At 37.2% G+C, this 72,089-nt stretch overlaps 2 protein-coding genes and 2 pseudogenes across 2 annotated transcripts; all 4 read right to left on the bottom strand.

Annotated features, from left to right (window-relative positions):
* Positions 1 to 34,410: 34,410 nt before the first annotated feature.
* Positions 34,411 to 35,634, bottom strand: LOC149024829 (homeobox protein knotted-1-like 7). Its single transcript, XM_089143540.1, has 3 exons — positions 35,449 to 35,634; positions 34,853 to 34,957; positions 34,411 to 34,623 (listed from the first exon to the last, which is right to left on the bottom strand). Exons 1-3 carry the CDS (start codon positions 35,632 to 35,634, stop codon positions 34,411 to 34,413), a joined length of 504 nt encoding a protein of 167 aa, XP_088999666.1.
* A 1,384-nt stretch (positions 35,635 to 37,018) lies between these two features.
* On the bottom strand, positions 37,019 to 39,080 carry LOC149024828 (putative inorganic phosphate transporter 1-3 pseudogene; annotated as a pseudogene).
* Positions 39,081 to 60,378: 21,298 nt separating this feature from the next.
* On the bottom strand, positions 60,379 to 64,140 carry LOC149024827 (putative auxin efflux carrier component 1c). Its single transcript, XM_089145022.1, has 6 exons — positions 62,418 to 64,140; positions 62,087 to 62,333; positions 61,888 to 61,973; positions 61,306 to 61,463; positions 60,879 to 60,955; positions 60,379 to 60,787 (listed from the first exon to the last, which is right to left on the bottom strand). Exons 1-6 carry the CDS (start codon positions 63,586 to 63,588, stop codon positions 60,721 to 60,723), a joined length of 1,806 nt encoding a protein of 601 aa, XP_089001148.1. The 5' UTR covers positions 63,589 to 64,140; the 3' UTR covers positions 60,379 to 60,720.
* Positions 64,141 to 69,358: 5,218 nt separating this feature from the next.
* Positions 69,359 to 70,107, bottom strand: LOC149024826 (protein C2-DOMAIN ABA-RELATED 3 pseudogene; annotated as a pseudogene).
* Between the last annotated feature and the right edge of the window lie 1,982 nt (positions 70,108 to 72,089).

The following is a 72,089-nucleotide window of genomic DNA, read 5'->3' as shown; positions in this document are numbered from 1 at the left end:
AATGCTTCTTAACATGTCAATACTCTGTACTATACATTTTAGATAGTCGTATGACAATCCTATAGAATTATCACCTTGAACATTAAAGAATATGTAGATCACGAAGACCCTGGACACACCTCTCCACTTTATCCACACTATTTTAATTCTTTAAAAAACATCATCTTCTATATCACCTCTTTTTTTTTTTTAAACCTAAAGTAATGTCTTTGTGGAATCTCCTTTTCATCAAGTTTCACCACCTAATCATCCTTTTGATCACAAACAAAGTGACACAGATATTCTATCATGGTTTACTTAATTTAAAGTCTTTTGATTCCTAAGTTGCTCTCGATGACTCTAAATTGGTATTAATATCTAGTTGTGTTTCATCTATCAAAACCACATTAGCAAAAAGCATACACCAGGGAACCTTATTGTGAATGTTTTTGATTAATTCATTCATATAAGTTCATATAAATATAGACTCAAAGTTGATCCTTGTAGTCCAACAATAGTCTGGAATTCACCTCCATGTCCCGTAACCATTTTCACACTTACCCCGGACTATAATGCTTCAACAAACATAATGATTTCTTGTTTGAAAGCTTTTGCTTCTTCCATTCTTACAGGAGGTGTAAACCACTTGGCCCGCCGCATAAAGGTTTATGTGTTAACAAGACAACAGGAAATTTTAGGAGTAAACTGAATGGAAAACTGCTAGTAATCACTAACCTGCTATCTCATTTCGCTTCTCCTTTTTCGGCTCCAGCAGCACCCAGCTCACCCCCATAACCAGGTCTACAGCAGAAAACTGAAAAACTCAGGTGACTTTGAACTTCATAAACACATAAACCTCAATATCGTTTTCTAAAAAGATACAGAAGATCACATAAGGGATATGTTAGTTCATGAGAACATTATCTTATGTCTGGTTTTATTATATTTTCTATAGACTATAAGGGTAGCTCGGTTATAGTTTCTCTTCTTCGCTTTCCCCTTTTCACCTCTAAAATGATCTAGGCACCGTTATCACCCCAATTTTAAGAACAACGATGAAGAAGTTTATAGAATAAACTGAAATTAAACCCAGCAAGATGCTAAACCAAAACCTAGAGCAGCTCTACGCTAGTCTTTTTATAAATCCCATGTCATTCAGTATGACAAATCAATTCGGAGAGAAAATTATTTTTCAACACCACACTGCCTGCTACCAGATAACATTACAAGATTCTCAAAAAAAAAAACCCTAGATAGTCACTTCAGCAAGGAAAGAGTACTTCAAAAAATCAATTATTATGGTTTCTTTTAAAATGCAGAAAAAAAAGATCGATCAACTTAACAAAACTAAGAAGAAAATAGAGCAGATTAAAAAGATTAAGCGACTGATCGCTTTTGTACGTGTCTCTCTAGTAGACTTGGTGGTGGCGGTGGTGAGTCGGTGTTGAGATAAAGAAGGAGAAGGCAAGGACGAGTTAGAATCAAGATAGGAGAGGGAATATGTTAGGGATGAAGTAAAGAGTTCTGAAGATCTTAACCATCAGTTACAACAAGACAAGTGTCTAATGTCTAACTATCAACTGGATGGAACAGAAAGGACTCAGAACAAAAGCTGATAAAATTCCGTCGGAATCCCCTATGAGTAAGTGGAGTGAGAAAATGGGTTTTGCTATACACTTATAAAAAATGGAAGGTTAAGTGCGCGTTTGGTAATGTTTTTGTTCCGGCAATTCTTGTATAAGAAGTTACAGATGTATCTTCCAAAATCAATACGTGCGCCCTGCAAAGCCTGGGTTGTGATGCATGACCTTTCAAAACATGGAGAGTTTATAGTGAATTCTTCACTAAGAAAGCACAGCAAATATTGAAGCTTCAATTGGCAATGAAAGATCGGCCTCTGAAGTCTTCAACTCCTCAACTCCGTAAAAGGTTTTCATGATTCACTTCTCTGGATCCGTCTCGGTGGATAACGGTTTTGGGAAGCTCAACGTTTGCTTCTCCGGTGCCGGAGGAGTTCACTGTCGGAACAACATGGCTTTCGTGATTTTAGAGCCTCTGGACGAAGGGCTAGGTCACACCTTCTGCCACATTCGTCTTAGATCTCTCACTCTTCTCTTCGTCTAAAGTTCATTCCGAGGAGACCACAACTTCAGAATTGCTCTCCGCATGCGCTGCACTTCATCAGTTTTGACTTGGAAGGCATTTACGCCAATCCGAATTCTCTTCTACCTTTTTCTGTTTTTATTAATTCAATTAGGTATCATGCTGACGTGACTGAGTTTTCCGGAGTTTAATGGAGGTCTGCTAATCGGGAACTTAACTAGCTAGATGGCTTTTAAATAACTTTATTTGGATTTTTTTTTAACCTAATATTTTTAGAAGCTTGATTCCATTCATTTGATTTTTGTATTCCTTAAATCAGATCAGTATTTCTAACGATGGATGGGGGAGAGATTTTACTTTTGGAACGAGATTTTAAATTAAAAATTAGAACACCAGTCAAAAGCAAATCCATCCTACATTTTAAGGTAATGTGGTGCTAGTGAAACAACTTTCACTATTTTAATATAAGACTGCATGCTTGAAAGGCTATATCCAGTGTGCAAGGCTGCTGTCTTTAGCAAGGTCTGGCGAAAGTCAAGTCTATATATGCAGCCTTTCCCTGTTTTTATGATTTGAACTTGTGACCAAGGGTTCAGCAACTGAGCACTTGACCAGTACCCATTGTTGATATGAATTGCAGGATGAAACGACATGTGATCTGGGACCTTCCATGAGAGATTGACTTGATGATATCCTTATTAAACCATGTTTATACAGATGCAGATTTTTGCTTGTCAATGCCTTAACCACACAATTAATCTCTCATGGAAAGTCGCCAGTGGAGTGCCTTTTTCTGTCCAAACTATTTCACGAGCTGGTATTGTTAATGTTCCATCCCAATACTTACAACCACCTGAAAGCCGACCTGGATCCTGTCATGTAAGTTCAGTTAACTTTACCATTTTCTCTTTTGCAGTTGGAAATGCCAGCCTTGGAAAGGAAGAGAAAGGTCGCAACGTATTATGGTTACTTTATATTTGGTTTTGATATGCATGTTATTTGTTGATGTCTATTTTTCATGTATATTTGTGTCTTTCACTTAGCAGTTCACTTACAGCTGATTGGTATTTTTTTTGTTTCAATTTGAGGTGGTGATTTCAATTTCAAAATTTAAAATTTTTTTTTTTTTTATTACATCGTATCCTATTTCAGTAAATAGAAATTCATTATAATAAACTTTTGCATTTTAATGAGCACAAGGTTAAGTACTAAAAGAAGAGAGGGAATAAGGAAAAAAGAAAATCAACCTTGCAGTTTGACCTTCAAATTTTATTTCGGTCGAATCATCTACTGTTGATCCACTCATGCCTTAGCTTTTTGAGGATCGCTCGTCTTCCCAACCCTAGCACCTGAAGACGCCGTCCGCCGCCACCACCCTTTGAGGTGGAGAGACCTCCTCCGTCTCATATCTCATCCACTCCCCTCCCTCTGTCCGCCTCTCTCTGTTTTTTTGGTTTCTCATTTTTTAACACTGCTGCTCCCCTCCCTACCTCCGATTCTTGTCTCTCGTTTTCCTTTTTCTCCCTCTCTCCGCCTCTCTCTCTGTTTCCATGTATCTCCCCTGCTCTGATTTCTCCATCTCTTTCCCGTGAACATCTATCGTTTTCTCCATTTCTCTCCTCACCTTCTCATTTTTTTTTATTTCTCAATTTTGTCGTACACCAGTCTATTAGCTCTGATCTATCTCCTCACCCTATACTTCTCTTTTTTTCTTCTCTCCCTCTCTTCGTTTCCCCACTTCTCTTTTGCCTTTTTCTTTCTCTGTTTTCAATTTTTTGTTTAAAAAAAAAAAAGGCTGCAAGTTCTTGGATGAGTTTTCTACCATTTTGGAGTTTGTTTTCTACTATTCTTTTAATATGCTAGACTGCATGCTGGTTCGAAAGGCTTTTTGCCTAACACTTAGTTGGCTTGTGCTGTTGTCTTTTGAGGCTGTTTATTGTCCTTGTGGTGTGTGTTTATAAGCCTTGGGGTATGTTCAAGTGTTTTTCGCCCTTGTGCATTTTTGGGCATTTGAACTTTGTGCATTTTACGTATGTAGCAGCCCTTGTGGCAGGTTAAGTACTAAAAGAAGAGACGGAATAAGGAAAAAAGAAAATCAACCGGGGTTGCATTGGGCTTGACCATCCCTCAATTGTTATTTTCCTTTGTTCGGTGTTTGTGTTTGTGTTTTATTTCAATTATGAATGAAATGTTGACCTTTTGACCCAAAAAAAGATCCATTCATGCCATGAACCCATGACTACTCAGCTTGCATAGAAGTTGAAAGCAACATCAGTTAAAAATGAAACATTGTTAAAAGAATATCGTAAGGGGTTATGTGCATTGTGACCCTCCATAGACCCAGCAATAGCAGAAGCCTCTTACATTCAATAGTGCATATTTTATTATAACAGACTATATAGGTTGGTAGCCACAATGCTCACATAAAGGTAGAGGGAGTGGGTGTGACAAAAAAAAAAAACAAACAATAAACAACAACATTTTTAGCAAAAAAATTTGATGTATCCCCAACTAGCTTCACCCATGTATCTAAAATATTTTTCGATCATACCTATATAGCCTGTGGTTTTATACCATACAAGCAACAAACCAAAGAATCATTCATGAGTTGAGGTACCAATACATTAAAATGTTGCATAAAAAGGATATAAAGAAAAAGAACTGCCCTCAGGGATTATTTTTAAGTTGCAACTCAGTATAAGATTTTATTCAACTTTGCAACCATCATATAGTTTATTAAAGCCTCAAATATTTGTTGATTTCTTTTTCCCATGAACCATTTCAAAGCAACTGAAGTTTCCAAGTTGCACTCACCTCGGCTCACAAATGCAATTCTATGCCCAACAATGACTAATTTTTCTCCAAAATTACCTAAGCATACCCATATACCAAGAAACCCTACTTGCACCTCTATGGCATAATAATCACAATGAAGAATGACAAAGGTAGACTATAAGGCATGAAATGCAAGCACTAAGGTGTAAGGATAGTCATCATGGAATCAAATAAATGACCATATTGATAGTCATCCCTTTTCCTATAAGAAGAGAGAGGTTGCATATTGAGTTTCATTTTTTATTTTAATTAAAAATTATAGAAATATTCTTGATAGATTAGTTGCCTTAAAAAAAAAGTCTCATAGTTTTATTCTATTCCTTATATCTCAAAAATAAATAAATAAATAAATAATAATAATAATTTAAAATATTTTCTTAAATTTGAACCTTCTGTCCATTTCTATTTCTATTTTTTTTTATTAGAATCTATTCATCTCCCTAAAACTTTCTTAGTGTTGACCAAACAATTTCCTTTCCTTTTATTTATTATTTATGTTTTTTTTTTTATAATAATACTAAAGAATGAGTTGTTGATTTTAATATTCTTGCATATTGGAAGGGAGTTGAAAAGCAATACCCTGATTTGGAGCGAATGGCTTGTGATATATTGGTAATTCTTATATCAACAGTTGCATTTGAGTCAGCATTCAATGCAAGAGGTAGGGTAATTGAGAGATATCGAAGTCAATTGCTCCCTAGTAATGTTGAGGCCCTGGTATGTATTTGGGATTGGATGTATGATGTGAATTTCCGAGGTAATATTTTTTTCTTATAAACACCATTCATGTCTCATTAGATATCATTTTTTTTAATTCTAATTAATTATTCTTACTATTGCTTTTGTCATTGTGTATCTGAACTAGATCCAGATCAAGATACCGAAGAATTATCTGAAGCATTGCAAAATGTTTTTACAACATATTCCAGCTTCTGTTGAATTATCCACAATTCCTAGTGACATAGTGTAAGTTTTTCAGCTTAAAACTTTTCTTTATTTAATCAATCATCTATTTCTTTATTTGTTACATTTTCTTGCCTTCTTGCTTATTTGGTGCATTGTTTGTCCCAAGAATGTATAAGATGCATTGGCAAGGTCCTTGGTTTACCATTGAAATTTGCAATACGAATTGGGTCTTCTTGTTGGAACTTGTTGGAGCTTCCTTGTATGTTTGGCTCAATTTTTAAGGTTTTAAAACAATCAAAAAATGTTTGAAGAATTCTATATTTTCATGTCATCACAAAATAGTTCTTCATAACGCCAAGTATGAACTTCATCGTTTTGGTTGTTAAGTTTCTAACTCATGCAACAGAGAATATGTTTCCTCTTGAATAAATCATATTTGTGGAGTTTATTGCTAGTGATGAAGGAAATTACATTTTTTCAGTATGTTTATTTGTCTTGGAGGGGTGTTTTAAGTGATAATTGTATTGTACTTTACCAAAGATGCAAGCAGCAAGATATGCTGAAGAGTTACATTTATCTAATCTAATGGGCAAACCATTGCCCATGGATTAGTCAAAAGCTGGTCAGTGAGGTTCTTGGGCAATGCTAAGTGCTCAGTTTTGGAGTTGGCAATTTTATGAGTCTATCAGTACAGAGAATGATTGGTTTGTCACCAAGGAGAACCAAACCAATAGCCATTAATACAAGATTTTATCGATGGTTTGATCGCAATTTCATTAGGATCTTAATGACCTAATAACAAAAATGGAATGGGTTTATTTGTACCAAAATTTTACCGCACTAGAAACCATGTTTAAACCGTTTTTTTTTTTTCACCAATTTTGTACCGAAACTATGTCGGACCATTTTTGCAAATACCGAAACCATATCGTACTGAATTTACACGGTATAGTACAATTCTAGTTTTCGGTATCAAAGTTGGTATCATACCGATTAATTCCCTTAGTCATGCTAGCAACAGTGGTGGTCCCCGAAGACGAAAGGTATTGGAATGAAAAGGAAAACCGGTTCGGTTCATATGTTTGGTTAGGCTGTAAAAATGGCTGTAGATTCACTTAAGTGGATCAATTTTGCATATGGGCTATTAAACGATCAAGATTCAACGATTCAAAAGGATTTTTTAATCTAGGCATCCACTACTTGGAACTGTGCCACATAAGCACTGCTTCCAAGCAAAATCCATCCAATACTTCATGTAAACCCAAACTCTACAAGACTTGCAATAGAGAATCCACAAGATCACAACTACAAGAGTCCTAGACGATTGAAGCACAAAGACTCTGGTCTAGCCAAATTCTCTATAAAGAGCAAGCAACACATCATTTAATTATAGTGAAAAATATCTCAAACTCTCTCATGGATGTAGGTTATATTACTCAACCGAACCACGTAAAACCCTAGTGTCGTCTCTCTCTCTCCTCTCTTCTTCCTTATCTCAAATGCACCTTATTCTAGCCCTGATTCGAGTGCCTAATAGATACAAACCAAATGGAAAAGAAAAGCCAAGCATAGCTATAGATGATGTAACAGATACGTCAACAACTCATACTGTTAATTGAATTAAATCCAACTAGCTACACCTTGTCTAACAATCTGGTTTCCCCATGTTCTAATCATATTACTTCTGAAAGTTTCAGGTACTATTCTTCTCTTTCACCTGCATAAGTATTTTCCACGACAAGGTTAGCCACTTATTTTCAGTTTTCCAATTTCATGTACAAGTTCACAAGTGATCCCACACTTACTATGAGATGTAGGCAGAGAAACTTGTTCGGGTTTGGATTGAATATTCGTCCCTGTGCTCATGAGTTCCGTCAGTTGAAGATACATGCTGTCAATGAAAGTTTTACTTTCTTTCACGGGCTCCTCGATGGCAACCTTCAGCTCCCCTAGTGCCAAACAATACATTTCCTACATGTACCCCGCTCAGATGTAAGAGACGCTAGGAACAGCATTTCTAATTGAGGGGATAATAAATACATTTATTGTATGAAGAAGGTAATTTGAGACGATTCCTCTTCAATATTTCATGAAAACATCCGAACTAATTAAGCATGTTCATTCGGAAAAACTGTACATGTACATTAGATTTTGGAGAGAAGACAGAGGGCATAGAAGAGATAAAACTAAAGAAAGGGTTGCATACCATGAAGTGATCAAGGTCTGAAGAAGCGGGCGTGCTAGTGTTTATCTCATTACTTGACTGATTCAGTGAGCTTATTTGAAGTCCTTCAGGGTCAGCCATGCTAGCCTGAGTTCAAGAAAGAGATTCGTGGTTTTAAAATTCAAGACCGAAACTAATTATATCTGGCATATATAGTCTTTGGTAACGTGTTGACACTGTAGCGTTTCTTGACTACTCAAAGTTAGATTTGAGAAGGAAGAAAGAAAAGTCCCAAAACTATGGCTTGCTGGAATCAACCTTACCAAAAATAAAAAGTAAATTAAGAATCAACTTTAGATTATTAGTTACTTTCAGAAACAAGAAAGAGAAAGAGAGAGAGAGAGAGAGAGAGAGAGAGAGAGAGAGAGAGAGAGAGAGAGAGAGAGAGAGAGAGAGAGAGAGAGAGAGAGAGAGAGAGGGAGGAAAACCTTCAGACAGTCGAGATGGGTCTTAACGAAAAGACCATATAAGGGATGAGAAGAGATTCTCCTCTTGAGAACCTCGTGATCTTCTGTTGCACCACTGCTAGTAAACTCACCTCCTCTTCTTCTTCTTGGTCTTGCCACTGAGACGGCAGAGAACTCTTCAACTTTCTCTCCACTGATATCTTCCATTTTTGAGATGGTTGAGAAGCTAGAAGCTATTCTTGGTCACTCCTAGGAGTTACGTTTTATAGATAAATTTACTATTTCAAATCCAAACTGTAAGAGGCGGAGAAAATTTATTTCCCCAACCAGTTGTATGTCTGCAATCAACGCAGAGAACGAGCATGCCAGCGTACAAAGAAAACGTAGACATAAGCCACGGCCTACTTCAAAAAACAGAAGAGGTTCAGGTTTAGCTTAGAGGTTGGGGCTGCCTTTGCTTAATATTCGTGATTTGGCCATCTGCCTCAGTTCAGTTCCTTGTTTTTGGCATTACTTGCGAAAGGAACCACTCATGGGGCAGCCCAAAAAACGTATACTTTATCGTACAGATACTTCTTAATGTGGCGTTTCTACGTTCAACTTTGCTTCTCAAGGCAACCAAACAAGAGTCATCCTCTGCTCCCACCCTCACAAGGGGTGCGGCCCGCGGTTCCTCACCTAATGCAGACAGACAGGCCTAACATGGGTTCACATCCTCAACAATTCAGGTACACATCCTCTGTGGCCTGGCATTCAGCAGCCATAGGATCCACATCCTCTATAATTCATTTTCCTACAATTCCTTGTAATTCCCTCATAGGATTGTGCCATATGGCATTTAAGTAACCAAAGGTTATCCAACAAACTAAAGTTTAAATAAAATTCAAATTACAAGGAATTGTAGGGAAATGAATTACGGAGGATGTGAATCCCATTTAACAGATGAGTGCCGTGTGTATTGACTATTTTTTTTTCAACTCTTACATTGATGTAAAAGCTAAACCGATTTAATAACGATTGGTTCATTAGAAACCTAATCAAACCAATCCATCTTTCTATTTCTCTCGTCTTCTTCTCAGTTATCATTTTTGCCTTTTTGCTCTACAAGTCAATTCTCTCCTAATTTGATAACTTCATCTATAGTAGTTCCCTAGCAATCTTAGTGTGAATTCAAATGCAAAGATTGAGAACAATAGATTTCCTAGATTGAAAAATGAAACTAGTGAGTTTAATTGGTCTTGGTGGTACCTTTTTCCCTAATCTCATCTAGTTCAAGAGCTCCACCAATGGGACAACTTTCTACTTCTCCAACTCCTCTGCTCCTACGATATACTTTAGCGATGAAGATTCCACAAACTAGATCCTTACTCTCAAGAATGAGAAAATGATTGTGACCATGATTCTGTTTTCTCAAAGCATAACCCTTTCCCATGGTTCTTCAAAACCCATGCTACTGCTCATCTCTTATTTCATAGATCTCTCTCAAATCCTCCATGATTCTATGCATGCCAAATTGTCATTTTCAAAGGGTCTGCTCGAGAGCTCCCATTACTTATTGAATGGTGAATGGAGCTTCAAGGTGAACAAATAGGCTCAACTCTTAAATGGAGAAGAAAGCTAGAGGAAAGAAGAGATGGTTTGGTTTAGTCATTTTGTTTGATCTGGGTTATAATAAACAAGTAATGATTAAACCGATTTAAGACTAATTAGATTTTGCTCCAATTTAAGGGTTGAAAAAATAGAGAGCACTCATCTATTGAGTGCCGCTTGATAGCCGTTGAATGCCTGGCCGCAGAGGATGTGTACCCCCACAATCCCCCCAAGATTCCTATAATTCCCATCTAAGGGACAGAATTATAATCCAATTAAGAACTGAAACTAAATCTAAGAAATCCCTGAATTTTCTTCTAATTTTTTCTTGAAGCTTAATTTTGGGATTTACTAAATTCAGTTTCTAATTTGTTACAGGAAATTGTAGGTGTGGGAATTGTAGAGATGTGAACTCAACTTGACACACAACTGGAACAAGGGGTGCCTGGGAGCAAAGGATCCAAATTCACCAAACAAACAACAAGAATAGATTTTATGATTATTGTGAGCTATCTATCCAAACATCGTGTCACACTATTCTTTTTGGGGTCGAAAATGTCACCCTACCTTACTCCTGGTATTTCTACCTTGAAAAACAAAAACTCTTTTATTGTTGGTATAACCATTGAAAGAAAATTTGGCCAAATATCATCGAAACTCGTTAGTTTGCTACTTGCCAAACTAAAACACCCATCCAAAAACGATCGACGATTTATTGCAAAAAATTAGCGATATATCACCAATTTTGCCATTTCTTGAGAAATATCACTATTTTTTTTTTTTTTAAATTTCTATTCAACATGTGTCGCCATATGGTGCAGTTTCCAGGGTGTGAATGTGTGCTGTAACTGTTTTGGCTTTCATGAGGTTGTGAAGGATTGTTATTTGTGGGACCACTTAATTGTTATTTGTGGGACCACTTAGTCTTCATTTTCTGTCAATGGCAGTTTCAGTTTGGATATTTTTATAATATTTTTTTAAAATGGGTTTGTCTGCAAACATGTAAGAGTCTAAATGTCTAATCTCCACGTTTTGAAAACCCCAACCTAGACCTGTAATGGATAGCAAATCCGCCTCCAATTCGCATTCGTATTCGTTTTTTTCTTGGGATCTCGTTCGGATTTTGTCGGATATATCCGGATATTTTTATCCGGTGGTAGTTTTACTTTTTCTTTAAATAGATGTAATGGATTCGGATCCGTTGTTCGTCGTTTCGTTAAATAGAATCTTTAATGTAACCTTTATCATATCGGTATTTTTGGTGGTTTTGGTTGTGTTTCGTTTTCTGTTGTTTTTTTTGCGGTTCGGTTTTGGGCTTCCCCAACCTAGCCACTTTTCTTGGGAATCTGTATTTTGAATCTCCACTAATGATCTTTTCATAAATGCCTGAGATATCATTCAACTTTTTCTAAACAACTTCTATTTTGAAGGGCAAATTACATAGACTCCTTGAATTGCAATTAATTAGATCTCTACTACCCCTAAGAAAAAATCATTATAAATACTCCCATATTATTGTTAAGTGGTGATGTTACCATTAAATAAAAATTTTAAAAGTTCAATTTTAGCCTTTTTTGTTCAGGTATTTCTCATAATAATGATTTTAACTCCAATATTAAATGATTTGAACACCTTCAAAAATTACTAAAAGAATATGTGAAGGGAATTCCTCTTCAACCATTTTTCCCTTAACCCTACTAGAAATCCCACAGGCCCCATTCTATAGGAAAACCACTTCCATATAAACAAATTTTCAATTGTGCAGGGCTCGTGGATGATTTTCGGCAGGGTTAGGAAAGATATGAATGAAGAAGAAATCCCTTTACCCACTAATTTAGTAATTTTTTACAGCATTTTAGTCATTTAATAGTGAAGTTAAAATTGCTATTATGAAAAATGCCTGAAAAAGGGTAAAATTGGGTTTTAAAATTTTATTTAGTGGTGGCATTATCACTTAACCCTATTCTTAATAACTATGAGGCATTTATAATTTATTTTATCAGGGCTAGTAAATTTAATTGATTGTAGATCCAGAGGGTCTATATGTAATTTTTCTGATTTTGAATGATGTAAGAAACAATCAATAGTACAGGGTGAAAATTTACTTGATATTTTGGCGAAATTAGCCTTGTCATCTATTTCGCTAGACAGCGAGAAGGCAAAGTTCGCCGAAAAATCATATGGGTATAACACTATATTGAAAATGTTGTTATATATGTTCTTGTCAAAACGTACCATCAAGAAATCATGAATTAAAACAGAAGAAAAACAAATGAGAATAGAGACTTAATGTGGTTCAAATTTCTATGCAGTTTTTCTACGTCAATCACAGGCGAAGAAGAAGAGCTTTCCACTACTTAGAAGAAGAAAAAAAAATGGAGACCTCTCAATCAATCATCAGAATGTATAAGAAACAGGAAAAATAACCCATAAATAATGGGAGGAAAAATAGAAATATTATTGGACAGTTCAGATTTAATTTAACAAATCTGACGGTGAATATTCAAAGTCGTTCAGCTAACCTATTCACACGTCCGTTCAGTTACACTTTAACCTTATTAATTCCTAGATTCAAAATAAAAAACTATAGGTAGGACGTAGCAATAGTACATTCCAAAACAATTACCTCAACTTATGGCAAGGTTGAAGACTTGAAGGTTCATATATAGGTGTATTCTCTAATAGTTACACTTTTTTTTTTTTTTTGTCATAAGGATGCTATAGGGGCACCATGCTTTTAATGAACGTTATGTCTCTTCCGTTAAGTCTAGATTCCAGAAAATCTTAAAAAAATATTTGGTTTTGATTTATTTTTTGTTCAAAGGTTTTGATTTATGTTGTACCCATGTTGTTATTGTTTCATATGTGTAATAATTGAAAGTAGAATGTACACCTAACTAAATTCTATGTTTTTCGTCCTAGGCTTCCTTGAATAGGTTCCGGCCGGGTTCATAAGTCTCACCTTAAGTTTGCTTTATTGTTGAAATATACATATATAAGTTTACATGTTTTCTAAAGTATCCTTCAAGATTGCTTAAACCTAGAGCATCCGTCAAAGTTTTGTCCAATCTTCTTCTTTTGCATGTTTTCTCTTTTTGAAATGAAGGCCATGGTATTGTTCATTCAAAACTGATTTGCCATGGAACAACATAACAGTTAATGATTTATGTATTTGTAATATTAACTAACAGAAAATATTTTCATCACCAAAAAGATAAAAAAAAAAGGGATTTGCCAAAATGAGTTTGAAAATCAGTATTGAACAATATGCGATCAGTATCTATATTCGAGGCCAATATCTGTGTGTGATGGCCTAACTTCTTAGTAGAAAAAAACCCTGAAAAAAAAATGTTTGTGCTCCGTCGGTGAAAGAACTCTGATTGCCGCCCACACAGCTCGCGCCGTCTGAGGCGGAGAGGCTCGCCTGGTAGACTCTCTGCCTCCCCTGCTCTCCCGTTCCGCCTTCCCTGCTATCTCATCTCTGCCTCGCCTGCCCTGCTTCCATCTTTCCCATCTCTCCCTCTCTATTGTTTCTCCATCTCCTCTCCCGGCTCCGCCTTGTCTCTCCCGCTTCTATCTCTCCCATCTCTCCCTCTCTGTCTATGTCCTACCGAGGAACACCAGATCTGGTGTTTTTGGCTTGCTCTTCCCTTCCCTCATCTGCTCACTTCCCCCATTTCTTCTTCTCTGCTCAGAAAACCAAATCTGGAGTTTTAACTTTGATCTGCAGTTTTTCCTGTCGATCTCTTCCATACTTCTACTCTCCCTTCATCGGCTACTAATAATCTGGTTTGCAGCATTTCTTTTCTTTCTTTTTTCGTTATCAAATAACAAATCAATTCTTTGGTTGCAACGTTCTTTGGTGCACACCGCAAAACAACTCCAGCTCTGGGTACAAGTTCTTCTGCGGCGAGCTTGACAGGTACGCCTCTACGGCATAGCCGGATGGTAGGTCCGAACCTTCTCTGCACTTTTAATGCAACCACCGCAACAACCACATGAGTTTTGTGTCCGCCCTTGAGGCATGTTGTATGTCCCCCTATGTGGGTGTTGTATGTCCGCCCTATGTGGCGTGTTGTATGTCCACCTTCGTTGCGTGTATTTTGTCCCCCTTTGTGGGTGTTGGTGTTTCTTTGGTGCTGTAGTTGCTACAATTTTTGTTCTAAATGTTCTTTTGGCGTGACCCATTTTGGGCTTGACCCAACCCTTAGTTTGGATGACCCTATCTATTGCATGTACGACAATTTGGTCACTTTCTGCTCCTTGGTTTGGTTCGAATATTGTGCATTCATGCCGTTCTGTCTGAATTTTTCTTTTGTTTGTGTGTCTATACTTTTTATAGTTCACTGGATGAAGTATTGTTTATCAATAAATAAATAAATAAGTGTGTGTTTAAAAAAAAATGTAAAATACATATATATATATATATATATTAGGATAAAAAATTAGAACAATATTATACCATTTTGTAGCGGATTGTACCACATTCCTTGTGATGAATCAGCTGGAGCTTTGGCCAAAAAAAAAAATCAGTTGAAGCAGGTTGGGATCAGTCATGGCTAGTTATAGGTTACGATATGAATTGATCAATTTCACTCACTTGGTTCCGATTTTTTCTAATTAACATTTGAATAATTGAAACAGAATTAACCGATTCAATTCGTTCGTGTCTGATTAATGTTTGTTAGTCCTCGAGAAATGACCAGCTGCTCTGAACCGATTTATGAACAAACTGGGTCTATTAAATAAATGGATTAAGGAGATTGACTCTGAGTTACTTGAGGACCAATGCTTTTTCTTCTTTTTTTTTTTTTTTAGTAAAAGAGAGAACTTTATTTATTCAAGAAAAAATCATGAGGGATTTTACATCTTAGAGAGTCATAGAGAATGATCCATGTTAAAAGGGGGGGAGGGGTATGGTGGTACATGAACCAGTCTTGGGAAAGGGCTATTGATTTGGCCAACTCATCAGTGGAAAAATTTGTTTCACGATGTATATGTGTGAATGAACAGTCCATGAAGGTTGTCGGTTTGTCGCTAGTTTGAAAATATCAGTGAATACATGGGAGATTTTCCAGCTGCCGATTTTCCAATGCGACTTAGTCTAGGTAGGGGCGGACCCAAGATTCAAAAGTGGGGGGGGGGCGAAGAAATAAAAATCCAGATAATCTTCCTGTTGGGAAGCACTAACGCTTATTTAGTAGGGCCCGCACATTTGAAAAAAATAGATAAATTATTGATAATAATTTTTTTTTTGACAAATATAGATAAATTAAAGCCCAAAAAAAATGAATTCAACTCTAGAAAGTCATACACAAACCAAAATTTTCTTTATTAGTAGATGCAACCAATGCTAGTTTTACCTTACTAACTATAGACATTTTATTCACATTATAAAATCAAATAGCAAAAATTGTAAAAGAAATAAAGAAACAAATAGTATAAAATCAAATAAAAATATTAAAAAAATAGAAACGATAAATAAATTGAGAAAGAGAAAGAATACCTAATTGTGGAGAAGATTTTTTTCCAATTTTTCCTTAACCCATACTTATAGAAGGGGAAGGGAATAAATAGGAAGAGAATATGAGAGAGGAGAGAATAAATAGGGATTGAGGAGTTAATTTTTAATTAGGAATGATTTTTTTTTTTTTTTTTTGGTAAAAGTAGCTTTAATTGGAACGGGCAGGAAAAGCCCAAGACATTTTGATTACAAGCTTCAAGAAGCCAAGGAGTGGAATTAGCCCATACAATCCTACTTGCCATGGACTGGGGTTTCCTAGCTAGACTGTCAGCCACAGAATTGGCCCATCTAGAAATGTTGTTAACTACCCAAGTTGGTTCAGAAGAGAGAATATACCGAATATCCTCCACCACCCGAATTGTATCCATCTCACAAGGAAAAGAAAGATTTACAATTCTTTGAATTAGGCCCTCCGAATCGCTCTCAAAGATCACATTCAGCAGAGCTTTCTCCTTCGCCCAGAGCATCGCTTCTCTCGAGCAACAGCCTCCCCAGTGAGTATTGTAGATCTAGTACTTGGAATTGATAACGCCCAAAGAAAATCGCCATTAGAATCTCTCACGATGAAGCCGCAGCCTGCAGAATTTTCAGCTGTTGAGCAGGCGAAATCAGAGTTTATCTTTAGATTAGGGTTGACAGGAGCCTCCCATCTTCTGGAGATCTGATTGATCGGATGCGAGACTGACTGAGATCGATCCCAAAATTCTTGGTAAGTTCTCCAAATTCTCTCCACAATAGAGCTGGGGTTCCACTTAATACCTTTGAAGTTCAGATCGTTCCTGGCTAGCCAAATAGACCAACATGAAAACCCGAAAAGGCTTAACATCTTCCTCTTTACCTCTTTGTCAGGAAATTGCAGTTTATCCCAATTGTTGAGGATGCCCAGCAGGGATAAACTGCAAGATTTTTTAAATACCTAATAAGATTTTTTTTCAAAAATTTTCCTTAACCCACGTTTATAAAAAGATAAGAAAATAAATAAGAAGAAAACATGAGAGAGAAGAAAGGGGAGAATAAATAGGGATTGATGAACTAGTTTTTAATTTGGAATGGCATTTATATCCATTATATTACCTTTAAAAATGGTTCTCAATATTGGGGAGGGGGGCCAAATAGTGACATTTCACATGTAGAAAGAGAAAAAGCTGAAGAAAAATAAAGGAACTAGCATAAAAACCAGAAAATTAAGGAATTTATAACAAATTTTAAAAAATCCGGGGGGCATGGCCCCCCGGCCCCAATGCATGTCCGCCCCTGAGTCTAGGCTGACCGAAATTGAGAGGACAAGGCAGTTGCAGGAGCCAATGGCGGTTGCTCCTGTCATATTCAAATTCTTGTTTGTCCAAATTATTGGGAGTTTATCTAATCTTAGTTTTAGTTAGTTACATGGATAAGTTATGCTTTTTCTGTAAATAATTGGTGAAACGCATTTGTAAGGAAAACTCAACAATGACAACCACATTAAACTTATTTTCTTTTTAGAATGGATTTTTCTTCTTCTTCATTAGTCGTAACAGTAGACTTGGATTACAGACTCACCATTAAAGAACTTTATGATTTTTTGTTGTTTTCTCCTAAAAAGCATCCAAGTCCTCGATACGCTAAGGCAAAAATAGTTCATATCACCTTATGGCCAGATTTGTTAGATTAGTTTTAGACACTAGCACCCCAATGCAATCCATAGTCAAAATTTGTGCAAGCAATGTTATATATATTAGTTAAATCTATATAAAGTTTTAAAATTAGTTTTTGCATCTCTTTTATTTTAATTGTTTTGTTAGTGTGTGGGACCCATGAGGTAAGAGTGGTAATGAGGCACTGATGAGTAAAGGAGGCCCTTCATGACATTGGTTATGAAGCTCTTAATGACATTGATCATGAGTCTTAAAAGGTCTTGATCATGGTGATGAGGTAGACTTACTTGTAGGGTAGAATTTACTCAAATTCTAAGTATTGACTTTCAATTCTCATTTCAACTTCATGACCATTCATGGCCATTACCATGAGTGTGGTTAAGGTTATTGAATGGATTAAATCCAATTCATACAATATAAGTGAATATGAGAGTTAATTCTCCAAGTAGTGGGGAGGTTAGGTCAAGGTGGTTTATTCACATTACTAGAGAAGGGACAAGCCCATTGATTCTCCATTAGTAGGGAATTGATTCTCTCCCTTGTGAGGAGGTGAGTCATTGTGATTCAATGACCCAATTCATTGCCCTGAGAATCTCAAGGGGTGTAAGGTGTAGTTTGGGCCTATATAAACCCAATCCTTCCTTGGATGTGATTCAATGACCCAATTCATTTGTTCTCTCCCTTTTTTTTTTTTTTTGGGGGGGGGAGTCAAAAGGGCAATTAGATTAAGCTCGCTAGTGTAATACTATTAGAGGCCAGGAAAGAGCTATTCACTACAAAAGAGGGTGCAGACTGTCACCAGACTCCAAGATCAGACTTGTAAATAGATTAGATTGTACTTGAATTTTTTTATTCTCCATATTCGAATCCATTTAAAATATATCCTCTCACTCCAATTAAGACAAACTAAGATAGATGAGTAGAAAAATTAAGAACGATTGGATATAGAACGATCACATTAACATTGGTTTGGACTGGACTAGCTTCGATTAATAGTAAACTACGAGAAAGTCAACCAAAGTGGCACGGCCACATTAATTCAATGAAGACCTTTAAGTGCTTCTATATGAAAATGTGATTGATTCAGATTGAGTTAAAAGAACAAGTGAAAAACCTAAGATAAGCTTAAGAGAAATAGTGAGAAAGAATAAGCATGACTTAGGCCTCTTATCTAGAATGACGTCAAAGAGAGTTGAATGGAAAACAAGAATCCATAAAGCTGAATCCATTTAATTGGGACAAGACTTCATGTTGTTATTGCATTATTGCTTTCAATTTTCACTTCTTGGTTTTCAAATCTAGCTTGTTGGGAGGTGGGGTGGTTTGATATGGAAAATTAGTCACTGGTATGGGGTGTCAATTCCTGAATGGTACTGCTAAACTCGACCAGGTCAGCTCAATAATTCCTAGACAGCCTATACTAAAGGTTATTAAAAACATTCGTCTAGGGTTTTACATTTTAAGTTTTTAACTCATTACCTCAAATTCATTTATCTTTTTTTTGTCTGAGGGAGCATCTTATATATAGTTGATGAGAATATTACATATGTTATCTGCAAGGTTGAATCCATGACCTCTTCACTAAGAAATGTTGGTCTTACCAACGGAGAAACCCCACATTGACACTCAAATGGGTTTATCCCGATTGAATGATTCATGCATGCCCCCATTGGATTTTTAAAATAGGGTTAAGTTTCTTTTTCTTCTTATTTTTTTTATCAAGAGATTTAAAATATGTTGAATGGATGGATAATGGTCGAAGAGCGATTCAACGTGAATCCGATCTTTTGATCTGAATGTGAAAGCAAACCGAACCCAAAATATCATTAAAGGTCGGTTTTGGATGTTTTCAGCCCCAATCAAAAAGCTCCTGGTATACCAATTGACACCCTTTACCGATGAAGTTCCTTTTGCAATGCTAAAAGAAGGCAGAGAACAGAGGCAGGCAGGCCGTCGGGGCTGCAAAATAGTGTGTATCATTAGAGAAACTAATAGTCTAATACAACCCTCCTCTAAGAAAAAAGGCTAAATAAAATCTGCTGTTAGACACTAACTGAACTGAAACCTTGGTTGATTAATTATTAGCATCCCATTCCATCACAATACGCATCAATCGTGGCCACTCTGGGTAGAAATCTGAAATTTTGCTGCGGAGTGAGCCAAATTATAAGCTACTACATTTGTTTTCCTGTAACATTGTGAAATTTTCCCCGTTATAGAGCTCAAGAAAGGTTGTAGAGCATTAAAACGTTGCATCACAAACCATGGGATTTTCCTTCTTCTGTGTATAGCGACCACAGCCACTGTTGAGTCACATTCCACCCAAACCTTCTGGAGTTAAAGATCCGTTAATTGCTCGTTCCAACCCTAGCATAATGGCTTTAATCTTAGCTTCATATATAATTTGTAAAAATCCCCAGGAACCTACGTTAACAATCCACCACTCTTACAGAGTTGCAGTGTCATCCTGAATAGTCCCACCATTTCCCCATTTCCTGGGTTCCCAATGGAACTTCCGTTAGCATTGATCTTGTACCACCCCTGCAAAGGACGACAGTGGCTAACATATTCACTGCACTTGCATGCCATTAGTCTATAGGCGAAAGCTCACTGAACCCAGTCTATGCTTTTTCACCATAGATATTGTATGGGGTTCTCATCTGAATATGATAAAATAATTCAAAAATCAAGCCCCTTAGTTACATGGCCACCACATAAAATGTATGGTAAAAAAGCGTTATATTGCTCCCTCGACAGGGAGGTGATTTGAACTCCCCATACCCTCATAGTGACGTAGACATGCTTATTTAGTTGGAGAAATAGTAAATTTAGTTGTAAATTAAAAGAGGTCTTCCAAAATTTGCCAAGCACAGGGTAGCTTCTTCTCAATCATGTCATAAAAAAATGGAAGATCACAGTGAGGAGAATGTCAGTACAAGAAAAGGGATTTTTGGCTACGGTTTTTTCCTCGATGATTAGAGAAAGCGTGGATAAATAAAAATATTCAGCGACGGTTTAGACGCCCCCCCTTTAACCCTCCCCCTCCGCCGCCGCCAGCCTGTTTGCCCCCCCCCCCCCCCCCCCCCCCTTTTTTTTTTTTTTTTTTCCCCCCCCCCCCCCCCCCCTTATTATAACACACCCCCACCCCCCCTCCTTTTCCCCCCTCCCCCCCCCAAAACAAAAAAAAAAAAAGGGGGGGGGGGGGGGGGGGGAGGAGGAGGGGGGGGGAGGTTTTGGTTTTTTTTTTCTCTTGAGGAAAAAAACCACCACCACAAAAATTATAAACCAAAAACCGCCCCCTTTTAGGGGGAGGGGGGGTTAAATAAAAATATTCGGCGACGGTTTATGGAAAGTGTCGGGGAAAATAGATTTTGGTGACACTATTTGGATAACCGTTGGGAAAGATATGAATCTCTTTGGTGATGGTTTACATAAATCGGTTTCTTCGATGACAATTTTGTTTAAACATCAGGGAAGACAAAACCGACATTGTCCCACAGCATCACCAAAAATGGATTTCCTAAGGATTTGAGCATAGCGTCACGTGAAAAGTTTGGTTTTTAGTGTGTTTTTCCTACTTTTGTGAAATTTCTCCCGCCTTTGTGAAAATCATATATATCGACCGTTGATAGATTATGTCAAGGAAAATTGATTTTTTGCAATGCTTTGTTCATAAGCAATGGGTAAATATATATAATGGGCGACAGTCATGTGAATTCGTCGCTGAAAACCCAATAGAGAGCAACGCTTGACTGCCGAAAACCCAATAGAGGCTACTCTCCAACAATAGAGAAAAATATAATTTTCTTTTTTTAGTACAAAAATATAGAGGATGAGGATATATTACATATTCCTTGCAAGTGAAACCCACAACCTCTTCGTTAAAAAGTGTTGGTATTATAGGTTGATGCTCTAAGCTTCTCCTCATCATCTCCTGAATGCTTTCTCACTAAAAGTGTTGTTTCTTCTTCAAACCCTGTAACCAACAAGCCTTATCAACCGCCAAATCAAAGCTTCCATCCTACAATTTCCAGTCCCAGCAGCAAGCCAGCTATTCATTCACATTGGCTCCTCCACTAAATCTTCCAGTTTTGTCTTATGTAATAATAACTAATTTCACATTGCCATTGAGAAAACGAATGGGTCCTCACAAATAATTAAGTTTCAACACATTTGACATATATCTTGTACCTCTTCAAGTTTTTTTGTTTGAGAAAGTCTTGTTGGGAAAGGAGGGGGTGCTATCTTCGGACTTACTTGGTGCATAGGAGGTGTTACTTCTTTTTTTTTTTTTTTCCTCTCTTAAAACTGAATGATGAGAGATGAGTAAAGGGTCCTTCTAATTGTTTGCCACTTCTTAATGTCATTGCACTCACATTTTGCTTTGGATTGATAGTTGTTTGTGAGGGCAATTTTCATTGATTCTCAAACTTACTCATTGAAGATGCGAGTTGACTGATTTGATTCTCCATGTTTTGAATATTTTCTCTTGTATCCTATTGGAATTGATGAGAACTAAGAGCAAGGGATTCAACTAATTGTTCAAGAAACTTACCTTGCTTAGGAGCTTGTTGATATTGTTGATCGGACTACCTAGGCTAGTATTGTTGTTGGAAATTGTTAGCTCTAGGCCCATAACTCAAATTTGGATGATCCTTCCATTCAAGATTGTACTTGTTTGAGTATGGATCATATCTTCTTTGTGGTGGCCCTTGGAATCCTCCAACAACATTGGCATGTTATGAGTCTTATCTTTAAGTGTTGGGCATGCATCTGTAGAATGATTTGTTTTGCAGCAAAGACTACAAGCCTTCACTTGTTAGATATTTTCTACAACCAATTTTTCCTTAAGAGCAAGTAGATTATCCAAACGTTGGTCAATGGAAGAGACACTTACCTCATCAATTTTTCTTGGTGGATCATCCCATCTAGTTCCAAATTGTTAACTGTTGACAGCCATATTAGAGATTAAATTCCTTGCCTCTGTAGGGGTTTTATGCACCAATGCACCTCCACTAACATCATCAATCATATTCATATCCATGTTAGATAGCCCTTCATAAAAATATTGAATTAGAAATTGCTCAAAAATTTGATGTTGGAGGCAACTAGCACACAATTGCTTGAATCATCTCTCCCAGTACTCATGAAGAGTTTCTCCAGGATATTATCAAATCCCAAATATGTCTTTCCTTATAGTGGCAGCTCATGAGGCATGAAAAAACTTTTCAAGAAGGTAAGTAGTACAACCAATTCTTAGCTTTTTAAGACAAAGAAAATAGAAAGGCTCGTAACATGATTTTTTTCATCGGTCACACCTTGTGGCCTCATTGTTGAGCACACCACATGAAACTCCTAGAGATGTTTACAGGAGATCTTCACCTGCAAGACCACGAAAAGTGGAGAGTAAATGAATCAAACCATATTTTAATTCAAAAGCAACATCAATATTTGGATATTCAATGCACAATGGTTGTTGGTTCAAATCTGGCATTGTTAAATCTTTTAAAGTCCTTTCGTTAACACTATTAACATCCTCGGTTTCTTCTTTAGGCTCAAATAATTCAATTAAATTTATACTAGGAGATGAAGAAAATGATACTCCTTGTGTTGTTTGGTTTCCTTCCTCAATCTACGGGTTATCTTTTCAATCTCATAATCAAATTGAAGTTCACATGTACGAGTAGATCGAGGCATAAAACAAACAACCAAGAGATTAAGGGAAAAAATTCTATAAAAAAAAATAAATATAGCAAAATGAATAAATCTAAAAAAAACCAATCCTCGACAACGGTGCCAAATTTGATGGGTGTCGAATCCACCAAAGTTAATCCTTCTCTCACTTAACTTGTAATAGTAGTGAGTAGGGTCGAATCCACAGATATTAGTGAAGATTTATTCCTTGATTAAAATTGGGGGGGGGGGGGGGGGGGTTGAATCGAGGCACTAAAGAATGAATAAAACAAACAATAGATGCAATAATTAACTAGAAAATCAGAAAATAACAAAAACTTTCAATCAATATTTAATTTCAGTATTGATTCTCTCAATTGATCATTGACTCAAAGACAAAAATTGTAATTTCGGATAAATTGGCTATGGTCATTGATGATCAATCCTCTAGCAACCAATCTTTCCCTACTTTCTCAATAACTTTTGGATCTGTAATTTGAGTTATTTTCCTAATCAATAAACATAACCTTCAAATCTATCTTTTAAATTATGTCTATTAATCGCATCAAATATTAAAATCCAATCGTACCAACAAGAGAGCAACAATAATTATCTCACATAAAAATCATACTTGTAAATAGTACTTATATAAGACACGTCTGTATTACGTAAAATTATTCAAAAATAATTATCACAAAAAAACTTGTAGAAAAATTTACATGCTTAACTTTGAATGGAATTTCTTCACTATAACAATGAAAGACATATAACTTATACAATGCTTAGATTTAGAACCAGGTCCAATCATATAAACCAAATACCTTTATACCTCTTCTGTCGACTCACACTCTAAAGTCTAATTCAATCATAGTTCACTCAATACTGTGTAATCCAAGAAGTGGGGGAAAAAAATCATTTGTTGTGCAACATTTCACATTTACGCCAAATAAATTGGCTGAGATTTAAAGATTGATTTCAAATTTCAAATTTCAAATTTCAAAACAGCCTTGTAATTTTTTACTTTCTCAACCAATTATTTGGCATAAATATGAACTGCTGACAGCAAAGGACGTTTTTCCAAAGAAGTGTGGTCAAAGAATATTATGCCAACAATTATTTATTTGAATCAAGGTGGCAGCCCCAGCAAAAGTGGGGTGACGAGCTCCTCATACAAAATGTAATTGAAGAAGTGAAGTCAAAGTACTGATTTTGCCTGCAATTAATTCTTTTGAATAAATTTTTTCTGGTAATAATTCTAATGAATAAACTACCAACAGCGAATCTCCGTTGATGAGGACCTACATCATTAATTAATTCGCAAAATCAAGATGTATAACAGCTAACAATATATATCTTGAACCATGGTCGTCTTTCAAGGGACACTTGTTGAGCAGTCATCCGTTGATGGCAGAAAACAAGATTGTCACTTGTGTGCAAGCATAACTGAGTCATGATAACGTAGCGTCAGGACTAGATTCAGTGTTTAAATATCATTACCAGTGATCGATGGGGGAAAATTAAGCGTGTTGTTTGTAGGATGATCTCGTATCTAAAGCTTATAGGATGATCTCGTATCTAAAGCTTAGAGAAGAAGAAGAATTATATAAGAGAGAATAGAAATTAGAAGATTGGAGTAGGGAAGAAGAAGAAAGACAGAGAGAGGGAGCGAGAGTGTAATACCCCCCGTATTTCTAACCCGAGATCCGTATTCCAGGTCCGAGAACCCGAAGGTCTAGTCGGGTGAACTTGTGGAGTATCCGGATTGAAGCCCATGATCCATACCCAGGACCCATGGATCTGGATCCTATGTGGTGCTTGGGGCGTGGGAAATTGGAGTCAGTGTCGTTGAGATGTGGAATGAGTGATCTCCCCATCTCTTATTTAGGGCTAGGTTGACCTTGGGTATCAACCCCTAGTAAAAGCACCCTTGTATGGATTAATGGGGCGGTTACTAGTGGTGTTAACTGCGCCGGCCCAACACCGCCCGGTCTGTTTGGGATTTTGCCCTATTTTGCCCCAGCTTCTATAAGGCAACCTCGTTCATTAACGATTACTTTATTCGTTATTTCTTATTTGGGAGTTAAGAGGTGCGGGGAAGATCCAGTGTCACCCCGCCCGCGCCCGGGTTACCGCCCACACCGTGGGTGATCCTCGGATCCATGATTTTAGTCTATCAATAATAATAATACAAATCGGATAATCAAGAGCAAATAGTGAATAATTAATAACTTCTGAGTCCAAATACTCGATAAATATAAGAAATAATCAAAGGGAAATCAGAATCAAAGTAATATCGAGTTCAGTGGAGCAAAATAAGTAACTAAATAGTCTTCATCTTCGGGAGGCTTCATGTGCGTTCATGTATCATGTCTGCCACATCGGCTTAAACGAGGCTCTTTCATACGAATCATCTCCAACTTCCGACGTTGTGCAACCATCTCGTACGGTTTATATAATACATACAATGAAAGGAATGAGTTCCAACGAACTCGGTAGGAACAAGCAATTCTCATATATATGTCAATACAATCACGAATGCACATATGAAGGATATGGATGATATGCGAAATATGAATGCTACTAAGATCTAACTATGCAAGTCTCTAATGGTGACATGCTTTAAGATATACACCAGCCCTCCTTTGGGTAAGTCTCATCACTCGATCCGGCAGGACTGGTTACCTCTGTGGGATCCTGGGCAGGGGTAGTCCACACTGGCTCTCAAACCGTGGTGGGGTTAAGTCAACACTCTCTCACCACGACCATTGGCAATGAGTTGGCGCATTGGGGTTTCTAATCCAATGCAAGGTCATAATGGTAACATACTATATGAAGTCCAGATACTTCCCCTATGGCACCAACCAACTCGGTTCAGATCCTTCGCAACCTAGGTAAATCCTCACGGATGGATACCTCTGTTGGACTCCACTCCTTAACCCTATGGTCATCCACATATTATTGGGGCGGATGCTCTCATGACTCCTCGCGACACCGGTCCGCTCCTTGGACGTCCATGAGCCCAACCCTAACATATGCAACCCTACCATTACATGACCAATAGTGGACCACCGAGTCTCCGACGGACTGGTTACCGCTGTTGGATGAAACATAGTCACGTCACCATTGTCACGGGTCACCGGCTTCATTCCCCTGGAAGGGTAATAGCATGTGGGGTACCTAGCCATGCAATTCTAGACTCCTAGTATGTCATCAAGTAATCATGATAGTGCTGGAGACATCGGCGGCATGTGTCCCATTCCACGCCTTCGATATCCCGCCAAGATATCCCAATGGAATACCCTTCCATCACAATCACACTACATCACTCTTTATCATATCATGAACAATTGTGCAATATCATAAAAGATGAAGTACATCAAGGAATACCACAAACAGCAGTATACAATAAGATTCACATGCTTTATACAATTACAGCAAGATACATGATCAAAGAATAGTAAATGAACAACAAAATCATCATGTATATGTAATTGCATATAAATAGAATGCATGTCCTTACCTGTAATTTAGTAGAGTCCTCTAACTTGCAATCCAAAACTATTATAAGACTTTTATTTGAAGCAGAGAACACCTAGGCATAGGGTTACAAGAATGTATAAGAGTCAAGAGTCAAAACAATTCAAAAATCAAACCTCGATTTTGGAACCAGGGTTGCTTGTGGGGTTGCTTGTTGCCCTCCACGCGACCGCCTTTCGCGTTTAACTCGAATCGGCTTTTTATCATCCGATTTCAATCCGTTTTGGGATGATCTTAGTCAAATTCAAGCTTAATAAGTCTAGAACAAGGGGGTAACAAGAAACCTAGAATTAACAAAGATTTATTACCCAAATCATTCCCTTGATGGGATCCATCCATTAAACAAATGCGGGGATTCGTTTTGGCGGATCTCATCAAGAACATTGAAAGGGAGATACAACAAATCAAATGGGTAACCACCAACAAAAGGGGATGGGTTCATATCAATCGAGGTTAGAAAGAAGAGAATTGCAGATGGAGATTCATTACCTTAATCGGATCACCAAGAATAGAAGAAAATGTTTTATATCATTAACGACTTGACCTGAATCCGACGTTTCCACAGCCTCCTATCGCCCAAAATAGCAATCCCGAACATAATAATGCGTTAATAGGGCGAGGATGCTATTTATAACGAACGGGGGCAAAATAGGGCATTTTCCCAGCGGACAGGCGGTCGCTTGGCGGTCGCTTGGTTTAATCAACCGCCACTAGTAACCGCCCCCAAGTATTTGCTATACAAGGGTGCTTTGCTCATGGGGTTGAAGACCAAGTACAACCAAACCCAAATGAGACATGGGGGAGATCATAGTCCGAAAATCAATCATAATAGGTTTGTAACAAAGAGGTAGGGTTTCATCATAACATATGGCTCATGAAAAGGTTATGATCACGGAAAGAGAGGGAATGATTGTTATCAAGAAAATAACAAGAAATCATAGGAAATCTAGTTTATGTTAACGAAACATTACCCATGAGGTTTCCGACTGGAAGGTTACAAAGGTTTCAAAAGATCATTCAAGGGTTAGGGTTAAGGTTTCAAGAATCTATTAGCTAGGGTTAAGATCATGATGATGATCATAGATCTCAAAGAATAGAATGAGATCATGGAATAGATGGTTGCAAGGATGCATCATCTTTTTCCTAATCTCAAACAAGAACAAGAACGAAGAAGGAATAATTAGAAATCCTAATTAGGTTAAACATGGATCATGAAGAACATATAGTGATCAAGTTTAGATTAACACAAATATCACCAAGGAAAGAGAAACAAAGAATGCACAATCTGAAAAAGTGTTGGGAAGTTTCCAACAAATAAAAGAACAATAGGGTTTCATATATGGTTACCTCTCATAAGAGTTGGTTACCTCTCATGAGAGTTACCCATAATTAATTCTCACAAAAACAACCCAAGATAGATAAAGGAAAATCTCATTAGTATTTCAAAATAAAGAATGGAATTAGAAAGGGTCTACTAATGAGAGAAATAAGGTTCTCAATTAAAGTGAAGGGAAACAAATTCAAATCATACAATTAGGATTTACTAACAAGAATCCGTGTATCCCACGAAAAGACTAAGGAGAATAAAGATTCACCCTTAGGGCAAGGAATTTACAATCAAGAAAGGTTTTGGGGAGAGTCCAATGAATTGATAGAAAATAGAAGGGTTGCCAATTGTTCCAAAGAAAAACAATGATCAACTCCTCAATCATGAGGACACAAGGGAAGGTCATGGTAATAATATGAGACCTTCCCCACAATAATAAAGATAGGTAGGAAATTAGGGAAAGTATCATTAAGAGCTTTGGTGGAATCAAATTCAAGGATCATCGCCATATGGCTTCAAGATCATAGAGTGAATTGGGGGATTCACTCTAGGGTTAAAAGAATTAAAGAAGAGGTCATTACAGTAGTGTAATACCCTTCACATGATCAGAAAATCAGAAGTAGAGAAGAAAGAATGAATTAAAGAAGAAACGAATTGCATACCAACCTTTTAGAAGAGAAACCGCTGAAGAAACCTGAACAGTTGCTTGAGGATCTTCCTTGGCTTCGAAGGAGAGGTTCTAGGGATCTTCCCACGTTCTCCAAAGAATTAGAAACAAATTGAGAGTGAAACACATGGAGTTCCCCCTTTTTTACATATCACAAAGAGTTCAAGAGTTACTAGGGTTTCACCAAACTGACCAAACTAACCCCGATGGTTGATTGGTTGCAAAAGAGGAAGTTCAAAGATCGATCCCACACTATCTAGAGGTTTAGAAACATGGTGGGAATAGTTTACCACGAAATTAAAATAAATAAAGCTTTTGAAAACCTTCAAAACAGATATTTACCAAAATGCCACTGCCTGGACAGCTTATTCAAAAACAAAGGATTTAATGGGCCTAACTTCAATATTTTTGGATGGGCTTCTTTAAACACATCATACTACTTACCTAGTATGGAGGGAAGTCTTCAAACCAAGTCCAACTAAGCTTTAGGTCCATCAACCAAGTTCTTCTTCACAAATAAATAGTTCAACACCAAATCAAATAAGGTTTCCACAAGGAAACACTATCATCAATATCCATGGTTTTTGGGTCAAACACCATATCTTCTACTGAGATGGCCCACAAAGACATCTTCCTAAGATTTTCAAAGATAGTAAAACTGAAATCACGGTCAAACTTCAAAGTCAACATTAAACAAAAACTTAATTCTCCCAAAACAGATCGGGTTTTCGGGCTAGATTTGGGCTGGGTGTCACAGAAAGAGTCTCTGGAGTACGGACAGTGGTTTGGAAGATCAGTTCTCTTCTTCTCTGGCTTTCTGGTGTGAGGTAGTGAACTAACCCTTCGTTCTCTACTCTCTTATCTCCGTTAGTTTGGTTTACCCTTTTTCCCTCGTCACTTGTGATTACCCCTTGGTTATTCGTTACCCTTTTTTTCAATCTACATGAGATGGAATAACCATAAACGGAACCCTGGCTTCGTGAGATGGTAAATCCAATCAAGGAGAGGGTTAGGGGTAATCCACTGATGATGGTGGAATATTGTTTTCTCTTACCCTTTTGGCTTAGGGAGTGTTTAATTCGAGACTTAGGATGAGATTACTCGAAAACCGGATTGAAATCGAGTAATCAGAAGCCTGAGTTTCGGATTGAAGCTCATCGTTTTGGGCGGTCACTAGTGGCGGTCGCTATCTAGCGACCGGCACAGCGACCGGCTGGTAACAGTGACCAAATAGATTTCGGTTTTGATTCAATTTGGTTTATGTGACTTACATATTCTAATAACCCCGTGTTTAGGTGATTCCGTTTAAAAGAAAAGTCTACTAATAATTCTGGATCCCATTTTACGGACGTTTCAGGATATGCAAGTAAGGACAGTCTATCTTATCTATTTATGTATACTTCAGATGTTGATTTAGTAATTGTTATTCTTAATATGTACCAATATAAACTGTAGTTTCATATATAATGTGTTATACTACTCTGTTTACTTTGATTTCATATTTACTTTATGGTTTGTGATTGTTATGAGATGGTGATAGTTGGTATATGATTATGATAGTTGGGGTATTCCTTTTGGGATATCTTGGCTGATGTTATCGGGAGGCTGTGGAATGGGACACATGCTCGATGCCTTCAAGATCTTGTCATGATTAATTGATGACATTGTTAGGATGAGTCTAGATTGCATGGCTAGGTACCCCACATGCTACTACCCTTTCGGTAGGGGAATTGAAACCGAGTGACCCGTGATGACGTGATGTGACTTGGTGGTCCACTGGTTGGTCATGAAATGGTAGGGTTGCATATGTTAGGGTTGGGCTCATGGATGTCCAAGGACCGGACCGGGTGTCGGGAGGAATCATGAGAGCATCCGCCCCAATGATATGTGGATGACCATAGGGTTATGGGTAGAGTCCACGGGTGCCTCCGTGAGGATTCTTACTCCTAGGTTGCGGATACCGAACCGGTTGGTCGGTGCCTAGGGGATGTTCTCGGACTTCATGTAGACATGTAACCATTATGACCTTGCATTGGATTAGAAACCCGGACATGCGCCAGACTCATTACCAATGGTCGTGGTGAGAGAGTGTGGACTTAACCCCTAACCATGGTTTGTGAGCAGGTGTGGACTTTCCCTTTTTCCCCGGATCCCTACGAGGGTAACCGGTCCTTGCCGGATCGGTGATGAGACTTACCCGAGGAGGGCTGGTGTTTATCTTAAAGCATGTCGGCTATTAGAGCCGTATAGTTAGAAATCATAGCATCATTCATGTTTTGCATTCATTCATATTCTTGTTGTATCATGGCATTTTTGGATGATGGATGAGATATATGATTGTTTCTTCTGAGTTCTTTAGAACTCATTCCTTTATTCTTTGTATGTTTTAGCCTATACGGAGAAGGATTTGTATCGAGGATGGGCTGGTTCCCTATGAAGGAACCATCCCGTTTGAAGAAGATGTGCACCGCCGGGGGAGATGGAAATAGCATGTGCGGAAGTTCTGCGGTGCATGGAGTGCGCTTATCGCCCGGTTGATGGTCGAGGCGAGGTGGTCAGGCAGTTCGCTGAGACTGGAGAAGAATTGGAGAACCCCTCACCTCATTAAACTGGAATCTAAGTTCATTGACTTAGAGAAACAAACTGGAAAGAAACTGATTTAAACACTTTTATTCCGCTGCCCTCATTTTTGACTTATTCATTATTCTTTATTTTATTTCCTTTGTTATTGGAGCATTTTGGGCTTCGGTAATTCATTTAATTCAGTTATTGAATATTCTTGCTCATGATTATCTGTATATGTCTTCAATATTGTTGATAGACTAAAACCTTGGATCTTGTGACGGATCGCACCCACGGGTTGTCGGGCGGGTAACCGAGACCGACGGGTGGGGTGTGACAGAGAGACTTTAAGGAACTGGAAAATCATTCTTCATTGCCTCCAATTATCTTGCCTTCTTACATTTGTAGTCTAGGATTAGTAACCATACTAACCCAAACATGCCCTCACAATTACCCTTGTCACTGACCATACTAACCCCACATATTCTTACAATTACCCCCTATTACAGGCATACCCTATTGACCAGCATCTTATTAATCCTAGCCATGCCCAGTACTATAACATTGTCTACCCCTTATGAGAACATTGTCTATTAATCATAGCCATGCCCAGTACTATAATATTGCCAAACCCTTATGAGAACCTTGTCCTCAAGGTTCAGGGGCAACACCCCACCAATGCATTGTAGAATAAACTACCTTTGAGCATCATTGGTGGATAAAGCATATACAACTCCTCAAAACTGCGATCATACAAGCCCTAATAAGAAACATCAGAATCGTTGTAGTGCAAGTAATGGCCTCTAGTATAAGAGCACTTGCAATTAGTCCTCTAGGCCTGCCTCTAGTAATCGTAGGGAAACACTAAGCCATCTACACTGCTAAATTACAGCCCTTGAGTGGTGCCTTCCAATTCCATCAGTCTTGTACAAGACAATACACTTTCCTTTAGGGGACAAAACATACTTATGCACCTCTGTGGGAATTGATGTTACTCCTTTAACAGAAAAATCAAAATTTGGAATCTAGTATCCCATTGTACAAGCAAAAAAAAAAAATCAAAGCTTCCAAGGCACAAATCAACAAGGCTTGGAACAACACTACTACCAACTCACTCTCACTCTTCCTTCATTAGTGATATTCTCCCACTTAACACTGATCATTTCAAACAAACCCTTTATTCTCTTGGTTAACCCCTGAGTTTCTAATTTGTTGAAATTTGGAAACAATTCACACAAGTTAGAAGTAGATGCCGTGGCCATATATTCATCACTAGTTGCGTGTTGCCTCCACCACTATCATTATCCTCAAAGCTATCCAAATCCTATGATATGAAATGAGACCTCAAGATGTTAAAATTGACAACAAACTCTACTTCACCTATGTTAACAACCTCCCCTTCCTTTAAACCCATAAAACTTATCCGTCCATCACCTTCGTCACCCTCAAGAACTTTGGTAAAGTCATTGAAACATGATCTATAGGCTGAGCCTACAACCCAAATTTAACTTCAAAATCTGCATAGTTGTTGCCTAGGGCATTAAAATAACTTTGATCGGTCAAGACATTCCCAAGCTCAGGAGTGGTTACCCTTGCAATTGTTGGGAAAAATACTGAAAGATGGTTCACTCTTTTCCCGCTTGTGTAAAAGATCGATAAAGAAAAAGAAGTACAAAAAAGGTATTTGTAAATAATACCCGTGTGAATAGTGTCGTGAATAGTACTTGTGCGAGACCCATGTGAAAGATAACAAGAATAATTGATTACAAAAGAAACACAGACACAACAATATACGTGGTTCGGCTCTACCTACATCCACGGGCATAATGGGACTTTTCACTATGAGAATGTAGAAATACAACACTTGTTGAATGCTTGGATTTATAACCAAACCCAACCTTCTATCCAAAATTGGATACCCCTGTACACCCTCTCTCAACTCACACTCTCAACTTTGAAGAATTTCAAACCCACTACTCCAACACATATACACCTCACTCAACTCTTAGAACCCTGTACTTTCTTTTGTCACTTTCTCATCCCTCAAGCAAACCCCCCATCTATTTACCCATCTATAAATAGATGGGGAGGTGAGCGATTAAGAGATAAACAAAATCTCACATTAATTGCATTCGTCTTCTTGTAATTAATAAGGAGATAATGAGATAATGAAACTCTCTCCTTTAACCTCCTTTAACATGTGTTTTTCTCTCTTTGTCAACAAAGAAGGCTGAGAAAAAGATGCACCCAATTTATTAGTCAAATTCAGTATGTCCTCTTGTGAGGAGGACCCACAACAGCAAGTACTTCCTCTACCTTACTTTCCCAAATGAGGACTTCCCCAAACTGAGTTAAAATGGCCATGGAAATCCAAAAGTATGTGCCCCCTGTGACATAAACTTGCATCACTGAAGCTGATAAAATCTCAGGTATAGCAACTATCCATAGAAAGATCGATTGAAAGCTAACATCCTCCTCAACGCTTAATGCAATAGCCTCAATTTGCCTCTTATGTTCGTCCATGTTCCCAATACTTTGATCCAATTCATAGAAAGTATCCGAATTTAAATTTGGAACTTTATCAAATATCGGATGACCATCCGATTACTAATTGCTAATTGTCAATTTTTTATTTGCAGCTGCCATTACCAGTTTTCAAATCTGGTTATCAGCCTTTTTAGAGGGGAAGAAATGTTTAATTGAATGGTTTTTCCATAGTTTCGGATGAGTCCAACCTATTAACTAGGGTTAACTAGTTAAGACTTTGGTGAGTGTCAAAATGTCACTTGGTGAGATACCATTTAAAAGAAAAAACATTTTACTATAATCAGATAAAATTTTAACATGATATAATCCAACTCAATAAATAATTATTCAAATCCAGTTGCTTATCAAATGGATACGGATATTTTCTTGTAAGAAAATTTCTGAATCCAGACACACTTAAACAAATACAAATGCAAATCTTGGTCAGATTTCTGCTGCCCATTTACAGTACCTCTAGCCCAACGGGTAAAGGATTGTGCTCTCTTCATCAAACCCCTCAATCACATGTTCAAGATTGGATCCACCTTTGTCCACTTACAGTCCACTTTATCTGTAGGAGGATTGTGGGAAGAGCACAATCCTCTACCCAAGTCTAGTGGCTGCATCAAGTGAACCAACATCAACATATTCTATATACCCTTCAAGTGGGAATTTTGGTCGGCATCCCTTTACTTGGGAATTTGGAACTGATTAGTACGTACAAACCCAATGGAAAAATAAAATCAAGCGTAGCTAGAGTTTTGGTGAAATAACAGATACATCGACTAACCATATTGTTACTAACAGTCTGGTTCCCCAATGCTCCAATCACAATGCTTATGAAAGTTTCAGATACTATTCTTCTCTTTGTTCACCTGCATAAGAATTTCCCATGACAAGGTTAGCTACTTTCCTTTCAGTTGGAAATTTCATATGTAAGTTCACCGGTGATCCCACACTTACTAGGAGATGCAGGCGGAGAAATCTGTTCAGGTTTGGAATGAATACTCGTCCCTGTGCTCAAAAGTTCCGTCAGTTGAAGATACATGCTGTCAATGAAACCTTTACTTTCTTGTAGTGGCTCCTCGATGGCAACCTTCAGCTCCCTTAATGCTAAACAATACATTTCCTACATCAACCCCGCTCAGATGTAAGAGACGTTACCAACAGCATTTCTAATTCATAGGAAAAGGTGTAGGTCATCGAAACTCTCAGTGACGCTTAATTAGTTCAAGAAAAATTAAAAAGCAGCTTACACGGATTGATTGATGTGAGAAAAAGGAATCCAACTAAGATTTGCAGCAGAAGAGAAGACAGAGCATGGAAAGACGAAATTAAAGAAAGGGTACGTTACATACCATGAAGTGATCAAGCTCTGACGAAGCGGGCATCCTACTGTTTATCTCATTACTTGACTGATTCACTGAACTCCTTTGAAGTCCTTCAGTGTTACCCATGCTAGCCTGAATTCAAGACAGAAACTTTTATCCGGGATACATAATCTTTCTTAATGTGTTGAACACCATAAGCGTTTTTGGCCATTTAAATTTAGGGCTGAGACTTGAATGCTGCCATTAAATGCACAATACTTAGTATTAATGGTCATGATCAAGATTGAGATTTTGATTTCAACAGTTGCCAGTACAGTGCATAAATGCGCAACACTAAAGTTGAACTATAAATTTAAATACTATGATAGTATAATGAATTTTTTTAGGGTAAAGATATTATAATGACTTGGTTGAGAGAGAAGAAAGAAAACTCTCAAAACTATGGCTAGAGTTAACCTTAGATTGAGAGCAGGGTTGATGGTCGTGGTTTCTGAAGATTCTTATCACATCACATCATGATTGAATCAGATTGTAAATATCTTATTCTGCTTTTAATCAATGTAAGCAGTACCCCCACCCCCACCCAAAAAAAAACGAAAGAAAAAAAAAGGAGAGAGGGAAACCTTCAAACAATCGAGATGGTTCTTAACCAAAAGATCATATAAGGGATGAGAAGATATTCTCCTTTTGAGAACCTCGTGATCTTCTGTTGCACCACTACTGGTACCATCATCTCCTCTTCTTCCTCTTGGTGTTGCCACTGAGACTGCTGAGAACCTTTCAACTTTCTCTTTACTGATATCTTCCATTTTTGAGATGGTTGAGAAACTAGAAGCTACAGTTGGCCAATCCTATGAGTTGCCTTCTATATATAGATAAGTTCACCACTTCAAATCCAAACCTGTAAAAGGAGAAGAGAACATGTATTACAAAAACCAGTGAGGTCTGCAATCAATGCAGAGAACGAGCATTTCTACGTACGAAGAAAAACGTAGAAAAGCCAATAGTTTATCGTAAAACGTGTACAATACGGAAAAGGTTCAACGAATTCAAGTTTCACTCACCATCTCTGAGAGATTTCTTCGATAAAGTTTGGGGCAATCCAAATTGGAACTCAGTAATCCTTGTTTGGCCGGCTGGGTTAAGCAGTCAGTATCTGCATTAGCTTAGAGCCTTAGATCCTTATTTTTGGCATTGCGAAAGGAACTACTCATGGGCATCTCGAAGAAGGTGTCCACACATCGTACTGGTAGTTTTCACTGTGAGATTTTTCTACTCTTAACTTTGCTTCACGGACGTAACCAAACAAAACAAGAGGAAGGTTATCGCTATTTGCTGGCCATCAATCCCAGCATCGTTAAAATTTGAGCCTAGATTTACAAAATCGATAAAATAGTAAAATCCTTTTAATGATATTTATAATTTGGAACTTTTACACTTTAATATATAGTTTGTGACAAGATGCCTTAGATCCTTTTTCTTGTTTAATTTGTGGATTGATTCTAAAGATGGCTAGCAATAACCCTTTTCTTTTTTCTTGTTTGTTTTGTCGAGATTCTTCACTATATATAAAACATTTTATATATTCATTGTATAGTGGTGTCTGCAAATCTGTATTTGAGTTGCCATGCGCTCGATTGAATTCTGCTCATAGGGGGTAGTGCTTGAACCCTTAGTCATTAAATCCATGTCAAACAGGGTTTCTGTCTTGCTGGTAAAGGGTATCCAGATGAAAACAATGGTGCTGCTTACCTTTGTCTTTTCCTCTATTCTATAAGTAATTTCATATAAAGACTTAGCGGTTAGAACTTTTTTTCGCTAATGATTCCTTCATATAAAATGCGAAAAACATATACAAACTTACGATCAAACACAGGTTACCAGTTAAAAACTTATCTTTGCAGTCTTTATCAAAAATCATGTCTGATCCATGCTTATCCCAGCTACCCAGCCACAAAATCTAACGTATAGATATTAGGATACGAGGCATGCCCTTATAAATTCTTTAAAAAGAGAAAGTTGAAAGTTCATGAATGCATGAACCATACTTGTGAAATTAGGATACGAAGAAGCATGCCCTTATAAATTCTTTAAAAATGTAGTCACAAGGGGGAGAGAGAAAAAAAAACCTATCCTGGTAATTAAATACAACCTAATGGTTAGGTTTTACCTTGCACTCTACATCAAGAAATTCAAACCACTTTGAGCACCCAAGCGAACACCCAATATCCAACTGATCGCACCCAAAATTCAGTGGAATAGAAACAAAGAACAAGACCACTTCAAAAATTAACTAAACCATGAGAAAACCAACCAAAAATAGGATAGGATTACTCATGAGAGAACATAGAACACATATAGCAAAAAGAAAAAGGACATTCTATGTACATACACCCAAATTATATTAACAGAGACCTGGAAGGTGTAACTAAACAGTAGCAGTCTGGTTGTGAAGACCTGGAAGGGTTAACTGTTCGTGCATATCAGATCTGTCTTCAGGATCGATATCACCAGAAATTTCCTCAATGGACTTGCCTTTGGCTTCAGGTATCAAGAACGAAAACAAGAAGCCAATGAAGTCAATCAACCCAAGCACAATTAAGGCATATTGCACACCAATACCAGGTGGGTACCCTGGAGCCGTCTGTGATTGGTCTGATGGCTGTGCAGCATACAAGAATCCAAACGCTCCTATAATCGCCCCTGCCTTCCCTGTAGCTGCTGATATACCATGGCATGTCGACCTAAGCCTGGCTGGGAATATTTCTGCAGGCACAACAAATGTTGTTGTATTGGGTCCAAAATTGGCAAAGAAGAAGGTTAAGCCATACATGACTACAAATCCAATTTGGTGTTCAGGTGCTTTCCAGTAATCATATGGAATTGCAAGTGCAAACATAAACACAGTCATGAAGAAGAAACCCAGCAATTGAATTGTGAGTCTTCCCAGATAATCAATGAGGGCCACTGAAAACCAGTACCCAGGAATGGTACCACAGAGGGATATGATGGTTTGTGCCCTTGCAATATAGTAAAGCTCCTGAAGTGCACTCATGCTGTTCGCAGAAGGTAACCAATTAACTGAAATGAAGATGTCCTTCTGGAATAAAGTTTGACTATAAAATACAATATCAAGTAGAAACCATGTTATGGAGGTTCCAACCAAGTGAAGCCCATGGCGATGAGCAAACTCTTTTGAAAACAATCCATAATTGTTAGAGGGCTCCTCTGACATCCTTTCCACTTTCTCTTGTTCTGCTTCTATCTCCATCTCCAAGACAGTTGCCATATCTGCAGCAGCTTTCTTGGCATTCCGAGCAATAAGCACAGTGTAACGAGCAGTCTCAGGCATCTTCATACGCCAGTAGTAAGTGAGTGCTGCAGGTATGCCACCAACCATCAAGATTATACGCCAAACATAGTCGGCCTGTGGCACCGTGGAGCCTGCAGGGTCTAGGTGGTAAGGGAGAGCAGGAAACCTGGCCTCAAATGACATAGAAACAACTAGGGCAACGATCCCACCAGCCAAGATCCCAAATCCTTGCATGGCGAAGACAGCAGAAATGAATGCACCTCGGGTCTTTTTGTTAGCATATTCAGACATAATGGTGGCCGATAATGGATAGTCTCCTCCAATGCCAAACCCTAACCAAAACCTAAAGAAACATAAGGTTGCCATGACACCTTTGGCAGTGTGTCCAAAGGAGAGCCCAGATGCGATAGATGTGACAACCATGAGCATTAATGTGATACCATACATACGCTTTCGACCCATTTTGTCTCCAAACCACCCGAAAAAAAGCTGGCCTATGAGGGTGCCACATAATGCAACACCGTTGACGGCGGCCGCTACATTTGGGGGCAATGAACCAGGGCTGGCTGATTCAGGGGAGTAATAGTAAATGCGGCCGAGCAACTTGGTGATTAAGGAGATGCAGAAGAGGTCATAGGCATCAGTGAAAAAGCCCATACCAGCAATCACAATTGCTTTGAAGTGGTAGCATTGGGTCTTGGCTGCATCCAGTGAGTTGAGAACTTGGAATTGTTGCCTGGCCATGGTGAACTCCTTCCTCCTTCACGGATCAGTAGCAGGAAATGTTATATTAGCAGAAATGGTTGAGAGGGTTGATACACTATCGTCTGCTAGCTCCCACAAAATTCAAGGAGGTTTTAGTAGAAGGACTGGATCAGCGTTTACCACAGCAACCATCGAGGTTGTAACAAGTTGCCAGCACTCTGCAGGTTAAGCTCCATTGCTTCTTGTTCTATGATTCATGATGACAATTAGATGAAAGTAGCATATAAAATATATCATTTCGTCATTATCAAAATGACGTGATTGTAGTTAATCAATTTCAACCGCATATATGAAACTAAAGTTGACTAAAATTCTCATAGGACAACCATGCTTATACACGCCTAGCTGCAATATTCATGCTTGAAATCTCTTTGTAGTCTTATACCCAAAAAAATATCTCTTCGAATCTTTGATTTTTTATTTTTCTTTTTTTTCTTTTTATATTTATATAATATATAGGATTTTGTATGGATTTAATTTTTCATTTATTTTAATAAAATTATTAAAAAATCGTGTCATCTTAACTTACAAACTTAAGTAAGAATAAGGAACTAAACCGAATAAAAGATCTTTTAAATAATGATCGAGTGGATGGGGTACCAACCATATCAATATTCAATTATTTTTCAGGCTGATTCAAATTATTGAGGTGGATGAATTATTCCAAGTTTTGTGTGATATTCCTTTTAAAGCTTAGCGAATCTATTAGACCATTGTTTGTTATGATGAATGGTATAGAATGTTGGACTGTTAAAAATGATCATTATCCATAAACTCAATATAACAAAAAGGAAGATGCTAAAATAGATGAATGACAAAAATAAGAAGGATAAAACGAGAAATTGATCATATTAGAATTGATCTTGAGTAACTCCAATAAGTGATTAGTTATGAGAAAGTTGTTTGAGATGGCACAGCCATGTTCAACGGAGGCCTATAAATGCATTTATACAGAGATAATTTAGATTGAAGAAATTAAAAAACCTAAAGGCAAATCTAAGATAATCTTAAAAAAGAGATGAGAAAGAATATGCATAGCTTAGACCTTACATCTAGTATGAACTCAAACAAAGTTGATTGAAAGGCAAGATTCCATATAACCTACTAAATTTACTTGAGACATGTTTATTGTTGTTCAAATTCTTCAAAACAAATACAAATGTAAACCCAGATAGAAAGCTAATTATCAATTGCATCCCTACTTAGACATTTAATGTAGGTATTAGTGGATTGCACTTTAAAACGGTAATAAATGTATCACTCAAGTTTTGAAATTCTGAAGTAACAAAAAGAAAAAGAAAAGTAAAAGTAAATAATAATGAATCATTGAGGCATTTTTTTTTTTTAATAGTTAATTTTTTATATACTGGGGTTAAAGGTACTACATAATATATCATCAGGCATGATCAAATCCATGTTTTCTTCATTAAGAAGTGTTGGTCTTACCAACCAATTAATCCTGTGACGGTTTTCATTGAAGCATTGTTCATTTGGTAATAATGGACACGTCTTGTGAAGAAGTCGCAGGTTTGATGCTCCCATTTGTATCCATTTGATTCGTTTACTGGAAAAGAAAGTTCAATTTCGTTTGATTTTTTTTTTTTTCTTCTCTTTTTCTTCTTTTTCTTTTTAATATATAGTTCCAGTTTATTTGGTTGTGTGAACCACTGTAGGTTATGTAATAAATTCCGAAAGGAAAAAGGTTGGGTTGGGCAGGTTCAATGTCAAATCAGGCCCATCTCAAGCCTAATGCCTGTCAAATTAAATCTGAGCCAGGCTGGGCCTGGGCCTGGGCCTGGACCGTGATCTACCAACCTGATCTTGGACTAGGATGGGCTTAAAGGAGAGTCGCTCATCTTCACCCCTCGGTCGCTAACCCCGTTACGAAACAAATTCGATTTGATTATATTCTCCAGCGCCAGTGTAGCCTGCACGAGAGTTTCAAAGCCTACTTCTCTAAAGCTTGACCTTTCTAATTGAATTTGGTTCACCGGATTGACAAGTCTTCAGTATTTTTTTTTACGAGCCAAACTCTCTTTACTCTGTTTTCTTATCTTGCTAACAATTTTTGCTGAATTGTGCAATCTGTTCAATCTTTTGGAAGTATGTTTTTGTTTTCTCATACAAATTAAAATGAATAGGGTCCACAGAACATCATGATTTAACACAGAAGCTTATGCCAGTAATCATGCAATAAAACTTATCTGATCTTCAGAGCTGAAACTTCTTGCATGCAACCCCAACGGTGCAAGATACAACTAATGGATAGAAGATTACAAGCAATTCTCTATTATTGGAATCGATCCTCATTGGACTTTTCTCAAACACTTGACGGGAAGTGAATGTCGTATCCAATATTGCATGGGGAATGGTTTAGAAACTTGAATATGATTGAACAAGTTGCAGAGACAAGAACAAGTTTACAAAAGCATGCAGGAGAAGACACTAAGTGCATTCCAATCCTTTCTCTGATAAATGACCACTCTGATGTCCTGATACAAGATATGGGCTACGCCCAGTTTAGGTAATAGAACTAAAACACCACATCGTCATGCAGTTAAAAGTAGCTGCAGAGAAGAGCATGAAGTTGTAATCACAAATCCATGGCAGATGTAAATCACATCTCCCCCCACCTCTGCAAGAATACTTGTTGAAACTAGGTTGTGTTTGGTATATTTAATTCTCAAAACAGTTCTTGTAATTCAAAAGTTTATTACTACCCATGAAACGTTAACGTGGTTAGTCAATTTGAATTGAACACCTAGAGGACCTGACGAGATTCCAAGAATTCGAGACAAGAAACCTTGGAAAAGTTGCACCTGGAGACAAATGAGAAATGACAATGGAATCAAATCTTTTACTATTCGCCCACAGATTAGTAGTTACTTGCTTTTTTGCCTGTTTCCAAGTTCCAACTACTGAAATTGACTGTTAGTGCATGTTAGTATCTAAGGGAACCCCATCATCTTCTCTTTTGTCTCCCGTTTATTGGAAAAATTAAAGGAGGAAACAAGCTCCTATTCTTCCTTCCTTTCCTTTCCTTTCCTTTCCTTGTATGGAAAGGAAAGTTTTAACCATGCTCCTGACTCATGACCCCAATTGGATGGTTCAAACTTTAAAAGCAAAGCCTAGACAAACCCAACATGCTACACAGTTGAGATCTCACTTCATTCTACAATTTACATCCAATTGGGAGACCCATTCTATTGTAGGACCCACTCCACAATCCACAGGTGGGCCCAAGTGGTCTGTGTCAAGTGGGCTGTGAAAGGGGGTACGGGGGTATGGGGTACTATGGGTTGAGGATCTGCATTAGATATAGTTTATGCTTGGTTCAAGTGCTATGCAAATTCACATTAGGAGAAGAGGGCCTAGGCCAACTTGATTCGAGGTGTCAACCTGTTTACTCATTGAAACTCTACAAATATGTACCTTAAGTTTTTCTATAGTCATTGTGAGATATGGGGAATTTTGCCTTGGGGTGTATTTCTTTTTGTCTAAGCCTTAGAGTCGTTTTGGATTAAAGTTTTTGTAATGCCATTGTGGCAATTGGTTGATAGATCTCGATATAATCTTCTTCGTACATATTGAAAGTTCTTTTTCTTTACCCATTGATGTAGCACATTACATTGATGTGCGAAGCACATTAAATCTCTATACGTGTTGCTTTTGGTTTGTTCCTTTTCTTGTTGTAATTCTCTATTTTTCTGTTTTAACGTCTATGAAATAACATAATTTGGAAAACAACACATTTTAAAACATGGAATTGTTCTCACTTATCTTGCCTTTAATTTGTCCTCTATATGTTGGCGACAAATGTTGTCCCAAGCCAACTTGAGTGAGTGATCGTGTCGCTAACCAATCAAAAATAAAATCCTATACTAACCTAGCTAGCAGAAAGTATGGGGTTGAACTATGGGGAACTAAAAGGCTAAGTTACTAAAATTGAATTCCACAAAACTAAATTTAAATTAACTATTAATTAATGCAAAAAGTTGAACTATGAATATGTGAAGATCTCTGGGATTTCGAAACCCCAATGCTTTTCACTTACCGATATAACTCTACATTTCAAAGCAAATTAAGGATGGTCTTCCTAAGTATGCCCTATCTTCACAAGACTATCGTCTTTCGCCGAGGCTTGGCATGCTTAGTTTGCTGAGCTATAGAACATCTTTGGCCAGACTAAAACACAATCAACTAGAAGATATAGAACAATCAAACTAATGAAATAAGCATGGTCCATCTACATCCCAAATAAAAGGAATTAGCTACTCATTATCACAAAGTTCATAAGACAAATAAAGATGAAACATAGGGAGAGAGAGAGAGAGAGAGTGAGAGCCGTGTTCGCCGTCTTCTCCTCTTCTCTGTGGCTGGCTTCTCTTTTATGTATCCCACACACTATGAAGTCCCTCTCTTTATCAGTCAATTCGACCTTTATTCATTCAGATTTTGAAAAAAACTCAAAACTAAAAAGTTTTAGATATCTTCGATATCGTTCCATAGCATCTTGAATCACCGCAATCCGAGGTCATACGAGAGAGATATGCCCAAAATATTGAAGGTATGTCTGTTTACCCAATTTTCAGATTTATTACCAATTTTGTTCCGTAGATCTCCACATGTTTCCAATTTGGCTAAGATTTCACTTTTCATGATTTCTTGGGCAACAAGATTGAATGTCATGATTTAAAATCCACCAATATCTAATATATTTGCCAACTTTACTCCATATTATCTCTAATAACCAAAATTACATTTTTCCTAAAAATACACAAAAATAATCAATTAGCTCTCTTTTAATTAACTAAGTATGGGAAATTAAATCAAATAAATAATGATAAATGCATGCTTATCAGTGAGAACTGCCCATGGGCAGATGGACACCATACACGATTATCTACAAGTAGACGATAATGCCAATGAATTTGAGAAAGATCATTTCACCAATCAAGAAAAGCTTTGCACCAATATTACTCTTCCAACTTCCAGTTCCATCACAAAGAGTCGTAACCCTATATGTGATTTGTTTGCCTAGGGCCTCTACCAATGTTGTTGCTTAGCGAATGGGTCCACCTTTTATCCAAGGATTGTGTCACACCCCACTCAGCCGATTTCAAACATACTTGAATACTCATGGATGTGATAATACTACAGGATCAGGTTCATGGCCAATCCATAACCATATAACACAATAGAGCATAATCCAATAGCAGAAAAGGAAGTAAAGTATCAAATGTTATTACAGTTATCCTCAAATCATTACTTAAGGTTAGTCAAAATCATAATCAGAGTTTAAAGAAGGAAAATTGTTTAACAACAGAAGTCAAAATGTTCTTGAAGAGAATTAAGAGTATAAGTTAAGAGCGTCAATTGTGCACCAAAACCGTTTAACCATACCAATTCGCTCCATTTAAAACTTCACCTTTGAAAATTTGGTATGTTATGTACTAAAATTGAATTTTAATTAGGTTCGGTACAATACTAGTTTTAATGGAACCATACTGCGCTACGTCCCAAAACCATACCGAATTTGCATAAAACGGTATGGTACCATATCAAACCGTGTACACTACCAATTAAATACCTAACCGCTAACACTATTTGGTTATTTCATCTGGTACCGTATAAAACCGTGTACACTACCAATTAAATCCCTAACCGCTAACACTATTTGGTTATTTCATCTGTAAGTCAATAAGCCCTAACGAGGAACGGCTCTCTTCGACTCTCTTCAACTCTCTTCTCGTTGGTTCTCTGATCTCTCATAGTGTCCTGATTTTATTTGATTTTGATCAACATTGGGGTAAGGTGTAACGGCCATGGCTAATGGCTTCTTCAAAATAGGTAGAACTAATTCTACATCTTTTTTGGTTCTTTGCCAATAACTCATTTCTTTCTACATGTAATGCGGCTGCTCCCTTTATATTGGAAGTATTGTGTTTTGGCATGCAAGAACTCAAGAGTCTTATGCTTGTATTCTTCCCTTGTTTCTTCATTGTCTTTTGGACAGGTGTTGCAACCACTTACACAAGATTTTTTGCTGAAATAAAGAAGAACTATGATTATGGAAATTTGATTTTTCTCTTAACATTTAATCTGATTAACTGTATCTAGTTACCATATTAATGTGTTTAAAATGACATACTAGCTATTCTACACAATTATTATCGGTTGTGCTATCTACCTTTCGTGAGCCTAGTGATTTTTCCAAATTGGTCTGGGGAGGATCTCTATAATTCCGCTGCCAACAAGCTTGAAGGTTTGGCAAGATGATCAGAAAAGGGTAGGTGAATGTTAGAGATAACTTTGTATATAGATCTTTCATGAACTTCTAGTTTTCAGATTCGAGAAGAGAACTGACAATAGTCATGTTGTTTCAATTGCCAAGAACAAACCTTGGAGTCTTTGGTTTCAAAGATCCTAGAATGTTCTTTGTTATGCATTAGGAAAGACATCATAAAGCTGATGCATGATTTGCAATAGTCTTCTAGTAGGGAAATGGACATCTCATTTACTGTTTGAGACTTTATCAATTCTTCATGGACAAATGTTTATTTTTACTTGCAGCTATATCTGTTACTTTCCAGGTTTTGATTTGATTGTTCTCACCATTCTTCAAGATGTTAGCTCTTGGATTGACCACCAAATGCTTATTGATAGTCACCTGCACAATTTGTCATCAGCAATGAAATTCAGACATAAGAAACAGAACTAATGACTAATTTACCTTTACCCAATAAAAATCTTATTCTGAATTTGCTCTTCTTAGTGCAATCATGGATTGGTGGAAGTCCAGAAGATAATGGCAGTTGATCCTCATTCTGCTGAAGGTCATAGCCTTTTGTGATCTTGAAGATTACCCATAAGATTCTTATTGACTTGTAAAATCTGTATAGTTGTATAAATTGTTCATTTTGTTGAGGCAAGTTGAGTTGTATAGATTCTGTAGTTGGAAAAGGAAATTTTTTATTTATGCTTGATCAGATATTTGATGATACAGGTAAAAAGCAATGAATTATCTTTCATGATCCTACAATCATAAGCACATATATTGTCACTTTTGACAATAAGGACTTTCCTTTAGAGCATAGATTAGTCAAAGCATAGGATCTTAATAAACCAATAACAAAAGTAAAATGGGTTCTTTGGTACTGAAATTATACTGCACTATATATTGTGTTTAAACCGTTTTTTCGCGCTCATTTCATACTGAACCGTACCATACCATTTTGCAAATACTGAAATTGTATTATATCATATAAATTCTGTATGGTATGGTATAGTTTTGGTTTTTTGTATTCAAAGTCGGTATCGTAGCGATTGACATCCTTAGTATAAGTAGTGCCCCAGTCAAATGAAAAAAATAAAGAATATAAGTGATCACAACTAAGGGAACTACTATCTTATAAGGTATCTCCATGGCTTCAAAAGAGCTAGACTCCATAGGCACAATCCGAGCAAGGACACGACTCTCCAAGTGTAAGACTCTACCAACAACAAATTCTCCAGGCAAAAGGAGTATTCATAACCTTATTAATATCAAGTTTTGCTGCAAATATGGGGTCTCATTTTTCTTCTTGGTAACCATTTAAGAGTTCCTGACAGAGAAGAATGTTGTCAAAAATTTAGGCAACCCTCTATAAACGTTGAAGGAGTCCCACTAATTTTTCCCTCACTTTCTTTGGGCAGTTGGGAATGATTTGTACCATAAATCTATATAGAAAGGGGGAGACAACTATTTATTTTCAATGTTGAACAACTTCATTCAGTACTTAAAGAGTGTAGCTACATTGCGATTACAAGAGACTCTACCTGCCTAGCATATTAAAAACACAAAACTATATATTTACTAGTAATGGTTTGGAAGGGAAATTTGATATATGGATTGTTGAGTGTTCATCAGACACTTGTAGCAACAAAGGCAGTTGGTAATATGACAGAGGCTCTTGTGGAAAGCCTGATTGCATATACAAAAAGGCTTTGGAGTTAACCCATGGTTGAGTGACAGAGATGGCTCTTGTCTTTGCTCGCTACAATCCCTATACAATCCCTTCCATGACCGATTCTAGTTGTGTATCAAAAGGGCAAGGATCCGCCAAACTATCTACAAGATTTCCTTTATGGACCAAAAAAATTTCCCCATCTCCAGTCCTTTAATCTGCAACCATGAGCACTAAATTAGTAATGTCATTCCAATCCACTTGAGAGATAGGTAGGTAATTACCAGGTATTTGTTCGGCATTTCATGAAGATTGAGAAGAGTTGAGATCATTCATGCGTACCAAGTTTGGGGGTGTAGATTAAGTGCAGACACCCAGAATTGTATACTAGTTAAATTGTCCAAAGGCTTCAAGGGTTTAGGAGACAACCATTGGTCGACATTCACCAAAATTGTTTTGAGAGCTTCCTTTCGGGATGAGACTGAGATGAGCTAACTTTACCTAATCAGGAAGCCATGGTTTTCTAAAGAAATATTTGATCACTCTGTAGATATCTACTATACCCACAATTCCCCAACTATTTTTTATAAAAGAAAGCACCAAGCCGTCCGGACTAGAGCTTTGTAATCATCCACAGCAAAAGTTACATTTTAAATTTCGAAATATATTACTAGATTAATGAGACTTGCGGCCTCTGTAGCGTTAAGTGAACGATCACACACCAAAGGGAGAACACTGCAGGTCAAAGGGGGAGTTCCTGCATATAGGAGCTCAAAATAATTCCCTGTGTCATTCATGTCAAGTCTGGGTCAGTTAAATAATTACCATCAAGATCTGTTATTGAGGATAGATTGTTGTGATGACAACTGTCTTTAATGGCTCTGTGAAAATAACTAGAATTATCATCCCCTTCAAAAAAAAACCATCAATTTATCGATATTCAAATTCCCTAGCAAAGAGAAGTGTTATATTTTAACTTTAATTCTTGTACTCGATTTGGAAGATGGACCTGCACCGACAAATTTTGTTGGGCAACTAAATGACTAAATGGATCAACCCATTAACCCGATTGTAGTCTATACATATGTATCTTATGTTATTCGTTTATCACATCATTGAGAGATTTGGAATTTTCGATTAGGGTTTTGGGTACGAGTTATTGGTGATTGGTTGTGAAATCTCCTTTTGTACTTCTTCTACATAGTATAAAACTCTTCTTTTTTGCCCGTGACATAACCATATCAGTATGTGAACCACGTTAAATCTATGTGTGTTTATGTTTTTATTTCTTTTTCATTTCGTGGTGTTCGTTAGAACAAAAAGTGACTTGAGTTTTATCACAAGCATCTTTCTCACGTTGCACATTGTCTTCCAAGAAATTGTTGTTGGCTATGAAAGTCTTGAATGTTTTTGACAATTGCATACTGATCATCTATTTGCTGATCCAGGTTTGAGAATACCTGCCGGCTCCAATTTTGGAGACTCAATATCATTTCTTTGCATTTCAGTAAGAAAGCACATATTAAATTATTCACACTGAGACTCATATGGAAGAGAGTAGTTTGTGGAAAAGACAAGATCGAACACCATAGGTTCTGAACCACCGAAGTTATAATAGAATTATTATAAACTTTTTAGCCTATGATGAAGGAGATCTAGAAATTCCCTCATACAGAAATTATCAATATCTCACGAAAAATCTTCAAAAAATATCACAATGCCATTCAATGTTCAAGATTATATATTTTTTAACTGAAGTTTGCCTTCACCTAAAATTGATCGATGCGGATCTTTGTTTGTGAACGGTGAAGTAAGACTCTTATGGGACTATTGATTTATCATCAACTTGGCCACCCGTATTATTCATGATCCAAATATCCTTTCCCAATTTTCAACTTGGAAAATCCCTTATCTTCATCGACTGGCTAACGTGGCAAGTGGCTGCAATCATCTTCATCAAAAGCCAAATTCCAATGGAAAGAATACATTTTTAATAGCAAAGCTCCATTCTCATGGCGGTGTTAGTTTATTTGATTCATATATCACCTTCCCCCTCTCTTTCCGAGCTTTACAATCTAGTCTTAGTAAGGGATAGAAACACTCTCTCTCTCTCTCTCTCTCTCCTCAAACAGAGGCCCAGAAAAGTCTTAATTCCCTAGTTCTTAAAGAGAGTTAGCTACCGACACCAGACGAGATGTAACGATCGAGAGAGAGAGAGAGAGGGCCCGAGTTCTTTAACAAAAACCGATACTGACAAGACAACCCACAAAGCTTTGTCTCGTGAGTGGCCGACCCAACACCAGTAAGTGGGGGACATCAAACATTAGGCACAGCACACAACAGATGATCTCTCATCTCTCTCTCTCTCTCTCTTTCTCATACATATATGCATAAGCTTGCATCTTTTAAGACAACACTGACGTAGGGTGCTTCTTCTTGTGCTGGGAATCCCAGTAGTGAGTGGGCTGTTTGGCTTCTTGTCTTATAATTTCATTTTCACAACCTTCCACTCAACCTTCTCTAGATTCACTTATTTCATGCGAGTGCGTGCATTCTCAGGAAGAATAAATCAAACCAGAGCACTATTGCAATGATATTGGTTGCCTGATCTCTTACACTAAATAATCTATTCTATGGAATAACAAATGGGTTCCCTTTTTCAGCATTTGAAAGGAGAGAAACGTTGGTAAACGTCATTCTCCTAGGTTCTTTCCTAACTCGGAGAACTCTCTCTCTCTCTCTACCCCCCCCCCTTGAAGAAGCTACGTAAAGACACAGTAGCAAATGTAAAATGGCCACATTCTGATAAAGTTTTTGATCCTACCAAGAAGCTAAGGTCATGCAGGGCATGGATGTGTATTTACTAATTAAGGAAATGAATGCAATGTTCCATGGAGAGCATGCGCCAACTGGATCCGTCCAACACTTGAGTCTCTGAACAATTGTCCCATTAAATGCCTTAATTGATGTGTCATAGTGTGATTCTCTTCTGATCTGCTACTTCCATATTATGCAAAAATGGACACCAAATAATCATTTCCACCCACATAAAGAAATTGAGTGGAAGTTTCATGGACGGCATTTCAAATTGAGTCTCATAAGCAGCATGGTGGCCTTGACACTAAGTAACCAATCAAGCTGAGAACTGAGATGAAGGCCAAATCAAAGTGATGATTCATGTGGAGTGTGGACCATCAAAGTTCTTAGTTTGGTGCCACCCTAAATAAAAATATCTTGATTTGTTGACACATGTTTAAGTGGGGAAGGGCGACCAATCCTGCATTTGTGAGGATAAAGGACTCTACTTTCTTCACATATTTTCTTTCTCATATTTATGAGTCGGACCCTAAAGGAGGTTTCACTATTGTTATGATATATGAGATATTGAAAGAATTTATTGAAGAGAGGATCCTGTTCCGGAGTTCAGTTAAACTTAAATTGGGTGTTGGTGCCAGGATGAACTTATTATAGGTTTTCTTACCACGGATAAGTATTAGGTCCGGGGGGGGGATTTTCCCTTTCGTTCTTGGTTTTCTTCTATCCACGGTTTCCGGGGTAGAGGATGAAATAGATGAAAAGATATCCAAGTATAGAAAGATTAGATGGTAAAATGCACCATAATAGAGCCACAATATGTAGAATGATAAATAAAAGCTTTTGGAGATCATTATTTACGGAAAAAAAATATTATCAATAAATGTAAAAGGCATTGGTGTCACATATAATACATAAAGCGCCATGATTTGAAGTATTGGTATCATACTGCTCTATCCTGGCTGTAAGTAAACAAAGAAGGAGATCAAGCATGTGCTTGAAGTTCAAGGCAAACAAACGAACCTAACACTAAGAAGGTTTTTAGTTTTACACAACCTATTATGTATAAAAATGGAAGAAAAAAAAAATTGTGTGCCTGTTGCAAATGCTTTGGGCATGTAAAGCATTATCATTGTTTAAAAAAATCTAAGAATCTTGTGGTAGATGAGAGATTTTGGTGCCAGGAAAGACAAAGCAAGACAAGGTTTAGGAGGTCTCCTAATGCCTGGATAGGGAGGAGTCCTCGTCGAATAAAACTCTAAACTTTTCTAAGAAGAATTTGGTGGAAACTTCAATTATTTCGAAATCTTTTTATGCATGGAAGCCATTCGATTCGTTTAGGTCCCACGAAGAAGATCAGTTTGAAAACAAAGCAGATTTAGGTGATTTAAATTGTGAAAACTTCAATAATAGGAAAAATGTAGAGGAGACTGAATCGTTGCCTACTGAGGAGCCCACACTCCTTAGGATAAGGTAAGGGTGTCAATTCGGTACGGCACCGGTACTGTATGGGGTATAGTATCGACTTTGAAAACCTCATATTGAAACCGTACCATACCGAATTTATACGGTACGGTATGGAAACGGTATTTTAAAAAGCGGTGCGGTATGATTTCAGTATAAAATCGGTATAAAAAATGGCACGGTTCGGTATTTGGTACGGTATAAATTCAGTATGAGAAAGTCTATTTTTCTAATCATAATGTTGGGTTTTACTCCCACAAACCCCACATATATAGATTACCTTGAACTTGCTTTTGTTTCATCATAAAATACTACAAGAGATCGATTGAAATTAGTATAAAATAAATTGATTGTTTTATTGCAATGCAATACAAAAGTATCGGTATCTTCAACGTTCTTATGCCTAGATTCTACACATGTATCGATTTTGCATTTTTAAGGTTGCGATAAAACTAGGTTGGGCTAGCTGGGCTTTTGCCTTAACCTAGAACCAACTTTGTCAAGTGAGGCTTTGCCCAGGAGTGTAAAATCTAGGAAACTAACTACCTAAGAAAGCTTTGACCAGCAACCATTAATAGAGAATTAGAGATACAAAAGTACAAGTGTACCACCAAGCTTGTGACAATTGGAGCCTAATAAACAAAATGAAGCTCTAAATTGCATGGAACTAAAGGCTAATGCTAAATATTAGGGTTATAAATTGAAAGAGAAAATTACACAAATAACCCACATACGGTATGAAATTCGGTTTCGGTATTCGGTTTTGCGGTACGGTATGCGGTACATACCGACGATATGGATCCTCATACCAAAACCGTACCGTACCGAATTCAAAAAATGGTTTTCGATATATACCGTACCGAATTTGAAACGGTACGGTACGGTACGGTTTCAAACAGCGTGGTTCGGTACGGTTAAACGGTTTCGGTACCGAATTGACCTCCTTAGGATAAGGGGAGTTAGAGTTCCTCCTCAGTAAAAACTTTGGTTCTTTTATCACCTAATCCAAGGGAAGAGGTTAATTTAGCTGTCATGGACTGTAATAATTCACAAGAAACGATAGAATATGAAGTGGACTCCAAAGTTTTAAATTTTGAAAATGATAATGGTAGAAACGTTGCCAAAAGAGGGTGCTACACAAGCAATTTACAAGAGAGGGGATTCTAAGTCGGTTCATGGGGAGAACTTGGAATTTACCACACATTCAATTGAAGGGGCCCAAGTGGAGGATGAGTTGGCCATTGATAAAGTGTCTCAGGATTTTGGGGTTGATCCAACGGTCGGTCAGGTGTTGCGGCAAGACCAAGATGTTCTAGTATTAATTATGGCATTAGTCGATGGGGAAAAAATAATGCAACTTGGTTGGCAAGGGGTAAAGAGGCAGCCTCGCTCAGTGTCTACGGATCTAGATGAAGAAAATAAGATCTCAAAAAGTAGGCGAAAGGAGATGACTTTTGAAGCAATGGCAAAAATTATTCTACTCTCGGTGAAAAGAGAAAATAGTGGGATGAGCAATCAAACTTAGATTATTGGGTTTTTTGATTAGGGAAGAGGTTTTCCTATCTTAAAACTTTTTAAGATCATGGTGTGAGATAGATGGCAGAGATCAATGTTCTACAAATTTTTTTTTTTCTTTTTTTCCTTTTTATTTTAAATTTAATAAATTGACATTTTTGAATGTGACAATGTGAATGAGGATGTAGAAACTTTGTGTCGGGGCCATTGTTCCCTGCGAGAAGATCAATGTTCTACAATTTTTTTCTTTTTTTATCTCTTTTTTACTTTAAATTTAATGAACTTGACATTGGGTTTTTCCGGGTGTGACAATGTGAATGACGGATGTGCTTACTGGAACGGTTCCCTCATCCGCTCCTGTGGTCAATCGGTAAGAGAAACTTATTCTCGTAAACTACATGAATTGCATCTATTGAAATACTTAGTTCATTAGTAAGACTCTTTTTTATATTCATTTTCATTCTTATTTTTGCTTTTTTTTTTCTTTTTCTCGGTACATTCTTATTTTTGCTCTATTAAAGAAATAAATACTAAAAACTTTTTCTTTTTATCCAAAATAGAAAATTATTTTATAAGTATTGTCCAGAATAAATTATGAAATGAAAAATATGTTTGTTAAGTAAATAATTGTAGATAATTTTTAATAGAAAAAATTATATCTCTCCCCTGTACTTACTCTCTATTTACTCTTATTCATCTCTCAAAAGTTTCACCTCTAACTCTCCCCAAAAAAAATGAATTTTTCCTCTCCTTCTCCCATGATATTTTAAAATGTTTAAATTACCCTTTATTTTTGCCTCTATAATCAGATATGTTGATTTTTATTTTTATTTTTAGCTATTTTTTCCTTCTTTTTCTCCCTCTTTGTAGGATTTTTTAAAGTTTTGAGAATTTTTTTCTTCTTCTTTTCTTCTTCTTTTATAGAAATTTTTTTTTCTTTCTTCATAGAATTTTTTTTTTTCTTTCTTCCTTTTTTATACAAATCCATTAAATGTAATTAGATCTATTTATTTATTTTTCCTCCTCCATCTTTTATTACAATCCATTAAACATGATTAGTTTTATCATTTTAATTCCTCCCTTTTTTTAAGAATCCATCAAAGAAAAAATGAAAATATAGATAAATTAAAAGTAAAAATCTTTAAAAGAAGAGAAGGAATTTAACAAAAATATACCTAATCATATATAAATGGTTCTTATAGAAAAAAGAAATGAAGGAAGAAGAAGAAGAAAAGTAATTTAAAAAAAAATTAATCCTTGATAGACTAAATGCACAAAAATATAGGGTAATTTAGTCATTTTAAAATATTAGAGGGGAAGAAAAGGTAAAAGTTCATTTTTCTTGGGGGAATCAGAAGTTAAACATTTTAGAGGGCAGTGGGTTTAAATAGAGAGTAAGGAATTTTTTATAATTCACCAAGTTTTTCCATTTCAAGAAGCACCATAAATAGTTTTGTATGTTTCTCCAAAAAAACTATTTTTAAGCATTTGATAAAACTTGCTTCTAAAAGTAAAAATAATACATGTAACCCTTTGATTAAAAATAAAATTAACCAAATTTGAAAATTGTAATAAATTTGTCATTGTTATCTTTAGAGTGCCAAGTTCCATAAATAATTTTTCTAAAATTGTTTTACTTAACTCCAACATGAACTCAAATTTTGTTTTGAAAAACTTATGCAACATCAAATAGTTGTTCTGTTGAAAATGTTTTTCAAAGCAAAAATTTTAGGGTAATATCACTTACCTCCCCTCTTAGCTGGACAAATAGCACTTACACCCCTCTTAGTTGGATAATATCACTTACCTCTCCTATTACCTAGCAAATGTATCAAATACCTCCCCTCTGTTAATTTTTCCGTTAAATTTAATTTTTACACTTAAATATTTTTCTAAAACCCCAAACTAACCTTGATTAAAAATATTTTTTATTTTAAACCCTAAATTACGTAATCACTCTTGGTACTACTAAATTACCCTCAATTAAAGATAATTGTTTTAAACCAAAACCCCATAGTTAAAACCCAAATTATCTTTAATTATTAAAAGCCCAACATACCCTTGTTTAAAAAAAAAAAAAAAAAAAAAAAAAAAAACAAAAATACAAAAAAAAAAAAAAAAAAAAAAAAAAAAAATTTTTTGTTTAAAAAAAACCGTCACTATTTTGGGTTTTTTTAATAATTTGATATTTTTTTTAAAAAGTATGTTGGACTTTAAAATTAAAGATAATTGGGTTCTAACTATCATGTTTTGGTTTTTAATAATTATTATAATTGAGGGTAGTTTAGTATTTTAACTGCAATGGTGATTACTATAATTTAGGGTGTAAAATAAAAAATATTTTTAGTTAATGGTAGTTTGGGGTCTTAGAAAAATATTTAACGGTAAAAGATAAATTTAACCGAGAAAGTTAATTGAAGGGAGGTGTTTGATATATTTGCTTAGGTAAAAGGGGAGGTAAGTGATATTATCCAACTAAGAGGGGATGTAAGTGCTATTTGTCCATCTAAGAGGGGATGTAAGTGATATTTACCCAAAATTTTTAATAAGTTTCAATTTATGTTACCAAAATCATGCAAAACAAAATGGTTTTATCAAATGGATTTCTGCTTCTCAAAATAAGAAACACCAGAAACTATATTTTCCTGTGGATTATCAAACGGGCCTAAATATATAGAAAGAGATAGAAATTTGTTCTTTTCAATATAATTTAAAAAGAATTTAAACTAGTTTAAAAAATTCTCAAAAACCAATATGTAGAAGAAAAAAATGTTTTTCTAATTATTTTTTGAGTAAATGATGATCTTATCCTTATTTTTTCAGAATATATGACACACATGCTCAATGCTCATCAACCATAAGAGACTTAGAGATTTTCTCTATTTTTTAAATAAAAATAGGTTCTAATAAATATATGAAAGAAAAAGAAAAAAAAACACAATACAAAATTGAATAATGAAAATAAAAATTGATATCTCTTCTTTTTTCTTTTTCTTTTTAATTGACAAATATACCTATTGTTTTGACTTAAAAAAAAATCCAATCTCAAGAATCCTTCCACTCCTTTTTTTTTTTTTTTTAATTGGAAAAATATAACTCTTGCTTTCACTTTGTTTTTTTTCTTTATATTTTTTTATTGGGCAAATATACCTCTTGTTTTCACTTAAAAAAAATTCCATTTCAAGAATCCTTCATTTTTTTTTTTTTTTATTAAATTGGGCAAATATACCTACTGTTTTCACTTTAAAAAAATCCAATCTCTCTCTCTCTCCAAAATGTTTTGTAACACACATATCACCCAGTCAAGTGATTTGACACACAGACGCAGGCCTCCTCAATGGATGTCAACTCAAGAGGAGCGGAAAAAGATCTGAAGTTCCAAGCAGATCTTGACAATTGAGATATCAACTGCGAATCTCCACTTAGTAATGATATATATTTCAATATTTGTATTGAATCAATCCCATTGAGTTGATGCTCTAACGTCCTTGCCTGATGCTGTAACATCAGTTTGGCTGCAGCCTGGATATAACCAGTGAAGCTTCCACTATCCTAACATGGAGTCATCCCTTTCATTTCTTCGCCGCACTCCTAATCACAATTATCCACCGCATAATCGATCCTAGCATTTGTATGTTTTTTTTTCTCGGTAAATCCCAGATTATATGATTAGTACCAAGTACTACCTGAATAATCTTTTTCAATGTCATTCATTACCTGCTTAATCTATAATCTTATGAACCAAAGCACGCGTTTATAGTACCAGTAGAAACTGAAAAAAAAATTCAAAGTAACCGTCATCTTCCACCTGGGTATCTGCTTCTTCATGACATAAACATCATCACCAGTATTGACCATTAACTAAATATCCATGGAATCTTAATTTCCATAATGATCTGCAGCGAATATTCAGAATTTTTGGTGCTTCTTCCTGGCTTTCCACTCAGCTTTACTCTTAAGATTGGAGTTCTGCTGCTGCCTCTGCAAAGTGGAAGGCCTGAAGTTATCCGTGGTGAATACATGTGGATACCAGTTTTGATAGATAAGAAGAAAACTTTATCATTCTGAACAATAAATCATGTTCTGAGGGCCGCGTCAAGATTCACTTAATTATTACACCACGACAAAGGGTTAGGTAGCGAGTTTCGTGAAGGGTTAGAGCCATGGGGTACGTATCTCACAGCTAGAAGTGTTAGAACTATTCTGTCTTGAAGTGCAATTAGCTTTTCCTAGCTTGCTCTGGTTCTGGGTTTGAGCTTGTGGAAGTCTTTAACAAAACTCAAACCAAGAAGAAAGAAAAACGAATCAGAAACTTGCATAAATAAACGATGAGAGATGTGTTACGAATAGTATCATATCACTGCTGATAGATTGATAGGTGTTGTCTATCTGATCTATTTGCCGATTCATATGTATGTTCACATTCAAGCTTTGATCGGTAAAAGACAACAAGACTGATCTTTATGTACTGATGAAGAAAAAGCTAACAAGATATTTCTCTACATTACAAGCCAAAGATAGACATGACTTGTATCTTATTGTTAGCTTGGGAACACATGGTAAGGTTCCACGTACACATGCTTATGCTCAACTATAATGGTATAGTCTGCCAAAAACTAAAATTAAGAACATCAACTTCGGGAAATTATTAGAAACTATTGGATCTTGTAAAGATTTTGCTTCTGCTCATCTCAAGCAGTAACCATTTTTTGTGTGGATGGCAGACAGTTGAGAATGATTTATTGGGGTTATTCTTTTGGATGTATCAGCTGCAACTATCATGCTTGAGCTTTATTACTAGAGTACTTTTCATTACAAATATGCACCAACCCTAAGGGCAATGCCCATGTTGAGTGTTAAAATTACTATAAGATCTGGTACACATTTCTCTGGTTTAATTTATTCCAGAATTCTCAAAACAAATCTCAAACTGCTCGTTCAAGGATTTGAGGGTTACATCTATAAAGCACTCAAGTATTGATTCATCCCAGGAACTCATCTTTAAGTTTAGCTGAAACCCTGGAATTTTGGGCCCTGACATGTAATGAAGGGGATTTTGGGGATCAGATCGATAAGCTTCGATTTCATCACTTCCACCTCGATGGTTCTCACTTCTCGCATCTGAGATCCAAGGACACCAAGCTCATTGAAAAGGCAAAGTGTCTTGGTTCGGCTTTGACCAAATATTCAGCTCGTTTGTTTACCCATGAATCACCAATAATGGATTTCCTGAAATCAAATAAAGGCTCATTTTTGAAGAAAAATCGGAGGAAACGTAATCTTTGGAATATATATTGGACTTTGAATCTCCTCTACATGGTAGACATCATGTCAAAGAGAGATGAACCATGAGAAATTTTTGGAAGATATGTTGGAACTTCTTGACCTTCTCGCTTTAATTACTAGGAAGATGAAGAAATTAACCATGAGAAAGCGGAACTACAATGGTGTTGTCATCTCGCTTTAATTACTAAGAAGATGAAGAAACCAAATATTAGTTATGGAGTTGATTGCCATATAGGCAGGTTTAGAACGTGCTTTACAGAGTGGTGTTTGAAGAATTCAAATCCGCTCTGATTCTCACAAGGACATTCTTATAATCTTGGGTTCCCATAGAGTTCATTGGTATGTTGATTCTTTGGTTGATGACATTCGCACACTTCAACGGAGTTGTAGGGATTGCCTCATTTCACACCATGTCCGTGAGTTGAACCAAGGAGCAGACTTATTGGCAGGGTTTCTCCAAGCTTTTGGTGAGATACAATTTGACCTGAGAGGGTTACCTCCTAGTTTGGATATTATTGTCTGTAATGATGTTGCTGAAAAATTATACTATAGATTGTAATCCTCTTAGAGTATCCATACTTAAAAAACTTAAAATGGGTGTAATTGAAAAGAAGAAAGTCCTATTTTAGATGTCTCTATTTGTTCTACAATTTATAGTATAAAGAATCACCAACATTTCTTTTCATTTTACCACAACTTTCCATAAGTGCCTAACGAGCTACAACATAGGCTTCAACAACAATCACTGGCACATTGACCATTTTGATTAAGCTCGATCTTACATTCACTTTCATTTACTATTTTTAGGTAGAAACTAGTCATATTTTTCACACAAGGAATAAATACATTTTTAAGCACGTTCCTTTATGCTTAGGCATATATAGAAGGATGAAATGACCATCATGCCCTCCCATGAGACCTGACTTCGTGATAAATCCGAAGTCTTGTGTCTTCTAACCAAATCTCTTTAGTAAACGTTTAATTACCCCAACCAACAAGGGTTGGTCCAAGTGGTAAGCAGCTTGTTCACCTTAAGCAAGGTTCCGATATCGAAACCTTGTGGATGCAAAAAATCTTCACTGGGAGACTCACCCACTACAGCCAGGTGTGCGACCCGGATCGAACACCAGATTAGTTAAGACAATGCCTTGGCAACCAAAAAAAAAAAAAAAAGTTTAATTACCCCAAAAAAGAAAAATACCCATGCTTGTCCCTTCAATTTCATTAACCTATGCTGATAGAGGGACCACAAGACTAGGCAGCAAAACCCTAGCTCCCTATGTATTAACCCTTGCATAACAACAAACCATCAAGACCATTATGCTATTCCTGATTTTAACGTTCATATGTAGTGGTACAGCTTAGCATATGGAATGTTTTGAGATGTTCTTTCATAATTAATCAGTAGATTACTGCCAGTTGCATTAGCATGTCCACCAATGCAATAGGATGTTTGCTAATAAGAGTGAGATAAAAAAAATTAATTCAAGTAAAGTAATGAATATCTTGACTACATCCTCAAGAATAGCTGTTACATATAATTTAAATATAAAATAAAACTTCACCTCCGGTACACAAGAGTTTCTATCTCTGATTTCCTGATTGGAGGTGTTGATTTTTTTACTAGCTGAACCACCCTATAAAAGACTCTTGAAAATTTTCACTTCACAAAAGGCAAGAAAACCCACAAGTGCCGTAAAGCTGCTCATTTTTTTTAGCATAATTTAGGTATGAATAATCAATAGTGTGATTTTTTATTTTTTTTTTGGGGGGGGGGGTCAAAATTGATCAACAGAGTGATTATAAAAGCATTAGTGTGCAAAATTTGACCATTTAAGCAGACTGCTGATTTGTGACCCTAGCCAAACACCCCTTTACGGTTTACCTTTTTTTGTTTTTGGGTAGGACCCCTCTACAGTTAATGGTATCAGAAAAAAAGTGAAAGAAAGCCATTCCAAAACTGAAAAGTGAGAGCAACTAAAGAGGGAGGGTTGTCGCCAAATATGCGAAACAAGTCCACATCAACTCAATCCCTCAGTTCTAATGGAGGGCCCTTTTAAGACCTCAATTCCTCCACCACCACCATCACCATCATCATCCACGGCCACCATTGAAATTACCACTAAAAGCTCTCTTAATGGTCCTTAAACCAGGCCAAATCCGTTCCTGACTCTGTTCATCAGCTAAGGTTACCATTTCACTTTAATATAAGACGACAAAGTATCATTAATGGAAGCTCCCCCCTAATAGCCATCTCCTTTAAAGCTCAAAAGGTTTTAAAGACTTGAGAAAGAAAATCAACAGAATAAAAGAGACACTCTTTTCAGGTAAGCTATAAAAGAAATGTTAAGGCAGTAAGTCGTCATCATGATTACTTCCCCTTTCTTTCTCTGCCTGTCGCCTAAATCTGTACTATCAAATATTCTTGGAGGACAAGTGAGAGATGGGTTATGAGTTATGACTTGTGATAAAACAATGAGCCCAAAAAAAAAGGATTGATTGACAATACAGAATGCAAATTCCATGGTTTTACAATTTTACTAGAAACCCCATTCATTCACCCACCCACCCAGTCAAAAGAAGAAGAAGAAGAAGATACATAGATCTATCCTCCGACCCACTTAGCATCTTCCATCGCTGTCTGCTCACTTGAATCATTCCTTCACATCCATGGCTCCTCATGGAATTCTTTCTGGCCGGTGGGGTCATGATCATAATTCTCAAAGAGAGACTTTTTTTTCTTTTTTCTTTTCTTTTTTCCCCTTTCTCTCTACATCAGGATCAATTACTCATCACAGTCCCAATAGAATGTAGTACACGAGCGTTATGGGCAATGCGATCAACATACCGAAGATGACACTGCAAACAAAACCCATATCATCTGGTCAGGGGAACAAGAGGAATCAATGAATCAACAGAATGGATGAAACACAGTATAAGATGCACTTACGCAGTGCTGAGAATTTCAGGATGTACGTTGTATTCCTTGGCAAAGACAAAAGGGACAATTCCTTGTGGGAGAGCCGCCTGTTTACGTTATCGATCAATTTGCAGGAAACCAAAGTACCAGACACAGAATAAATTTAAGAGCATCATTTAATCTTGCCCAGTAGCGCATTAGGCGTTTGATAAAATTCCCAAGAAGAAAAATTAAAGGATTCAAGTGGGTCTCTAATCTACCCAAAAAAAAAAAAAAAAAAAAAAAAAAGTGGGTCTCTAATGGTAGACCTATACATAGATTTTGTGGGTTTTTCCTTTAACTATTGATAACATGTGAAGATATAAAGAAGTAACATAATATTTATGTAAGATTCGATGTGTCAGAAAGGTAAGGGATGGGGAGCTGGAAGCCTGGAAGAAGGTAAAGAGTGAGTGACCTGTACAATGGCAACGCGTAACAGAACGCCCCGCAGCCCAACAGCAATAGAAGCGGCAGCCATGACAGCTGGCCCTGTAAGGAATCTCACAGCCATGGCAAAAGCTGCAATGGAATTCCCACATGCAATGATCCTTGGCTGCAAAGCCATGAACAGCCCTGTCCAAAGTAGTCAATCTGTGTCAATTAAAGTGCAATGCCACCAAACACACCACACAGCCAAGAGGCCCAAGACTCGAGCACACAAGCAACAGGTGTTGGCCTTGGCCACACCCAACACTGTACAAGAGAAACAGCAACAGTGCAACACACCCTCTTTTCATCATCAACACAGGACACTCATCATCATTTCACCCTGTGGATCTGTATTTGTTCTCTTCTTCTTTATTATTACTTAAATAAGAAAGAGAAAAAAAGCTCAAAGGAAAAAGTTGAACAACAGTAAAATAATTCCTTTCTTAACTAAAGAGACCGGGGCAGAGTAGACAGGCACAGTTTGTGAGGACAGAGGACTGAGAAGTGGAAGTGAGATAAGAGATTCTTTGGTAGCTTAAGCGTGATTTGAAAGGAATAAGGAACTGACCAAGGCTGAACATGGCCATGCCAAGACCTGCATCCGACAGTATAGCAATAGACTTGGCAATAATGTCAGGCATACGGACGTTCCACCTGCAAGCGAAGCGGTAGCCCAACGCAGACATCAGCTTAAATCATGGAATGGTAAAGAAATTCATTAGAAGAAAAAAATTGAATCTTGATTACGATCTTCTTAGAAAACAGACTTGTACGAAACCAGAGCCCAGATCATGCCGATTAAGCTGGAATAAGTGTTTGGATTCCGAATGAGCTTTCTCCACACCATGATCAGAATAAGTCTCGTCATCACGCTCGCCGGGGGCATAACTTTGGGCTTGTTGTCTCCAACTTTTCTCGCTTCTCCGTTCATCTCAGTATCAACTGATCCTCTGTTACCAAAGCTGAATTCATCTCTTTCCAAATACCCTTCTTGGTTCTCCCTGTGATTCTCCACTACTCAACCCAGACAAAGCAAACATTAAGATCACGAGTTAAACTAAAGAACAACTCAACTAACTAATTAATCCAACTGTATACCTTTTCCAGGGGAAACAGCCACTCTAACATCTTTGAGTGTCTGATCAGCAACTCCATATTCTTGACCTCCAAACACATCTGAAACCGGAGAAGCACTGGAACTCCAAACAAACATATGAAGATCTTTACTCCCTTCTTCTGATTTCTGCTGCGCTTGTCCATTAGGCCTCTTAGCAGTTCCAGCAGTTACAGGTTTCGATCCAGGAGGAGAAAACATGCCTGGGTTCGGTGCAGGATAATGCGTCCCACCTGTTCCATGGTAATGGAACCTGGATTTAGCACTGTTGTCTTCCTCGTAATTTGAAGGTCTCGGCGTCGGCCCTCTTGACGTCGCAAGCCCATAAGCATCTGCAGCCCCAAAGTTGGAATTCCGGCCACCGGCGACCATGGAATAGAAATCAGTGTGATTGAAACTGGAGCCTCGTGGCGTAGGGTTCCGAGATGATTGCAGAGAATATATCTCCGCATTCGTCAAATTGGACGGCCGAGGTGTCGTGGAAAGCCCCTGAGAACGCCGAGAAAAGATATCAGACCTTGACGCATTCGATTTCCTCACAGTGATATGAAGCTTCCCGTCTTCCTTTATCTCTGCTTGGGTCTCCAAAGGCTCTCGTCCATCTAACGACATCACATCAGAATCAACAGCAATGGACACGATTGAACCAGCCGTATCTGGGAATTGCTCTGTGATGAGCATCCTAGCACCTCTGTACTCGAACAGGAAAAGCATGAGAGTGTACCAAATGATGCATTGAAGCACCACGATTTGAACCATTAAACTACCAGAGAAATCCCCATACATACCCTTCAACAGAGGGATACCCATAACCAGAGTGTTGGGAAGGGTTGAAAGAGAGAAGAGCGTGATTGTCCATTCAAGGCAACCTCTCTTGCTTATATTAGTCCACACAAAGAGGACAGCCAACATAATGAGCTTCTGAAGTGTATCTGCAGCGATGAAGCGTAGGTTCATTGTGTAAGGATTGTTGGCGGAAATGAAATGAAAGGAGAGAAGTGGGACTGCAAAGAGAGCCACAAAACGATTGATACCGGAGCACTGATCAGGTGTAAAGATTTTCCACCATTTTACAGAACCATAAGCTAAGATCATAGCTACGTAGAGAGGAACCACTGCTGTCATAACATGGTAGAAATCCAACAACGTAATCATCTTCTCTAATTTAGAACACCCAACTAACTCTTAACAGGTTTAACTAACTATAGAGGTAGAAAGAGAGCAGGAAGGAAGATACACCGAAGAAGAGGAAGAAGAAGAAGAAGAAGAAAGAGAAGTGGCAAAGAAGAGTAAAGGAGAGGGGAAGCTAAGAGGAGCTGAGGAAGAGCGCATAGAGTTCGAGGAGCATGTGTTATAGTATTTTGGTTTTTGGGTTTGGGTTTGGGTTTGTGTAAGCCGTGCTAGTGGATTGTGAGTGTCAACAGACTATACAAATTATCTCTTACCATAAAAAAAGCTTTGAAAGTTGCGCGTAAACCTCCCAGTCTCCAAAGCAGAGTTCTCTCACTCTCTCACCTCTCCCCACCTCTTTCCTTCCTCACTTTTCTTTTTAATGAAAACTCTTATATTTCTTTCTCTCTCTCTCGCTCTGTGGAAGTGTGGAGAGCTTAGAGAGAGTAGCTGCAATGGAGATTGGGGAGCAGAGAGAGAAAGTAGAGAGAGAGTTTCTCTCTTAGCTTTCTCCTTTAGTTTGGCGGAGTACGTAGTGTATCCTTTGGAGCTGAGGGTGGGGGAGCTTTTAAGCTTTCTAAAAATGACTTTTTTATTTGTTGCTTTTTCAGTTCTTCTCACTTACTAGTTACGAATGGAATAAGATGGGGTCCATCTTTGATCCGGCCGGCCCAGTGGCCCACCCACGTGTTTCCCCGGGTTCAGTTTGGTGTAACAGAACTGGGCCAGACCCGAGTTTCGATGAATCGTTATTGTACTCTGCTCATCTGCTGCTCTCACTTTAGTTGGTAATCAGTCAGATTTCGATTTTGGGAAAGGTTTTAATTATATATGTTCGGTTCGGGGCTTCAATCCGACCCTACCCGGTCGAACCAACAGACAACAGGAAGAAGCCATACACGTTGCTTTACACTACACCCTCCACCCCAAAATAGACTGTAAAGGACCCATAACGACCCTACTGATGGATGCTCCTCCTCGTGTTCTTATGGAGATGATTAAAGAAGGACGTGGAGAGATTTACTTCTTCAGAGCAGCAAAGAGAAAAAAATATCTGTTCAACTGAAATGATATTTTTTCTGAGACAAGATTTTTAATTTTGAGTGTTGGAGATTCACACTTTAGCCCAGGAAACATCATTTCGTTCAACACATATTCTCTTTGCATTCGGAATAATCAGGTATATTTTTTCACGCGTGTTCCTATCATGGTAATAACATAAGAAAAGATTATAATCAAATCAGATCAGATCAGATCGAACTTTCTTCACTGTGGGTACCATCAATCTGATACGAATCAATTCGGGAACGAGATTTATATTGACACCCAAGATATAATCTACGATCCATCACTGTTTGACGGTGATGAAGTGATTCAAGATGCATGATGGATGGGTTCCTTAATTTGGTGTTATAGCTGAACACCAAGTGTTTGTTAATTTGTCGCATTGAATTTGAATTGGAATGGTTTCTAGCTGGGAGAAGAGAAAAGAAATGTAAACTAGTGGTGCTCACAGAGGCAGAGACGACATCGGAATTGAAACAGTGGAAGTTGGGGCCGAATGGGTTTTGAGTTTTGATGAGGACACAAAATGGCACGGTGCACTGACCATGTTTGAAGCTGCACGCACAGCAACACCTGGTCCCCCTTTCCTGGTAAGTATGAAGGAAGAAGGAAGGCATGGGGGGAAGGTTTTGATTAGTTTAATTTCACGCACATCCCTCCCAATTGCAGAGTTGCACTGGTTTTGATTACTTGAATTTCACAAACATTGTTTGTTTTGTTCCATATTAAATGTGGGTTTCTCAATGTAGGGATTAAAATTGAAGCATTACTTAAATCCATCAAAGGTATAAAGTACAATTTTGGTGCGGTAACCAAAGGGAATGGACTTGGACCGTTCTGGCACGGACCAAATCTCCTGGGTTAATGGGTGAATTTGCAACCATTTCTGCTTAGGTTGTCCTTTCTAGATAATGCCTTTTCAGTTTAAATTCTCCATTAGATAATGTTAATCTCACGTGCATGGTTGGACCACGGCATGCTAATGATTTTCATTGGCCGCTCGGCGTTGATCTCTGTGCGCATGGTCTACCCAACCCAACAGGAGGCAACCACTCCCAAACTCCCAGTATCAGATTCATCACAACTCACAAGGGTTGGGTTAGGTACGTTTCATGGGGCAAATTGGGAATTCGAGAAAATGCCCAATTAATTGCAGGAATTTTGGTACCAATGATCTTAAGCATACGTGTCAATGGACTGGTTTGACTTGACTTAAACCAAAACAAACCGGTTCGACTTGCCGCCTATACTTTTCCAATGTTCTTAAACTCTAAAAAGGATTGTGTAAAAGACTTGTTTTTGCAGTACTGTTATATAACAACTAGACTATCTACTTGAGAGCTTGGCTAGTGGCTTTTCAGTTTTCATCCATAGAAAATATAGCTAGGTTGGGAAGGTTGATGTAAAGGCATAAGACATGGTAGGAAGAAATATTAAACTAGGGATTTGATCTAAAGGGGTGTCTATAATAAGGTTAATTAAGTAGACCAATGTCTGAATTCCAGTGGGTTTGAGGTTACATGGGTTGTTCAGTGACAAAGGCTGCTGTGCTTTGAACCTTTCAGTTCCTTTCAGGTGGGTGTGACTTGTGAGTTCCTGCTGACATATATGAAATGTTTAGGTCATATGCAAGTTGTACTTTGGTCTATGCATGTTTATTTTATGAATTATGTTTTGGGTTATAGAGATCTAGAGAGAGAGAGAATGATGAATGATGCATCAGTGAGGAATAATCTTTTAGGTGACAAAGGATATTTATAAAATAAAATGATGCATCAGTGGGCGGCTCTGTAAGATTAAAAGGTATATCAAGAAATGAAGATTCAAAGGGATCAAAGGAAACTTGCTTTTACCCCTCCTTTTTACGCATGCAAAAGGAGGATGATTTTATATTTTCATGCATAAAGCAATTAAAATTTTTTTGGGTAGAAGATAAAGCAATTTCACTTGATAGGCTGCAAAGCACAAAGGCTATATCTAGATGCATAAATCCCATCATGGACATACTTACATCCTGAATAAACTTGCCTTCTTATATAGGATAAAGTGATAAATTCATGATGCCAAAAGGAAATTTACTTGTGCCAATGTCCAGCTCTATGGTCTGTACAAGAGCAACTAGTGGTGTTCTTTTTTCATGTCTTCATATATGATGGTAAAAAGATAATACTAAGCACTGTCCAGTGTGATATGACTGCTATGACTCATATAAAATATAAATATTGTATCCATTTTGATGCTCATCAAGGAAGTTCCCACAATGCCGTAATGCAATTCTTTTCTTACAAAAAAATCACCAATGACAAAATTCCAATGGAGAAAAATTTTGCCTACTTCAACCTCTACAGATCTCCTTGTTGAACATGCCTAGGAATAGGATTTATGCAACTAGGGTTTTTTCCGAGGCCGTTTTTAAGACAAGCAAGATTGAGCATTATCATCCAAAAAAAATTTAGAGTAAACTTTAACGCATCTTAGAGCATGGCCCCTATAAATATGAAAGCATCTAAAGGGTTGAGATTTTTACTTGTCATAGAGTGCAAGGCAATATGCAATACACAATTCGTCCAAGACACACTTATTTGTCTTTAAATGCATTTTCTCAATTGAATTTAAGCAACCCCGTGCAGGCTTCCCCGGCATTGGTTGTGCATTTGTTTCGTCGACTCTATTCTTGTTATTTAGAGTCAAGAAATTCCTCAAAAACTTTTTCAGCTGCTCTTATTGTATGGCATTCAGATCCCCAACAAATGAAGGATGCATATTAACCCAGAAAAGACGTGGAAGAATACTTGAAGCTAGCTGCAGCTCTCTCTCCCAAAAATTTGAAAACTTATCACTGACGAGCTTCTATACCATTCACATGGGCTATAATGTGTACGTAGAAAATATGTCCATTCAGGCCCACAGCCCATTAGATGAAAAACATGCAATGCAATCTACACCCCCAACGTTAGTTAACCATTTTAATTAGCTAGCGTGTACACTTTGTTCCAAAAAATATAAGATAAGAATATCTACGATCCAATATGCTATTGCTCTCTTAAATAAGTAAATATTTGCGTAGAGATTGGCCTGAGCGATTTATGTGTATCCTACAATTTTTGTGGAGATGACGAAATCAGGATACCTATGAATTAGATTTCTCTAGATTAGGGAATGGTGTGTTCATTATCGAGGGCTTTTATCGCACCATTAAGGAAGCTTGGACAACATGCTGAACCCTGTTCTTGAACCAAGTAAAGAGTTGGAAGTTTTAGGGTGGACATGCCCTAGAAGAGGATGGTTTAAGTGTAACACAAATTCTACTGTGAATGTGAGGGAGTGTTACGCTCAATTGGCTGGGATGATTGAGATCAAGCATGCCTATTCATAGGAGGATTTGCTATTAAATGGCCTCTATGCTATGTAGTAGAGGCCGAAATGCACACAATCAAAGAAGGGGCGACGGTAGTTAGTGTTGGATATGGGAGCATGGCCACTCCAAGTAGAATCAAATTCACTGAAGTCCATAAGGCTACTGAACTCAGGAGTTAACAAGCAAGGATCGATGGGAAGATTATTTGTTGAAATTCGTATCCTATATGCTTCTCGAGGCCATGTCAGATTCGGCGTCAAAATAACATGGCTGCTGATTGGCTGTCTAAGAAGGGGATGAATTGATGCTTTAATTTGATTTCCTTTGGTTATATCTTTTGGGTCTTTTGACCCCGCTTTGTACCCAAAAAAATTGTTTAGTCAAGGGGAGAGGGAAGACATTTTAAGTAATTGACATTCGTGAGATGGGACTATGAGACACTATAGGTGAGACAATCGATTCATAAAATTTAACAAATGTTGTAAGTGTACATGCCTTGATCCAGTCTCCTCATGCATGCAATGTGATTTTGAGATTGAAATTCCAATTGGTATTTTTATCCATTTATTATCTCTCAAGAAGTTATTGAAAATTATAGTTACTTTCAAGGTTTAAAGTATTAGTATCGAGTATCGTATCGTCAGGGTGATTTTAAGAGACGTATCGGGTGATTTTAAGAGACGAATCGTCTTGTATCGAGTATTGTATCGCTCTAGCTAATATATTTTAATGTAATTCAATGGAGAGACGTATCAGTTGGGTGATTTTAAGAGACGTATCGTCTTGTATCGAGTATTGTATCGCTCTAGCTAATATATTTTAATGTAATTCAATGGAGAGACGTATCGGTTGGGTCAAATATAGATATGTATCGGCTAATATCGCATGGTATCGTGGGATACTTTAAACCTTGGTTACCCTTCAAAACCTAGTGATCGAATCTCCCATGTAAAAATTATGCGTATTACTATAAGCCTAGAACTCACTCTTTTAATCTTGGGAAAAATATTTAAATAAATATATATAATTTGAGTTGGTCTCCAATGAAATTTAATTACTAATATTGCTCCGAAAATCAGAAAATTAAAAACAAAATCTATCCAAATAATGGAATTGAAAGCAGAAGGGTCATTCCATGTCATAAAACATGGAATGGGGGAACTCCATCCAAAAAATTAGAGGTAAAAAAATAAATAGATATTATGTTAGTTACGGTGGCTAAAGCACCAAAATAATACCATCAAAGAAATTAACAGGCTCCCTTTAATGTACATTAGCAACTGAAGATGCAAACAAGAAGCAGCCATGGCCACAGGTGGATACATAAAACTCTTAACGTTTTGAGTTAGGGCTCTTAGGGAGGTCAATCCAATGAAGCTCGAGTTCCAGTTCACCACGTTCCACATTTCTTAATCTGAGACATAGATCTTGAGTAACTTTCCCATTTTCCCAATAGATGCAGCTTTCTTCAGCAAGGCAGTTTTTCCTGCTTGCTTGGATTGATGTGATTTTGGTACCACTTGGTTCTGATCGATCTGTGTTCATGCTTTGAGCCTCAACAAAGGGTTTGATATCAAACTCTGCATCTCCCATTTTGTCATCAGTGGTGAATGTATCATGGTCATACACTTTCTGCAACCACATCACAGAATTGCAATTAAATTAGTGAATTCCTCTTAAGGAGATCATTAAGGAGCCAAAGAAAAATACTTACGATCTTTACTGGAAGAATGGGTTCCTGAACAGAGAGGGTTAATTCTTCATTCCACTCCGGGTTGACGTTCCTTTTCATCACACGAGTCTTTACTTTCTGCAACAATGATGAAGATCATCTTATCATGAAACTTCATGCAATGTTATCGTAACAAAAAACACAAACACACAGATGCATTGCATCAAATCTTGTTTGTGTTTATTTATTAACAGATAGATAGAGAATAAAAGCAAAATCAAGATCAAACCTGTTTGCCAATTTTGAAAACTACGTAAGGATCGCTGCTGCGTACGTCGCGGACGGCTAAGTTTACGCCTCGTCGGACATGAATTCTGAGAAGACCCAAAAAGTGATCCATGGAAGAATCACTTTGTGGAGGGGAAGGAAGACCATAACGGGTTGTCGATTTCGTCCCTGTCTCTTTACGCGATTGTGATTCTTCTCTGATGGACTTCTTCTTCCTTCTCTTCTTCTTCCATTCTTCCTTGTATTTTTCAAATATAAATCTATCCTTCGTCATAAGTAACTGCACCACCATGTTATGCACTCAAGCCCAAGGATCTGTGTTTCTTGGATGATCTATTCCGTTGCTTTCACCACCAGAACGAAACCAGCAGACCCTCATTTTCGTTAATATATTCTCTGCTGTTTTTATTGATGAAGAAAAAAAGGCGATTTGCATGAAGAACGGCTTTTCGGTGTTCCTCTTTTTTTAGTTTTTTTTTATTATTATTTTCTGGGGTTAGGATCTTATTTTAGATTTTTTGTTTTTGGGTAGAGGAGGTTTTTAAGGGGCAAATTCTTTGTTTTTTCACCACGTGGCAGGTGGGCGTTGAAATAGTTTATCACTTTTATCATTGGATTCACCTTTTTTTAGTCTTTACCCAAATATATTTGGGGAATTAAAATGATTTTTTGCGCTTTTATGGGAATTTTTTACCTGATTCGACCGAATCAAATGTCATGGAACAATAGTATATATATATATATATATATATATATATATATATATTTTAGAAACCTGATATATGTTTAATTGAGTTCATTTTAGTATAGGAGCATCAGGTTGGACCGGACCAATATCAAATAGGTTTGGATGGGTTCGATTCAACTGCTACAATGGATTATGGATGCAGAGACATACCATGACCGTTTAATTTGTATGCTAAATGATAGTTTTCTTTTTGTGGGAATGCTAAATGATAGTTATCTCCTCTCTTAATTGGCTGAGTGACACTTAAATCCTCAAGTAATACAATACAGACGCTTCAGCTTCTCTTATCTAGAAAACGTGATTGTTTTTTTTTAAATACTTTGTAACTAAGTAATGAAGATGTTAAACTGCCATCATTCTTTTAAGGCATGTTTGTTTATATGAATTCAAAGATTTCAAATCTCTAGATTTATGAATCTGAAAATTATACTCATTTGGTTGTAAAAATCTTTAGATTCATGAAATCTAGAAATTCACCTTTTTACACTAAAAACGTGAAGCTGTAAATTTATGGGTAACGGGTGAAATCCAAAAATTTCAAAAAAGCTATATATTTGCACATTTAGAAAAATCACGTCAATCAAATAGTTTTTTAGGATGAATCCATAGATTTCATTTCACAACCAAATATTTAATGTTATAAATTATGACTCCATACATTTGAAATCTATAAATTTGAAATCTCTAGACTCATATAACCAAACAAGCCCTTAAGAAATCAAAATACCGATGCAGGATTCACATCCTCTGTAATTCCTTTCCCTACAATTCCCTGTAATTCCCTCCTAGGATTGTGCCATGTGGCATTTAAGTAATTCAATAGTCACTCAATTCAAATTCAAATTAAATTTGAATTTTATTTAAACTCTAGTTTGTTGGGTGATCATTGGATTACTTAAATGCCACGTGCCCCCCTGATCAGGACAACCTAAGGGGAGGGGGGGATAGGTTGTAGTGGTAATTAGGAATTACAAAGGTTTGTTATTATTGTTGAATCCCTCCATCATCTATCCTCAAGCCGGGCCATCTCGCCGAAGGTTGTCACATCCTGGTCTTCCCTCGATTGGGTGGTTCACAATTCGTAAACTCCTCAAGGCATTTTCCCTATTTCTGTTCTCTCGTTCCTCCTTTGTCCCTTTTCTGTAAAAAAGGGGGGCCAACTTTGTGCCGGCCTTTCAGCCGAGTTGATTGACATCCCCCCTTGGTTTAGATTGTCTTTGAATAAAAGGCCTTTACCCAACAAACTAGAATTTAAATAAATTTCAAATTTATGAGTGGGTTTAAATAAAATTAAAATTTAGTTTAAATTAGATAACATTTGGATTACTTAACACTATTCTCCACGGTTGGCACAA

This window comes from Hakea prostrata, chromosome 2 (genome assembly GCF_041222555.1).
Source record: "Hakea prostrata isolate BN-2017 chromosome 2, UWA_Hpros_2, whole genome shotgun sequence".
In the NCBI taxonomy this organism is placed as follows: domain Eukaryota; kingdom Viridiplantae; phylum Streptophyta; class Magnoliopsida; order Proteales; family Proteaceae; genus Hakea; species Hakea prostrata.
Note: the sequence above shows the minus strand (reverse complement) of the source record. Positions and strands in the feature narration are given on the sequence as shown.

Coding starts and splice junctions, on each gene's coding strand:
- LOC149024829 (XM_089143540.1), bottom strand. CDS start 35,634: ATGGAAGATATCAGTAAAGAGAAAGTTGAAAGGTTCTCAGCAGTCTCA. Junction 34,958..35,448: donor ACCATCTCGATTGTTTGAAG/GTTTCCCTCTCT, acceptor TCTTGAATTCAG/GCTAGCATGGGTAACACTGA. Junction 34,624..34,852: donor CAGAGCTTGATCACTTCATG/GTATGTAACGTA, acceptor GGGTTGATGTAG/GAAATGTATTGTTTAGCATT.
- LOC149024827 (XM_089145022.1), bottom strand. CDS start 63,588: ATGATTACGTTGTTGGATTTCTACCATGTTATGACAGCAGTGGTTCCT. Junction 61,974..62,086: donor TGGGCTCTGGTTTCGTACAA/GTCTGTTTTCTA, acceptor CTTCGCTTGCAG/GTGGAACGTCCGTATGCCTG. Junction 60,956..61,305: donor TACGCGTTGCCATTGTACAG/GTCACTCACTCT, acceptor TAACGTAAACAG/GCGGCTCTCCCACAAGGAAT.